Source organism: Cupressus sempervirens, chromosome 10, assembly GCF_028749045.1.
Source record: "Cupressus sempervirens isolate cs-2001-9-10 chromosome 10, ASM2874904v1, whole genome shotgun sequence".
Classification (NCBI taxonomy): domain Eukaryota; kingdom Viridiplantae; phylum Streptophyta; class Pinopsida; order Cupressales; family Cupressaceae; genus Cupressus; species Cupressus sempervirens.
The window spans coordinates 378380315-378452403 of NC_143127.1; positions in this window are offsets into that span (position 1 = coordinate 378380315).

The window sequence follows — 72089 nt, forward strand, 5'->3', positions numbered from 1 at the left end:
GTTCCTTGATGATATATTCTAAGTCTTAGCAAGAGTACGAGGAACACTTTTGGTTGGTTTTACAGTGCTTGAGAGACAATCAACTTTATGCCAATGCAGCTAGGTGTGAATTCTTCAAATTAGAGATTTAGTATTTAGGGCATGTCATTTCAGGTGATGCTATTTCTGTAGACCCTGCAAAGATCCAGGCAATAGTAGATTGGCCTACACTGACTAATGTGTCAGAGGTTCATAGTTTCATGAGTCTAGTTGGTTATTATCGCAAATTTGTCCAAAACTTCTCCAGAATAGCACATCCTATTACTTCCCTTCAGAGGAAAGGAAAGAAGTTCATATGGACAGAGAAATGTGAGGAAGCATTTCGAAAGCTCAAGGAGCTTTTGACTAGTGCACCAATCTTAGTAGTACCTGATCCAAAAGGTGATTTCATAGTATGTACAGATGCTTCCTTGAAGGGATTATAACGGTTTTGATGAGAAATGGACGAGTGATTGCGTATGAACCACACAAGCTCAAGGATCACAAGCTAAATTATCCTACACATGATCTTGAGTTAGTAGTAGTAGTTCATGCTTTGACAAGGTGGAGACATTTTTTGTTGGGGCACAAATTCGAGCTACATAGTGATCATCATAGTCTTCAGTACATTTTCACTCAGCCTAATTTGAATGCTCGCTAGAGGCGATGGATGGAATTTCTATGTGAGTATGACTTTGAGATAAAGTACATTCAAGGAAAGGAGAATGTGGTGGTAGATGCTTTGAGTTGCAAGAGACATGTGATATCATTTATGACTCTTAGTGTTGATTTGAGGAGTCATATTCTTTAGGCACTTCCTACAGATTCTTGGTACCAGGAGGTGTGTAGAGAAATTGATTCAGGAAGACCTTTGGAGGGTAAGTTTTTAGGCTACGTCCATGAGTCAAATGGTCTTTTGAGACATTCAGGAAGGATTTATGTGCTGCTGCTAGATGAGCTTTGCACCTTGATTCTACCAGAGGCCCATCGTGCACCTTACTCGGCACATCCAGGTGTCAAGAAGATGCATGCTGATTTGTGACATTTATTCTTTTGGTCTAGGATGAAGTGAGAAATTTTTTATTATGTGGCTAGGTGTCTTGAGTGTTAGAGAGTCAAGGTAGAACACCAACATCTGGCAGGACTCTTGCAACCAAATCTCATTCCTTCATCGAAGTGGGACATAATCTCTATAGACTTTATAGTAGGATTATCTATGACTATTCGTCGTCATGATGCTATCATGGTCATTGTTGATCGATTGACTAAGGTGGCACATTTTTCACCAATTAGGTCTTCCTACATGATAGCTTCTGTAGCTAATGTCTTCATGCGTGACATTGTGAGACTACATGGTATTCCCCAAAAGATCATTTCAAATAGGGACCCTATGTTCACATTTGCATTTTGGACATCACTACAGCATGAGCTTGGAGCACAATTGAATTTCAGTTCAGTATATCACCTAGAGAAAAATGGTTAGATAGAGAGAGTGAATCAAGTTTTGGAAGATATGTGATGGATAGGTAGACACATTGGGAGGACTATCTCTACCTAGTGGAGTTTACTTACAACAATGGGTATCATAGTTCTATTGGCATGGCACCATTCTAGGATTTATATGGACATCCTTGTTGTAAAACCTTGAGTTGGGAGAGTCTTGAGGATCACATCCTATTGGGTCCTAAGATGCTTCGTGATATAGAGCAATAGGTAGTGCGTATCCGCAAGCACTTGACTACAGCCTAGGATAGGCAGAAAAAGTATGCTGATGCACATAGGATAGATAAGCAATTTTGTGGGACACAAGGTTTTCTTGAGAGTGCATCCATGGAAGAGTATGATCTGATATAAAAAGGGTTCAAAGCTAGCATGGTCCCACAAAGCGAGGTTCTAGCGTTGCAGGTAGAGGAACATGTTCTTGATTGGAATGCATTGCAGGTAGAGGATGGGCAGCTGGCTTTGGAGCTGGTTCGTATTCTGGAGCAGCGGGAGTTGAACCTTATGGGTCGAACCATAGAGTAGGTAAGGGTCCAATGGGACCCTACTGATGACTCTTCAGCTGCATGGGAGGATGCAGCTAGATTACGAGAGTTATATCCCTACTTGTTTTTAGGCTTCCAGGAGTAAGCCTAATCCTAGGGGTGGTGGCTGTAGTGCCTGCCCTCGTTTACATTTTTCTAGATACATTGTTGCTATCATGGTCGAACTCTGTTAGACTAGTTTTATGATGATGGTTAGTAGCATTGTTTTGAGACTATTAGATATTGTGCTATGGATTCAATTGATATGTGATGAGATTACTTAGACTCCACATTTCATGTATGCATGATGATTATTACATTATTTCTAGTTATTGATGATTAGTTAGATGGTTTATTATTGCATGTGTTTTCTTATGGATACTTACCCCATACTTGCATGTGTATGGTGTGCATGTTTGTTTTCTTTTTGTATGGCATTTCTGATGTGGTTAAGGAAGGGAGTCATAGTCACTTGCTAGTCGGTATCTACACAATGCACCACTTCTTGCCATTGCCTGTTTAGCTTAGCGCATATATATATATATATATATATATATATATATTGTATGTACATGCATGGATTTTATGTAGGTTGCAAGTACTGGGTATCGACTTCCCTGAATTGCAAGGATCAGCGTACCCTATCGCACTATCTCAATGGTAAGAGAGGGGAGATAAATTCTCAAGTCCAAATCCTAAACCCATAAACCATTTGTCCTAGAAAGGTAGGACAAGTATCTGAGATGTTTTACCTATCGAATGTGTCAGATGACATAATTCTTGATTTTAACCCCTTAGACTGATTTTGTATGGATTGTTCTATGATGGGTTTTCATATTTTATTTTGGAGGTCTTTGGTGAATATTCTATTAAATAAGTCTAAAAATTCAAAGATTTAATTAATAATTTAATTATTTTGGAAAAATTAATATAATATTATGATATTTTGATATTTTGATTTTCATTAATTAAATGGGAAATTAATTGAGTTAAAGGATTAAATAAAAGAAATTAAAATTAATAATAAAAAAAGTAATAATAAAGTAATAAATAATAATAATAATAATAAAAGAATTAATATAATAGTTATAAGTCTACCTAGGAGTAAGTGCAACCCTTGATTGCACATATGTCTACAACACAGGATTTAGCACACAAATTAAGCACATGGTGTCTACAACCTTGTGACTCATCTAGAAGGTTGGAAAAAACTTGTGCTTAGTTGTCAACGCTTATCTCATCTTCTGGTTGTTTCTAGAGACATTCTAGGTGCTTCTTGAGAGATCTTTATATTCAGGCACTCCTAGAAGCTCGAGGAGCGTGTTTGGAGGACCCGAGAATGTTGGAGAAGGAAGGAGCTTGCTCTACAGATTTCGAGGAGAAGTGATTTAGCATTAGTGTCCAGGTAGACACTCGTGAATTTTGCATATGTTATTTTCACTTCTTGCACTTCTTGTCTTCTTCATGCCCTCTGAATGCTTTCTCAGAATTTTATGTGTTGAATATTTTAAGAGAAAACTGCACCATGCGCAGATCCAAGTAATTTAATGGGCTAGGTTTTAATTGATAAATAGAATGAGGAAAGTAGAATCTGTTCTTTCATCCGAATAACCTGTGCACATCCTTCAGAATTATACTTGATACACACACACACAAATACATGTATATATATATATATATATATATATATATATATATAGACACACACACACACATACATATACATATACAGATACATATAAATATATATGTACATGTATTTAGCTTTGAAAATTCTATTAAACTGTCGATATTAATTCGTTTATATTGAAAATGTTTGAAATCATTTTATAAAAAAATAAAAATTTAAAAAGTTATATTGGGGAGGGGTGGGTTTACCCACTCCCTACCCCCATCTTCCATCATAGCCTTAGGCCAGTGGTCGCTTGTACCCGCTATCATAGGTACTGCGATTGCCTTCACAGGCCCTGCGACAGGGTGCAAGGCCACACGACGTTTTTAAGAGTGCCGACAATGATATAAGATCACTTTAAAACCTTTTATAATTGTTTCTTTTATTTTTAATATTGCACAGTTTAAATTTTGTTAAGTTATTATAATATGATATTTAAAAAGTACGCATTTATTAATATTAATTATTTTATATTAAAAATGTATAATAATAATTATTATATAATTTGATAATAATAATAGTTATATATTATTATATAATTTGTTGATGAAATTTTATTTAGTTATTAAAAAGATTAAAATAAATTAGAATTAATATGGGGATGTTTAATAAATTAAGAGAATGTTTTATAAATTATTGAGATTATAAATCTAGGTATTTGAAAGTGATAAACAATTTAAAATAGATAATTCTTCCTAGAGTAATTTAGAGGAAATTGATCTTTTAAAAGGAGGAATCGTTTATCAATATAGTGATTAAATAAAATATTCTTAAAACATTTTAGATAATTGTTTTAAAAAGAGTTAAGGGAAAATACTTTAATCTATCAAAACAAATATATGAGTTAGAGAAAAACGTATAAATGTTCCCTCACTTGATATCTAAATGCGAAACAAAAAATTGAAATCCCACACTTAATTCAACTATGTAATTTTAGCAAACCAAAACATGTGCTTGCATTTTGTGTTTTCTCTATGCTATCTGTTTTGGGTTTTGGGGTTGACTAGATTGTTGACCAGTTATAGGACGTCTACCAGAGGCTCAAGGGTTATGATTGTGATGTCATGATGATGTCTTTTGATTTCGATCTTTATAAACCCAACCATGGTTATGAGATGGTATGCTGATTGATATTGTTTCTAGTCTTTTTGTGTAAGCTGTGACATATGTAACTATTTATGAGTTATCGATTAGTTGTATTTGGATTACTTTCTAGTCACTTTGATAGGATTGAATTGTTTATCTAATCTTGATGATATCATGTTGTGACATGTTTTGACTCGACCATTTTGGAGTCTTCGATCAGTATTACTTTGAGATACTTTTTGGTTGCTTGTTGAGAACCAATGGATATAGTGATTATCAGTGATACCTTCAGTTGCCAATAGAGAACTGTTGTGGTCATGATTATCAATGGATGCTTTTCAGTTGGTCATGGAGATTTTATGCTCTTATTGTGGATTATCTTTTGGTATTTTTCTAGTCGCTTGTATGGGACTGTGGTGATTTTTTGATTTATGATTCCATGAGCTTAGGGTAGGTTATCTACTTGTAGTGTCGGGGAGTGGCTTGCAATGGGGGCTGAGTCCCTAAGTGGCTGCTAGGGTAACTCATTGTAAGTTGTTTAATAAGTGAAAACATTACACCTAATACTGATTTAAGTGAATCTAATAAGATAATTTTTTGTTCTTGCCCATGCCTCGAGTGCTAGTACAGACTAGGATGGGAGTAGAGAGAACGCTTGGTTGCGACCTTTCATTTCCTAGTATGCCTCCTCAATATGAGAGGATACTAGTGGCTACATAGGGATCACTAGGGGGCTGAGGTCTATTGAGAGACTACCAGGGTAACTCTAGCGTGATTCATGCGATGACACTTTCCCGCTTACATAGTAGGTTTCCTACATGTCTTTGTGTGCCTCTGGGATTAGATGTCGGTTTGTGTTGGAACCTTTGAGTTAGTATACTTTTAGGATTCTTGGACTTAGAGAGTATTTGTGCTATGTGATTGATAGGCTGTTTGGGACTTGAGATTATCTCCTCAGCGCAGTGGGAGTGGACCATTTAGGTTCCACGTGATTGGGTGGTAGTGCTTTTTCACTCTTACCATTTGAGATCCGTCTAAGACACCGTGGCTAATGCATTCTTTGTTGGCACCTAGCTTCATTCTGCTCATGGATTATGATGATGGACACATATCATTATATTGATGATTAGCATATGATAGATGATGTTGTTTACTTATCTTATGCTTTATTTTGCATGATTAGATTTCTTATGCATATGTTGTAGCATGTTAGATTTCTTTCTACATATGATGTAGTATGTTTTAGGAGTGACATTCCTACTATGATAATACCGATGATCTCTTTGGTGATTTGGAATGTTACACACAGAAGTATTGCTAGGGCCCATGATGGTCTAATGATGCTATTTACAATTGGGAGGAACCGTGCACTTAGATAATCATGTGTCATGATTTATGGTTATCTTTTACGATGGATGTTTATATCCTCTATGATGATGTATCATGTATGGAATATGGTTTCATTTACTTTATTGCACTTGCATCATGGGTTAGAATAGGATGATGTACTTTATTCTTTTATATCTTTCATACCCTGTGATGTGTACAATGGATGATTGAGCATTCTGAAATGTAATTTACTAAGGGACATTTGGAACCAAAGTATATTGTTTTAAAGAGCGTTGGACTTATCATTATTATTTCATGAAGATGTGATGTTAGATGGAATCATTAATAGGTAAATCAACGTTAAGGGATCCTTAAGGAATGTAACCTGTTATGTATGTTTATGTATACTTTCAGTTGAATGTTGTTATTTCTTGCGCTATTGAGTGTATGATGTAAATGGTTTAACTTCCATGTTTAAAAAAAAAAAAAAAGCTACCAAACTTAGTGAAACTTTAGGTTAATTCGTTTGGATCCCTTGGCGGGGAGTTACAACCCATAGACACTTTGTTGTAGTTCCATTCTCATTAAAGGCTCTTTTATAAATCAATTCTACTATTTTATAATTATTAGAGGTAAGAGCTATTTAGGGATTATGAAAATACATTTGGTTAAAATAATAAAATTTGCAAATTTGAGTAGTGTTACCATAGTCATCTTCAAAAGTCAAGAGTATGATGGTCCAAGATCAAAGATGAATAAATGGTAAAAATTAGTTAGTGTCTACATGTGATCTATGCTCAATTTGGGCATGAAAAACTAGTTACTCAAAATGGTTGAGAATGTTGAGAGCTCATATTCATATGCAAATGGAACAAGTGTTAAGTAGACACCTTTTTAAACTCTTTACTTTGCATGTATTTGTAAAAATAATAATACATATTTTCCATAGAATTCTTAGAGATGAAAAATTACTTAATTCAAGTATTGCTACATTTTAAATGAGTTTAGTAAAATAAAAAGATTGAAGTTGACTACGAAAATCACAAAACATACCATTTGTTAAATTTTAATACATACCTTGAATTAGGTTACACATTATAGTCTACTACAAAAAAATATTGACAATCAAGATGTAGCAATAAATTTATATTCTAAAAATTGATATGACTAAATCCTAAGAATGTGAATGTTTAGAATAAAATTACAAAAGTAAATACCATTTAATTTTTTTATTATTATAACTTAAAATTTTGTTATCTTGTTGAAAACAAGAATGGGTATGTAATACCTACAAGAACTATTCACTTGGTCATATCTAAAAGCAAAAATAGCTATAGTGCTATGGAGCACTATAGAGATTGATAAGATAAAACATGCTTGTACCTTATTAAAACCCCAAAATTATACTAATAGTAAAACTAAAGAGATAAGTCGAGTGGGGAAGAAATTCCAATGCAACGATAACAATGAATGCTAACAAATTAGTTGTTGATTTTTTCACACATAAGCCAATGTGTATTTTGTCAAAGTGTAACTTAAAGGGTTTCATTGACAATGAATACTAATAATAGAGTTGAATTGACCATCATTGATATATCATAGTAGTAGAATAAGGTACCTAGTGCACTTACTAAAGGAGATGTCTTTAAATAATTCTATCAATATATCTATTTCATTATTATTACTAAATTAGAGGGTTGATTTATTTAGTTAGCTAAACCTATTAGGATTAAATTGCAATCAACCATGTCAATCTTTGTATTATATATTCTCCTAATTCTATTTATAATTTACCCTTAAGGGATGAAACCATTTTGCAAATAGTGGTCAAAGGGCTCATGTAAATACAAATTTATATTTATCATTTCCACTTTAGGAAAAGGGTAAAATGCCTAGGCATTGTAAGGAAAATATGTCTCAACCATACTTTCACATACAATTACTATTTATAGTAAGTTTGCATCTAGACCCACATTATCCCTAAACTTTTCCCAAAGGTTTAGCTAGGCTAGATAAGCATTTGGGTAGGTTTTCAAGTTACAATATCATGCCTAGATTTGAAGATATTAAAGTTCTCATTCAAGTTATCAAAGAAATTGTATGAATTCAATTTTGAAGGCTTTAGAAGCTCTAAAATGGTTTGGAATTTTCTATAATTGATGTAACTAGTTATATCTTGATAGAGTATTTAATGAGTGTTCTAGCACTTTAAACGAATCATCAATCAAATTCCTAGTTCAAGATTTATGGCCTTTGGAAGTTTGGTCTCCCAAAATAGTATTTGTAAAAATGCGTTGAATAGATAAATGAGTTGAAAAGAGACTTAATATGTTGTAATGTGTTTGACCACATCATAGGGAACATTTTATCTAAGAAAATACAGGCACCACTTTATAAGTGTTTCTTACCCCATGGTTTTGTTCATTTGACTATTTCATATGAGTATTGTATCTTTTATATATTAGGTGCAGGAGATGGAGGGTATGTCTAAGATTTAGAGACATTTAGTTGCCTCTAGACATCTAGTATGTGATACTCTTGCGAGAAGATTACTTTTAAGGTATATAGTTGTATCATCTTAAATTGGAAGAACCTTAATTTAATGATGGTTTAGCACCCATTTAGTAGAATTTCATCATTCATTTGCATTCCTCTCCCTTTCTTCTTCTTTCTCCTAGGAAGAATCAGGGTAGGACCTAATAGATCCTCTTTAAAGCTCCTTTTTTCATGTCATGAAGCTTGAGGAAAGATCTAACCATCCAAGTCCTCTCTTTCATTTGTTCAATCACTCAAAATCTATTTTTCTGCACTATAATGGCTATATCTTAACTTCTCCACCCAATTTTTGGGATCCAAGATCTATTTTGGGACCTCAAGGGACTCCCAAAGGTTCTGAGCCTTGGTTGGAAGGGATGTAGTGCATCCATGATGGGCCTATTAGGACATAGTGCATTCTTTCCCATGCCTTATTTTGGGTCCTCTTCTTGGGTACCTTGTCTAGATTATTCCATGGTGTTAATGTTTGGGTGGGTTGGCCTATGAGAGAAACTTATTTTTGAGCCCTTTATAAACCCATCCATTTTCTCTATTTTATATCCACCATTCATATCACACGCTCAAAGTCTCAAGTTCTCAAGAACTCAAGAATTCAAGCCATTGAAGGATTTTATGCAAGATCTAGCATTTTTAATATTCAAGATCTCCCTTCATACATTTCAAGATCCTTTCTTGCATCTTCTACATTGACCCTCTCAAGATCTACATTTATTCCTAAAGTGGATTTCAAGAACATTCATTCCTAAAGGTTTTGGTTTCACTTTGATTTCCTTTCCTAGGGTTTTTGAAGTTAAGTCAAGGCTATTGCATTTACATACTTGATTACATTCTAGATTCAAGAGAATATTCATAGATTTACATTTCTTCATGTTAGATCTATCACTACTACTTGCTAGCATTTTTTTTCTATTCCTATTCAAGGTTGATTCCTAAACTGGGGTTTGACTAGGGGAAGCCCCTCCCCCCCCAACAATAAACAAAAACCTTTTATTTTGCAGGTTTTAAATATGGGAAAGGAGAGTAGGTTACAAATTTAGATATGCTTTTTGTCATTGTTATAACTACGCAACTAGAGTAGGGACTAGACACAATTTATCACAGACACACAACTCCCTATTTAAGGAAAAAGTTAACCTTACACAAAATTTGACCGTGATTAGGAGAAAGTCAAACTTGCTAGATCACTGAATGATTTCTAAGTTTTGAAGATCTCATAGTTTTCAACCTAAAACACATTAATAAATGGTTTTGGAGCTCATTTGATAGCCTAATTTTAGGTTTGTATCTTGGAAGGTGTATCATTTTCCCTTTTCCATTTCAATATGCTTTATCATTTCTTTATATTTTAGCTTTATATGTCATATCTACTTCCTTACAACACTCTTAAGGTGGAGGTGAGAGAGAAGTAAGTCCAAGTAATTCATCCTTTTGCATTAGGTTATGATTTGACACTTTCTTTTGTGTTAATAGAATCTATCTTAAAAGGTGGATTTTGGTTTTCCCCCTTCATAAGGTGTTAGGGTGGTTGATTCCACTTCCCACCTACACAATTGTAAATTTTTATTGATTTCTAAATAATATAATGGGCATCTTTTGTAGTGTGGATTTTTTCTCTTAAAAGGGATTTCTCCACATAAATCACTCTATTGTGGTATGGATGTTATTTATTTTATTTTTATTAAAATTATATAATTAATGTAAAGATCTAAAAAAAATTTAATTAGCCTCCTCTCAAGGTTAGTATTGGATGGTTTCTACTACCTTTATTTCCTTACCAGTGGTATAAAATATTGATCACCTTTGGTTTTAGTAGTAGTTTGTAGAATTTTTTGAACTAATCTAGATTTGAATGGGAGCTACTAAAAAGAATACTTTGTGATATTGTTGTTGAAATTTTCAAATGTTAAGTTCTTTAGGGATAATAGAGGTGGAGAACTCTTTGAAAATACTTTTTAAATGTGGAAGCTAAAGATGAAGGATTTGTTAATTAATTGAGATTTATGGGATGTAATTGATAAGAATGACATAATACATATAGATTTGGATAAGACATTAAATGTAATATTAGAGATCATAAAGCCAAGGGTATAATAAAATTGTGCATTGCAAACACTATTTTAATTAATTTACATGAATAGTCCTATACAAAGAAGCTTAGTGATACGTGTATCACCTAAGATTGTTAGTTTCAATGAATACCAAGATTAAACAAAGAATTCAAAATAAAAAGAACTAGATTAATACCTATGAAAATACCTTCACAATAACACTAAGAAGAAACCAAAGGAGATGCAAAAATTGTTCCTTCAAGTAGCTCTAATGTATAGAAGATTTGTTCAATATATGGAGGTATATGTGCTAAAGTGTGCTCAAGCTTCAAGTGATGGATTGTGATCAAGTGTGGAGGTGGATGAAGGATTCAACAATGGAGGTGTGGATGGATTTTTACATTATATTGGTATTTTGGTAGTTTTTAGGCTTCCAAAAAAAGTATTATAACTTTGAAATCAAAAGTGGATCATTTGTGAGAGGGAAAGGGTCTAATTTATAGGCCAAGGGGTAGTCGAATGGATGGTCAAGATGTGAGATGGAGGAATTGGTGAGGGAGGGCTAGGATGTCTTGAAAGGGAAGCACATGGATTGTGCTTGTTTGGAGCCAATCAAGAGGTGACACTTGTCACAAGGGGAGTGAGTGTAAGAGGATGGAGAAATGTGACCATTTTTGGGAATGTGATCAAGAGACAAGGGGAGTTATGAGGGATGGAGTGTGTAAGTGGGATGTAAGGGAGTGTAAGAGATGTGTACGGGATCATTTAAGGCTTATGGTTGGATAGTGAGATGATGTGATATGAGGGTGGAATTTTGTTTGGGTTAGGAAGTCTTAACCCATGCTTAAAGTTGTGAAAATGTTTAAGGAGTGATTAGGCTTTGTTTAAGGAATGAATTAGTAGGCAAGTGGGATGGTTAGAGAAATGAAAATGGGTGGGTTAATTTAGAAAAATGAAGGACTGGTATGGGTGAATGGGGTGGATTAGGATTGAGTTCTTGGTTAGGGATTTAAGTTCATGTTTGGGGAGTTATTTGATTTAATTAATTTATTAAATCAAATTGGGAAAATGAAATGAAATTTAATAGGTTAGTGAAATTATTCAATTTAATAGAGGAAAGGGGGTAATAAATAAACCAACCTATCAGTTGTCATTTGATTATTAATTGACTATAGTCAATTAATTAGATTAATTAAGGGGTGACATAAATTAATTAAATATTAAATACTTAATCAATAATGTCCTATATGATAACTAAATAAGATTACTAAAATGGTTTAATTAGATTTAGGTGTCTACATTTTTTCCCCTCTTTAACATAGTGTTGTGACAATACTATTTAGAAGTTTGAAGATAGATGACATGAAGAAGATTTTTAAGAAATAAAGTTATCTAAGTCTTGAGTAGAAAGATGGTAGATTGGATTGGGTGATGCCCCCTTGAGAAGGTAGAGAAGAAAGAAGATGATACTCGATGAATTCTTGAAATGTATGAGAGATCAGGGTGAGAAGGATGACTGAGGTTGGCTAATAAAAAGGTTAAATTGTGATCATAATGCAAAATTAATAGGGTTGGGAAAAAATGAGTCATCTGGGTGGGAGGACAGAGAAAAGGGGTGAATGGCAGGGCCTATAGATGAGTTAGGAAGGCTTTGAAAGGATTAGTTTATCTTATTTGGCTCTTAAGATCTTGCAATTTAGACCTCTGGTTAATAGTTCATGATGGCTACATAGGGACAACCAAAGAATCAAGCAGATGTGGTACTATGTGTAGGCTCAATAGGTGCCACATAGATTGGTAGGCTTGAAACCTTGCTTGGCCATTTTTTGGTTTTTCCATTGTAGAAATCTTTAGGTTTCAAAAATTTGTTCTCACAAACATGGGCTCAACAAGACTACACATGGGATCAACGGGATCACGATCTAGTGAAAAGGTTGAGATCAAGTGTCAAAATAGGTTAGTGATGATTTTTTGTGGAAAAGAGGTCTAGGAATGAACATTTTGATGGATGGTGAGATGGTCTATGAGAAAGAATTCCCAATGGTGGGAATGTTGTCCTACTAGTATAGGGTTTAGGACTAAAAAGTCAATACAGGACTATGGTTTGTGTTGACCTAGGGCTAGGGTTTGGAGGGAGTGTTCCTACACTTATGCAAGATTACAGGAAAGAGTTAGGAATTAGGGTTTTTGAGAATGTGTTCCCACCTATAGGAATGAAAAAAAATGGAATGGGTTAAGGGAAATGGCTAGCTAGGTTGGTTGGGCTAAACTAGAGGGTGTGGATCAAGGACTAGCATGTGTTAGTATTTATGGATGTAGTGGTCTTTAGATGTGTTAGCATAACAAGAGTAGTGTGCCATGATATTAAGTGCTAGAAAGCAATTTGGTCCAATGGAGCATGCCAAGATCAAGATGATTGGGCTAGGCTACTTGGTGAGGTTATCACATATGCAAACCTACATGGTGATAGTTAGAACTTTGTGCAAGTAGTGATACAACAACAATACCACCTACCATCTTCTGATAGGGGAGATGACTCACTCTAGAGGATGTATAATGGATCTTTTGATTACTAGGATGGGGTACACTGGTACTGACAATGAGGGATATCTTAGGTGAGAGGGTGGTGAGATGATTGGTGGGTCCTGAAGTCCAATACAAGATTTGGAAGGGTCAATTTTCCCTATATGAGCATTTAGATTGAGTGGCGCTAGAGCGACATATCTACTTCTTTATGTGCAGGTTGATTTTGTGGTGTATTTGATGCAAATTTGTTCAGTGCTCCCCTTGGGATTCATGACAAGGACTTATCCACCTCTTATGTACTATAATTTGAGTGGTTGTATCCAAAATTGATAGATTGATCTTTTGGTGCAATGAAAACCTCACTCTAACAAGTGGTATCAAAGCTTGGTCACATATTTGAATCCTTAGACCATTGAGTAACACTGAGGGGGAGATTGTTGGAAATTTTTTTAGTGCTCCCCTTGAGATTTGTGACAAGGGCTTAACCACCTCCTATGTACTATAAGTTGAGTGGTTGTATCAAACATTTACACATCGACATTTTGGTGTAATGACAACCCCACTCTAACAATATTGCCCCAGATACAGATGAGATTGAAGTTAATTTGGCTCTAATTCTAATAGTGATCCAGATTATGGATGAGGGAGTTCCATCAACATGGGATTCATTTATGTTTGTAGAGTTATACAGGGACCTTTATTGGATTGTGTACCAGGGCACAAAGTGCCACCAAGAGAGGAGCATAGGCTTCTTGACTTTGCTATAGGTTTGGGCATGGGAACACATTATCATTTTTTGACCAGTACGCCAATGGAACATGCAATCTAATGAGCCAATGAAATTCAACTAGAGAGATCCTCGAACATATCACTATATAGAGGATGTGGGTTATTGGTAGGTGTAGATGGATGAGACCATGGTGCTAATATGGAGGCCATACAATGGTGTTAGGCCATTACTAAGGGAGGTAGAATAATTGAGATATACTATTTCATTGTGCATCATTTTTGGGAGATGAGACTATATTGTAGAGCAATATCATCTAGACAAGGTTTTGCACTAGTTTGGATGATTGCGAGATGTTCCAGGGGAGCCCGTGTAGTATTAATTAGTCACCAGGGAGTCTATAACACTATTTAGCCCAACAATGCAGAGTGATAGACTATTTCAAGCATGGTGGGAGTTACTGGTTGTGGACTAAGATTGGTTTGGTGGACTAGTAGATGTTGGGTATACATAATGTTATAGGGATTGATTTCAAAGTCTGAGACTAGTTGGTAGAGCTTAGGTGACTAGCAAAGCACTAGTGGTAGGGGAGATCACCCGAGTGGCAAGGAGGGGGAGGTATGAGGCCAAGGGACTGAGGTAGTGAATGGAATCTATGCAAGAGGATCTATCCTAAAGGAGGATGCAAAAAGAACATGAGAGAGGTGGGGAGGAGGATTAGAATCCACATCTAGGAGATGGGGAGGGAGGACATATGCTACAAGTGTTGGTAGGAGGTTCAAGATGTGGTGGGTTATCTACTAGTGGAGGGGATAATGGTTTGACAGAGTGGTACACATCCCTTCAGTAGGCACACAACACTACTAGCCAACTCCTCTAGGACACACAATAAGAGAGGGACCAGTTGTGGGATGTGAGAGACCAACACTTGTGGCAGGCAGATATAGCTCAAGGGCAAGTAGATAGGTTGTAGGTAGAGCTTGATAGGCTTTGACTTGATTATGGGAAATTGGAGGGGTGGTTGGAGGCTATAGAGGTGAAGGGGGATAAGATGTAGGGGATGGTGGATGGATTATAGATAGAGAGGGACATGATAATGGTAGATGTGGTGACACTTTGGGCATAGATGGTAGTTGGAGGGGAATAAATGAGCTAAGGAGACTCTAGGGAGAGGTGAAGGATCTACAAAAGAGGGTGGGGTTCTACCATGGGAGATACCATGTTGTTGTCCTTGCAAATCAAGTTGAAAACTTTAAATGTGCCACATAGTTAGCGATGAAAATAACACACACATGGATGTATGGAGGGGGAGAGAGTAGTTGAAGCATGAGAGGTCCCCAAAGTATAGGAGGATCTCAGAGGATAGGATAGAGCCATAGGTCATGCAAGAGTTAGAGGCACTACTTGGGGACAACTGTGAGGAGGGATGAGGAGGAGACCTTGAGGATCAGATGGGATGGAGCTCGGGGAGTAGATGAGTGTGGATGAAGGATGAGGGTACATGTAGAGATGATGCCACCATGACCACTAGTACCACCACAAGCACTAGCAGATGATCCGATGGAGGAGAGGATAGATGAGTAGTGATATGTTGCACTTGATGATGGATCATGATTTCATATTGATGTTTTTGTGGGTGCATACCCATTTGTATTTATATTGACACATTTAGTACAGGGACATTTGATGGACCTTTGATGTTCATTTTATTTTTTCATGGGCGGGTGATGTATTTTATTTTATTCTTTGTGAGAGGTATATGATGAAAAATATTTGGGTTGGGATATATGGTGATGAGATTTGTGCCCATGTGTTTTTTTATGAGATACACTTTACATGTATATGATGTGTATTGACATGTGTGTTGCAGGATATGGTGATGCTTATGTGTTATTTATGAGATGTAGATAAATGTTACTAATGTGTTCTTGCAAGATGTGGTGCATGGTGATCTTATGTGCATTTATAAATTTGTGTGTTATGTGTATATGTGGACTAATGTGTTATATGTTATGTGATCTAGTTGATGATGTAGAAAAATAGATATGATTTATTGTTGATATTGACACAGTGTAAGGCAAGAGAATCCCCAAAGGAGATATCCTGACCCCCAAAAAATAACCACACAATGGAATATACACAATAACACAGAGATTTAGAACTAGAATAACACCAATTCTCATGATACAATAATTAGATTTTCATTCAACATGGTTGACAGTAAGGCCTTTTGGGTTATGACCAAATACATCAACAATTACAATAAAAAGTTCAACAAGATCTCACAAGATCCAAACCACTAGCTAGCCCAGATCCACAATCTAGTAGAGAACTCCAAGAAGAATCTAAACTCATTCTTGCAAGCCACCAAGAAATCTTCTTATATCTCAAGCCCACACTTAGCTACTAGCTCTGCTACACTTTGTTCCTCTCAAATACTCCTCTTCTCCATGTTGAATGATAATAATGCCTCTAGACTCCATAAGACCCTCTACTTATACTAAACCAAGCCATTGGTTGGCCTAGCCAATTACATTAGTTATATACACCCACATTAAATATACCCATCAAGACACAAGTAGGCTTGGCTACAAACATTAAATTCATAACATGCATTAAATACTTAGGACAAGCCCCAAGTTAACAATGAATAACTAAATCATAAGACCACATAAGAATACACACACTTAGACATAGGTCCACATGCCAACCAATTATCAAAATTCAAGAGCATACACACCAAATCTTTCGAATTGAAGCTCAAAAATACAATCTCCAAAGCTTTGCCAGTAAACAGGAACGCATTACTAGCAGCCACTAAAATAGCTCTAACTCCAAGATGATGACTCCAAACATCACACACACTTGAGGAAAGGTTCCCCAATATGCCTGAAATAGATCCCCAACCATATGAATCATAACTCCAAAAACTCAAGTACAAAGCCCCTGCATACATTATTGTTGACTTCCCTATGATGCTCTTGCATTAGACACCCCATGTGAGAAGAAATAATGTTCTTAATATACAATTGTCTTTCTGGGCCAAGATTGTGTATAAATTTTTAACCATCAACATTTTAGATCATACTCCATAATCCATCATCATGATTAAAGAGTGTAAGAATGTCATGGATTATGATCTGAAACATTGATGGTTAAAAATTTAGACACAATATTGGCCTAGAAAGACAATTGCATTCTTCATAGATTGTGGAAATATCATATCTTCAATGTTCTTAATAGTTGGAAGAACGTCTTTCATGGTTCAACACATAAACTGTGAATTAGTTCTTCACATACATGTCCTCCAACACATCAACTTTTACACTCTTACCTTTTTTCTTCTTCTACAACTTTCATCTTCACATCTATCTTTGGTCCACAACATGTTTTCTTTCCACATTGATCTCTAACCCTTTCAAATCTCCCAACTCAACTCAACTACCAATCTTGATAGTAAACACATTCTTGATAAAATCATGCACATCCCTGCAATCATACTACTAAGGCCTACCAAGTAATATGTGATAACTACTCATTTCCACAATATCAAACAACACTTGATCCTTATACTTCCCAATCTAGAAATCAACAAGAAATTTCACCCTCACTTCCAAAGCATATTCATCTTGCAACCAACTGATCCTATAAACACAAAGATGTCTCATTCTCTTCAAACCAAGTTTTTGAACCATCTCCTTAGCAACTAGGTTATCAATACTACCACCATCCACAATCACATTACAAATCTTATCTCCAAATCTACAATGATTCTTGAACAAGTTCCTCCTTTGACAAGGTTCTAGCACCCTCTTACCAAGAAATACTCTTCAAATCAAAAATTTCTCTCCATCCTGCTTGAATTTATTCACCAAGTCTTCAATCTCTTGCACCACAAAAGTTCTTCTATCACAAGCCTTAGGACATTCAAAAGATTTCTGACCTTCTTCACCACACCTATAGAAAGTACCCTTAAATGCACATTTATTTGTCCTCTTCCTCTATTTGATATTTTTTGGTTCATCTTCAGCAATTTTTTTATTCTTCACTAAGTGATCATGCTTCTCCTGTCCTCGAGGATTACCTCGGTGTATCCTCTTCAGCTTTTCTTTTGCTCTCAAAGCATGATGATAAGCATCCTAAACTAAGCTATATTCAACATAATAACCTCATGCTGAATACTAAATCTCAAACCATTAATATATCTAGCCACCTTCTCCTTAGATATTTATCTATGTCCAAACCAAATAGTCAACTTATAAAACTCCTGTATATAATCTTTCATAGTCATATCTTTCTACTTCAGATTCTGCAACTTCTTAAACAACTCAAGTTTATAATAAGTAGGAATGAACTTAGCCTTTAATTTAGTCACTATTAATCTCCATCTAGTGATATTCATTTCACCTTCCTCTTCTCTATCTCATTGTAATTCCTTCCACCATAAAGGAGCATGTCCTTTTAATTTAGTTTATTCCAACCTCACTCCAAGAAGATCTTCAACAACCTCTAAGTCAAAGTAGTCTTCCATTTCACCAATCCAATAAATCATGTCTTCAAGATTCAAAGTACCTAAAAATTTAGAAACCTACATCTTATGCTTTAGCTTCAACTAAGATCTAGATCTATCAAACTGACCAGCCACATTTCCCATAGATCTCTCAACTTGAGTATTTCTACCTTTACCACTTGATCTAACAACCTCAAAGTCTTTAAAGGTTCCTTATAACCATCTTTGGTACCCATATGCTGAGGTACACCACCTATAGCACTAATGATCTTAACAATCATATCACTCTTCATCAGTGCCATCTCAGATCTAAATTCTACTTTAATATTCTATGAGATCCTCACTTCCATGACATCACAAAGATCTTTGAATACCCTAGGGTTTGACTATCTTGGAGGAATCTTACAAGATCTTTGCAAACCTTCTGGAACAAATTAACTAGATCCAACCTTTGCTTTGATACCACTTGATGTAATGCAAGGTAGGAGAATCCCCAAAGGAGATAGCTTGTCCCTCAACAAATAACCACATAGTGGAATATACACAATATCATAGAGATTTAGATCTAGAAAAATGCTAATTATCATAAAAAAATCATCATATTTTCATTCAACATGCTTGGTTGTAATGCCTTCTAGGTTATGGCCAAATACATCAACAACTACAATAAAATTTTAACAAAATCTTGCAAAATCCAAACCACTAGCTATCCCAGATCGGCAACCTAGTAGAGAACTCCAAGAAGAATCTAAATTTGTACTTGCAAGCCACCAAGAAACCTTCCTATTTCTCAAGCCCACACTTAACTACTACCTCTTCTACACTTCACTCCTCTCAACTACTCCTCTTCTCCATGCTAAATGAAAATAATGCCTCTATACTCCACAATACCCTCTACTTATAGAAAACCAAGCCACAGGTTAGCCTAGCCAATTACATTAATTAAATACACCCATATTAAATATACCCATCAAGCCACAAGTCAGCTTGGCTACAAACATTAAATACACAACATAAACTAAATATTTAGGACAAGCCCCAAGTTTACAATGCATAACAAACTCATAAGACCACATAAGAATATGCACACTTAGACATAGGTTGACATGCCAACCAATTATCCAAATCAAGAGCATACACACCAACTCCCTCAGATCAAAGCTCACAAATATAATCTCCAAAGCTCTACTAGTAAATAGGAACACATTACCAGTAACCACTAAAATGGCTCTAATTCCAATATGATGACTCCAAAAATCACATGCACTTAAGGAAAGGTTTCCCTATATTCCTTGAACAAATCCACAATTTTACGAATGATAAATCCACAAGCACAAGTCCCTACATACAAGATTGTTGACTTCCCTAGGATCCTCATGCATAAAATAGTTATAAGATGCTTATATGTATGTAGATGTAGTGATTTCTATGAGACATGTTTTATGAGATGGTTACATGTGAAAAATAAATGTTTATGATGTATGCTAATGTAAATGCTATAACATTTTTTAAGGAAATGAAACTAAATGATAAATGAATTAAAGTGGAATAGAATGTGGAACCTAATGAAATAAATTATAATGAATGATGGTTACTGATGAATGGATATGGATAATGAAAAGTGTAAGGTAATGATAGTGTAATGAACATGTAACTAATGTATGAAAATGTACTAAATGAATATGGAAATGAATATAAACAATAAATGAAAACAAAGTGATAGGCTAATTTAACTAAATGTATATAATAGGAATGGTGGACTAAATGCAATTTAAGTGCAACATATAGTGGATGCAAATTATAATAAGGTGATCTATATATATAAAAAAATGGCAATGGATAACTAAATGTATGATCTTAAGTGATAATGCAAAAACAATGAGGTTAACAAAAATAATTGGGATGCAAAATAATCAACTAATAATGAACTTAAAATGATAATTTAATGAAATGATGATGCCATATAGTGAACCGAAAATGATAAGGTAATAAAAGGAAATGATGATGCAAAAAGAATTAACTTAAGATGAGCCTAAATTGATAATTTCAAGATATTTTATGATGATGCAAAAATAATGAATCTATAATGATTGGGAAACTATACAACATGATAATATAAGAGATTGAATCTAAGATGATAATGCAATGATATAAAGAATGAAACTACAATGACTCCTCAAATGATAATGCAGTGGGGATGTAGATGGGCAAATGTAGCATATCAATGATTGATGATGACCTCTTGGATGATGCAGAGCTTCCATAATAGATAAAGACAATCACACTATTAGTCCTCTTGAGGGTACTATGTCTATTTTGAGAATTATCTCTCCCATCATGAACTACACTTGAATTGTCAACCCAGGGATGTAGAACTTGAAATAGGTCAACACAGTATGTGCACTAAGTTCTTTTGAGTCTTAACATCTATGCTGTAGGAGAGTAAAATGCATGAAAGAAATCTATACTACTAGTACAAAACAATAAACATGCTTGGACTAACAACTGATAACTATAGAAAACTTTAGAAAAGGAATTCTAAGCTAGTTAATCAACTCAAACATCCACTATGATCATTTTCCACAAGTGCTACAGGAAATTCCACAGTAACTATGCTGTAGGACTAATATAGTAAATCTAAAATAAAAAAAGCTACAAGAAATGCATCTACTCTACCTAAATCTATTCCACCTCCCAAGTGGGCCCCCTTGGTTGGATTCAACTAACTAAGAACATAATAGGTATTCCAAAATCACTTTCTCATTAGAATTCTTCTTTTGCTACAGGAATGAATAATATGTTGAGAAGTAGAAAAGAGAAACTTTAGAATCCTTCGGACTAACTAACTTTCTCCCTCTTTCCTTATATATAGAGAGAGGATTGGAATTTATTACATAACATAAAACTATGAGAAAACATTGTCAGAAGAAAAAGGCAGAATGTCAACCATGACTTTTAAAACATTGATTGAATAACAAAATAACAATCCACAAATAACACAGCAAGTCGGGTCTCCTAGAGATAACTCTTCTCACAGATGTGGCTTAATACTCGAAATTGACCTGCGCTTCCAATGCTAAAATTGGTCTTCATTACTCCTTCTGTAATACAGTATTCACCACTCTTTGTACCACTTCTCCATTTCCTAAAAATTAGAATCATTTGAACACATATGCACAAAAACATTTCTACTCTTATTCAAATATTAAAAAATAGCTTAAAATATTTATATGAAATATTGCACTTTATATATAATATTAAGCAAGGTTTGTCATATCCATTATCCATAGGTTTAAGGAGTTCTAGCTGCATTGAACATAAGACAAATATGTTGGAAATGTTTTTCACAAGGCTCAAAGAGTAAGTTTAGACTATATCAAATTTGAGACATTAATATGCCTCATCAGATGGGTAGGGAAATCATTTGAACAAATTTAAACACAAGTTAGGGGATTGATGGTATAAAGGGTAGACATTGTACTTCTTTGCCATTGCTCTGAAATCTCCCAAATGTTGTAGTCTTCCCTAATTTCCCACTTCTGAAGGTGTAGAAATATCCTCTAGTTTGTCTCCAATGCTCACCCAAGTGTTCTTCAACTAATGGGTCTAACATGGTAGCATTGTTTTCATACAGGGGCTAGAGAAGAGTAGGAGGTTGAAAAGTTAGTGGCATCCATAGCTCTTTCCTGATTTTCCTTCCCAATTGCATATATTTAGCCACTCTATTAATTGCTACCTCAAAATTAATAGGGTTGTGTGGTTCAACCTTCTTAAAAGGTTCAGGCAGTCAGCTCCATCTATTTCTAAGCCTTGCAATTGCTCTTTGTTGTGTGAAATTAAGAAGTGTCTGATATTCTCTGTAAACTTTTTCCCTTTCTTCAAACACTTTTTCTCTAATTTTTGGTTTTAGCCTTCCACAAGTTAATTTGAACCAATCTCTCAAGAGATCATAAGGCTTATGCAATTCAACCCAGAGTGGCAGTGGTTCAAACTTTTCAAGATCCCTATAGGTATCCAACTATCTATCATAATTTGTTTCATTGTGCATCCATGACATTAGAGCTCTTAAGTGAACATCCCATATGTAAAGTAGGGAATTCCACTCTATTTCATGTGGAATTATGAAATTATGCAAATAGAGCTCACACAAAAAATTCTTTTGCCATGAAGGCAAAGTCTGATACACATTATAAAAATCTTGAGCATTCTTAAATTCATGATCATTATTTCTTACTATCATTGTTAATTGAAATAATAGAAATTGTTCTTTTAAACAACTAGCATACACCCTTGGAGGTGGTCTATAGGCCATAACTTGAACAACTAACTTCAAAGTCTTATTCATTTGTTGCTTCTATTTTTCTAGTTACTCCTTTAATGATTCAATTTCCTCATCTCTATCAAATATTTCCTTTTGCATCTGGTTTCTTTCTTGCTTCCACAAGGTTTTCTAAAAAATAAAATGATTGTATAGACCAAAAAATATTAACTAAATTGTGGATGATGAAAATTCTTGAGCTTCAAATTTCATCTTTTGTTCATTGGAAACTTGTAGGAAATGCTAGGTATACTAGGAAGATTTATAAGGTATAAGAGAAACATTGGAATATTCAGGGACTGATAGCATGGCACGTTGATCATTGTTAGGGGCTTCTTTTGGAACAACAATAGGATTTGATTTACACATTTCCTAATTCTCTTTTAGTATTTGCTTGACAGGTACATTTTCATGTATTTCTACATATTGGGGCTCTAATTGCACAGGAGAATCATCTAGGACATTTTCAACTACTGATTCTATGTGAGACTTTAAAATTGGGGCATTTGGATTTCGAATGGAAATTGGGGATGACCGACCTCACATATGAGGGCTTCTACATACATGAATCTCTTTAGCTTCAACCATTTTATGGGTCCATTTTGTTTTAGGCATGGATGGAGTAGATGCTGCAGGAACAAACCTTTTCCTTTTTGTTACTTTAACAGAGGAGTTCTGGGCTTCCTTTTTCAAGGTTAGGGCTTTCTTCACTAACCTTACTCTTTCCCTTTTTTGTAAAAGAACTTGGTATAACATCCTCTAAAATAGGTTCAACTAGTTTATCTAGAGAAGATTCTTTTTCTGGTTCAGCTAGATTTTGATTCGATTCTATGATATCTTCCTCATTTTCTAAGTTTTGAGGAACAGGGTTAGCTTGAGGCTATAAGGTCTTGGATTCAACAAATTATACCCATGAAATAGGGGAGGAATCCCTAAGAGATCTTTCAACTAGAATTTTAATGAGGGCATGATGGGAAATAGAATTTTCCTTTCCTTTTTGAGTTTCTACATCACTTATACACAACATATTATAAAGAAAGTTGGGAACATTAACTTGCATGTTATGTCTTATGCAACTGAGCAATTTAAAATGATGAGCATGCAAGTTTGAAAACCTAACTTCATAGGTTAAATACCTGATAATGTGGGTTGCTAACTATGGATATGGAGGTGGAAGAGAAAGTCTCTTACATCCTTGTTTTGTAATGTCCAATTGTAGGTCACCTGGCTGAGTGAATTGTGCCCTCGAGGACCTAGCATCATGTTCATTTGGATAATGCTCCCCAATTGTCAATAATCCTATGACTTCTACTATCCTTTCTTTAGTAGCAATCACTCTTGATCTCCAAACTAAGGCTTCCCCTTCGTCAAATGTCATCATGAATTCCATTGCCACTTCTTCATTGAACTCTATTAATTGTAAGAAGTAACCAACCCATCCACACGCATGAAATTGACAAAGTTCTTCAATGTCCATGAGTAAAACATTATGAATGACTAGCTCATACCTCTTTAATTATCCCCCCATTTTCAAAATGTCTAGCTTCCACACTCATCATTGTGATAAAATTTTCCCCCTCTTTCCTCTACAAATTCTCTCTTTCTCTGAGTTTAAAACTAATCTTTATGAAAATGTCGTATGCCATTACCACTTTGCTTAACAAGACCCCGTTGTTTCTAGCATGTAAAATAATGATACATTAATAATGAAGGACATCAAGGCTTTAACTAAAGGTGTTCTCACAATAACTCTTAGTCCTGTCAATCATGCCAAGTACAGGTGATTATTTCCCAAAAATATCAATCAAAAGGTACGATAGATATAGAAAGATTTTAAAAATTAATGATAAATATTAGATTGCCACTAAATTATAGCCTATAACATGGAAATGACTTAGGATAACATTGAGATGACATGTGGAAATTAATACACTTTCTTGGCCCCCCACTAAAATTTGACAAGTGTCAACACTTTAAAAAAATTTAGTATAGGAATGAGAAACTAGCATAAATCTTATATGATATATATAATGTAGTATTAGATATAAATATCAAAACCTATATTCTAAAAATGAATAAATAGTAAAAGAAATTGTTATAATTGAAAATTTGAGTGTGTACATCGGCATGTAGGTTGATGAGGTGGCAAATGTTGATGACCATAGAAAAAGTGCTGATGAAATTATTTATCAAAAGTAGTAAATTAGAATGTGTGGGTGATGTGGAGTGTGGGTGGATGGTAGATAGAGAAATGAGATGGGTTGATATGAAGACAGAGAAAAGTGAATGGAAGAATGGACCTCATATTAAATGATGTTTTATTATGGAGGCTCCTAAAATTCTATCATGGTATGGTTGTAAGAAGAAGGTTTTCACCCTTTGTTGTAGGAACTATGTTCATAGGAGTTGGTGAACTAGTTGGTTAGAATTGCTATAGGAATTGTGCTTTAGTCTATGGTTTATAATAGAGATGAAGCCTATGGCCATTTACAAGTAACTTAAACTGGACAGGATCAATGGTTGTCAGTTGCATTATGTCATTGTCAAATACATGTTGAATTTCATAAGGCCCTAACCATCGAGTCTACAATTATCCTGGATTCTCTTTGAAGTGAGAATCATAGAGGAGAGCTTAATCTCCTACTTGTAATTGTTTATTCCTAATATGTGCATCATGCCACTACTTTCACTATTTTTGAATAATTTTTGTTCTTTCCAAAGTTATATTTCTTATTTCATCCAACGAATTCAAGTGGAGAAGTCTCACTTCTTGTGCTTTAGGAAGACTGATGTTTAACTTTAAAGTAGTGTATAATGTTTTATGCTCAAATTCAATAGGTAACATGGCTACTTTACCATAGAAAAGATCAAATGGAGTGAATCTAGTTGTTGTTTTCCATGTGGTCTTGTATGCCCAAACAACTTCAGTTAATCTGTTGGTCTAATCCTTCTTGTGTATGTACACTTTCTTAGTGAGAATGGCTTCAATTTCTCTATTGGTGACCTCTACTTGCCCATTTTCTTGAGGGTGATAGTGACTAGACTTATGGTGTCTTATATTGTACTCTTTCATAACTTCAGTGATTAGGTTTGATGTGAATTGGGCTCCTTGATCTATAACAAGTTCTCTGGGGACTCCATAATGAGTGAATATTTCTTCACATAGGAATTTGGCTACTTTTTCATCTCTTGCATGTTTCATTGCTCTAACTTCCACCCATTTGGTTACATAATTTGTACATACTAAGATGTAGGATTTTCCACTTGATGGTGGGTCAATTGGACCTATGAAGTCCATACCCCACTTATCAAAAGGTGTGAATACAATCCGTGGAGTGAGTGACATCTCATCAATTTTGGTTGGTCAGCCCATCCTCTGGCATTTGTTTCAATTGGTTGTATAAGTCATTGCATCCTTATGTAAGGTTGGCCAATAATATCTAGTTGTAAGTACCTTCAGAGTTGTTCTTTTCCCTACAAAATGGCCTCCACATGGTTCATCATGACAAGTGTGTAGTATATCATATATTTCATCTTCCCTGACACATCTCCACATGACCTAATTTGGTCCAACATAGAAGAGATTGTTATCTATCCAAGAGTAATGAAAACTTTTCTCTGCTAAATTCCTCCTTTCTTTGTGAGAGAAGTGTGGGGGCATTCTATTTGCAACAAGAAAATTTGTTGTCTTCATACCATGGTGTATGAGTTTCTATATGGAACAAGTGTTCATTTGGAAAGGCATCTTTAATTAGAGTTGGATCTTCAATAGTAATGTTTAATTTGGACAGATAATCAACAACAATGTTGGATTTTCCTAGCTTGTCAATAATGGTAATATCAAACTCCTGTAACAAAAAGAGCCATCTTGTCAGGCTACCAGTGATTGCTGGTTTGTTCATTAAGTACCTTATAGCTAAGTGATCATTATGAACAAAAATAGGATATCCAATTACATAATGTCTGAATTTTTTCAATGCATAGACTACAACTAAAATTTATTTTTTAGTTATTGTGTAATTCAACTCGGGTCCATGAAGGCTTTTACTAATATAGTAAATGGCATTCTCAAGATTTGCAAGATTTTCTCCTAATACAACTCTTACAGCATAATCTGATGCATTAGTATGGATATGAAATGGAATTGACCAATCAGGTCCCTTTAAAACTAGTGCTATAGTGAGGAGTTTCTTAAGCTGCAGGAAGGCTACATCACATTTTGGTGTCCAAATGAATTCAATTTCCTTAGTCAATAGTGTATACAAATGACTAGATATTTTACTAAAGTCTTTTATGAAATGTCTATAATATCCAGCATGACCTAAAAAAGATCTTACATCTTTTGGTTTTGTAGGTATGGGTAGTGTTAGACTTACCGCTATCTTAGTTGGATCCACTTGTATTCTTGTAGTTGATATAAAATGACCGAGCACCACTCCTTCCTACATGAGCATGAAACATTTCTAACTATTGAGTGATAGATTATGTTCTTTACATCAGATAATGAAATTTTCAAGATTCATCAAGGCTTCTTCAAAGGTAACTCCAAATGTTGTGAAATCATCAACATATATTTCCATGCAATCATGTGATATATCAACAAAAATGCTGATCACAACTCATTGAAATGTTGCAAGAGCATTACACAGGCTAAACAACAAAACAAAATATGCAAAAAGTACCCCATGGGTATGTAAATGTGGTTTTTTCTTGATCTTTAGGAGTAATACTTATTTGATTATAACCACTGTACCCATCTAGAAAAGAGAAATACTTCTTTCCAACTAGAGTGTCCAGAATTTGATCAATGAATGGTAAAGGAAAGTGATCCTTCTTAGTTGCCTTAATCAATTCTTTGTAATCTACACAAATCTACCATTTCCCCCTTTTTTAGGCACTATGACTAGAGGTGACACCCATCTACTATCAAATATTGGATATATAAAACCAAAATCAAGCAATTTTTGCAATTTAGTTTTAACTATTTCTCTAAGGGCTAGATTAATCCTTCTCTGAGGTTGATCGAGTGGTAGGAACCCTTCATTTTTGTATATTTTATGAGTTCATAATGTAGGGATCAACACTTTCATATGCCCATAGTCCCATGCAAAAGCCTTTTCATTTTTTTGAAGAAGCTCTATTAACTATTTCATTTGTTTAGAAGATAATTTGGAATTGACATGGAGATTATGACCTTTTTACAACTCAGTAGTAGTTGTAGAATCTACTATAGTAGCTTCAAAGATTGGACTTATATCTAATTCACATGGTAAAAGTTGATGGATAATGTTTGGCTCCTTGAGTAGAGAAAAACTCTCATTACATTCGTCATATGTGGTTAGTTCTAACATAGAGCTCTCAAATACATCTTTTTCTACCACACAAGTATTATTAAGAATATTTTGAATTACTAAATCCTCTTCTTTTAGCTTTAGAAAATATTATCTATATAACATCATAAGTTGTGCTATAGAGTTTAACACTTCTTCTCCATCCCTTAAATCTGGTTTTGGTTTTTCTAGAGGATATAGATCAAATTTCTTTGTTGCTTGACCATTAGATATGGTCATGTTCCCTGACCTACAACTTATATTTGCATCATCTGTAGCTAACCATGGTCATCCTAAAATGATAGGGTAACTGGATAAATTGACTTTTGGGGACAGAATCATGAAATCTAGAAGGTACTCTAGAGAGTCTAGGGTTACTATTATGCCTTATATCGTCCCATCTGAAGTGATAGAAGAACTATCTACAAGTTGTAGAATTTTTGGGGTAGCCCTTAATCCTTCTATATTCAACTTTTTCATAGTATCCTTAGTCATGACATTTATAGCAGCACCAAGATCAATTAAAGCATTTTTAACAGGCTAACCATTTATAATCACATTCACAACTGGACTTCTTGGATCAAAATATTTAGGAATGATTAATTTTCCTAACATAATGTTAGCCAATTGTCCTCAACATGGACTATTGTTGGGTCTTTTTTCTTCCTCCCAGGCTTTTTTAGATAGGCTTCCCTGATGGATTTTCCATAGATAGGAACATCTTTAATAGCTTGGAATAGGGGTATTTGGATATGCGTGTTCTTTAACTGATCAATAATATCAAAATATTGTTCTTCTATTTATGCAAGTTTACTTTGTATGAGCTTCTCTGGAAAATGATGCTCAATTTCCGGTTGAGCTTGAGTTAAGCAGGTGGTATTTTTTGAGTCAACCTCTTTAGAAACTATGAATTTTGATGCTATAGGAGTATCTAGTATTTTAGTTACAAGAGGTGGTTTAGGTGTTGGTGGTATTGTATGAGATCTCAAATGTATGTTTGCAACATTTAGAGCATAAGTAGGGTATTGTTGAGCATTAACATAATACATTAGTTGTTGGAACTATTGGTTATTTGGATTTGGCTAAGGTTGTATCGGTAATTGGGTCTACTTTTGAGGTCTAGGACTTGCACATGGTGGCATTAGTGCAGGTTTTGGGACTTTGTGGATTTCCAGTATTTTGGTTAGTCCATTGTTGAGGTCCTCTCCATTGATTTGTAGATTTCTAATTCCCCTGAGGTTGTTGCCATTGGTTCTGTTGATTCTACCATTGATTAATCTATTGGTTTGGCTAGGAAGATTGGGGATTCTGAGGCCATTGAGGCTATTATGGATTATTTTGCCAAGCATTATTCCAATTAGGTTGATTATATTGTGAAGGGCCTTAGGTATTATGGTTTTGCTATTAATTACCATATAGATTTGAATTTTGCAAAGGATCTTGAGGCATACCTTGACATTGGACCCATGGCTAACATTGAGCAACAAAGAGTACTTATTCATCCTCTCCATCTATTTTGATGTACTTAGCTAGAAGATGTTAGTTTTCCATGCTAGCAACCAATTTGCATTGGCAATCCTTCTTATACTTCCAACGGTGTGGGCAGTACTCAACTAATTGTACCTCAGCTTCCACATGCTTCTTCTTTGTAATCATTGTATTGAGATGTGTAGCGACATCATTTATGATGTCCTTCTTGAAATCTAAAAGAAGATTAGATATTTGGAGCTTTGAAATACCTTGATCGATTCCTTTAGTAGCTATAGTCTAGTGTCCTTTTCCTTTCTTCATTATTGACCTTGACTAGTTAAGATAGATTTTCTTAAGTTCATCCCAAGAAGATTGATATACATGTCCACCAACCATCAAGTCTAATGTTTCTAGATAATTATCATTTATGCTTCTCAAGAAGACTAGCTTTTATGAATCCTTGGACAACACATGCTGAGGGTTCTTCTATAGTGTATACAAGAAACGTGAAACATAGTCTTCCAATGTTTCTTCCTCATTTTGTGATATTCTAAAGATATTATCTCCTCTTAAATCATTTTCTTTGAAATACTCCTTATATTTGTTTAGAAATAGAGTTTGCATTTCATCCCAAGTACCTACTACATTGGCTCCTAAGCCCATGAACCATCATAAAGCTAACTCTTTTAGTGTTGTTGGAAACAACTTGAGCTTATGGACATTAGTGTTGTAGTCAAAGCTATGAAATAGTATATCAAACTCAAATAGGAAAGTACCAGGAACTTTAGTTGCAAGGCCATAAAACTTTGGAAGAGCATTTGGCGGTATATTTTTAAGATTAGCATTAGTTACCAAGCTTGGGAGAGGAAATGAAAAAGTAGGTTGTGCCATTACTGGAGGTATTTGATAGTGAGGTTTCTAAAAGGAACATTGGGTATGAGATTGTTAACAACTGGTGAATTTGAAGTAGTACTATCAAGAAAACTGGCAAAAGGTTGAAGACCACTTGTATCTAGAGGTTCTACTCTTGAGGTTGATTTTGTAGGAAAAATAGGGCTTGCGTCCTCAAAAGGAAACTTAGCTTCTTCTTTAATTTCTTGGTTCAGGTTCACATACTCTCATGGAAGAAATCTCCCATATTCATCTCGTTGTCTTCCTCTTCAATGCATGCAATTGAATTGATGACTTGTTAATCAAGCACAATCTTGTTGTTTCTAACTAACACACTAATCTAAAAATAGAGTACTCATGAAGGTTCCTAGTTTGACACCATCCCCAACAACGATACCAAAAATACAGAGCTTCCACAATAGATAAAGATAATCACTATTATTCCTCTCGAGGGTACTATGTCTATTTTGAGAATTATCTCTCCCATCATGAACTACACTTGAATTGTCAACCTAGGGATGTAGAACTTGAAATGGGTCAACACAGTATGTGCACTAAGTTCCTTTGAGTCTTAACATATATGCTGCAAGAGAGTAAAATGCACAAAAGGAATCTATACTACTGGTACAAAATAGTAAACATGCTTGGACTAACAATTGATAACTATAGAAACCTTCAAAAAAGGAATTCTAAGCTAGTTAATCAACTCAAACATCCACTATACAATAACTATGTTGTAGGACTAATACAGTAAATCTATCTTAAAACAAAAAACTACAAGAAATGAATCTATTCTACCTAAATCTTTTCCACCTCCCAAGTGTCCCCCTTGGTTGGCTTCAACTAAATAAGAACACAATCAGTATTCCAAAATCACTTTCTCATTAGAATTCTTGTTTTGCTACATGACTATATAATACATAGAGAATAGAAAAGAGAAACTTCAGAATCCTTCTGACTAACTTTCTCCCTCTTTCCTTATATATAGAGGATTGGAATTTATTACATAACATAAAATCATGAGCAAACATTGTTAGAAGAAAAATACATAATGCCAACCATGACTTTTAAAACATTGATTGAACAATAGAATAATAGTCTGCAAATAATGCAGCCAGTGGGGTCTCTTGGAAATAAATCTTCTTACAGATGCAGCTTAATACTTAGAACTAACCTACGCTTCCCATGCTACAACCAATATTCATTACTCCTTTAATACAATGTCACCACTCTTTGCACCACTTCTCCATTTCCTAAAAATTGGAAACATTCAAACACATATGCACAACATTTCTTCTCTTATTCAAATATTAAAACATAGCTTAAAATATTTATATGAAATACTGCACTTTATATATAATATTAAGCAAGGGTTTTCATATCCATTATCCATAGGTTTAATAAGTTCTAGCTACATTCAACATAAGACAAATATGTTGGAAATGTTTTTCACAAGGCTCAAAGAGTAAGTTTAGACTATATAAAAACTATATCAAATTTGAGACATTAATATGCCTCATTAGATGTGTAGGAAAATAATTTTAAGAAATTTAAACGTGAGTTGGAGGATTGAGGGTATAAAGGGTAGTGATAGTGGGGGGAAGTGTGGCTTTTAAATTGGAAACTTTAGCTTAGTGGGATTTGATAGGGTAGGTGATTGGAAACTTTGGATTCTCAGGGATAGGAATACATGTGTGTGAAATGGTTGGTAGGTTTGATTAATTATAAGATGAGTAGGTCAATTCTTTCTAAAAAATAAGAGGTGTTTCTTGTTTCTTTTCTAGGTAGGTGGTGGTGGGATTGAGTCTTTCTTGAAGCTTGAGCATGGGGCATTTTGTAAAGGATTACCACCATGTAGTTGAGAAATTAGTTTGATATAGTAATATTGGGGACATAGAAAGGTTACAAATAGAATCAAGGCCTTGTCACCAATATAAATATGAATGACTCAAAAAAAAATGCAAGGATTTCCCTTGCACCACACATGAATCCTAGATTAATTAGAGTGGAAATGACATTGGGTAACCCACATGAAAACAATATTTTCCAAATCCACCATGTAACCATGAGTGGTTATATGTTTAGAATATAATAGGGTCACATCTGGCTAACTCAAAAGCAACAAACAAAAATTATGAAAGACCTAATCAAGACCTTTCTCTTGAATTGTGCCATTCACAACACACCATGATATAAAAGATCTTGGTGACTTTGAGGAGGGAACAACCAAATCACTTGGGAAAGATAATTTAAGAATCAAATTTAAAATCCCAAAAAGAAAAAAATTGAGAGAAAGAGTAAATCCTTGAAAAAGTAACATTTTTCCAAAGAGATTAGCAAGCCTTGATATTGACGAGCCAAGGTTAGACCTGAAGAAGGATGTATCTTACAAGGACTTATTCCAGTAGCATCTAGAACCATGATAAACTTGTAAACTAAATCTTTAGGATAAATCTTTAATGATAAGGGATCTCACATGAGGACTCACTGAAGTGCTTAGTTAAGAGAATTGTAGATTTTGACCTGACACAAACTGACACAAAAAAAAAGATATATATACAATGGGACTAAGCTAAGGAATGACTCTAGAGGATTTAAAATGGGTAGATCAAGATATTTACATAAGACTCACTGTACAAAATCCCAGTATGATAGGATATCATGATTTCTTGGGTATAGTTCAAGCATGGGAAAAAGATTAGGATGAAGAGATATCAAATATTATTTGATTATAATACAATTGGGAGAAAGCTTAGGATGAGGTGATAACATACAAAAAGATATAGTACACTAATTATAATATAGGGGTATGATACACATATATGATATACAGGTTTGATACATGCGGTATGATACATAGGATATGGTACATAGATATGATACATGTGCCAAAGGATTATGATACAATGTGAATTTTCCAAAGTGTAATACACTACTCTAATTCTAATTCCAAGATTAGGAATTGGGATAGTGATATATATTGCTATGATGTGATGATGAAACACCATGGGAACAAAGGGAGATAGATGATTAGATGTAGTGAGAGGATTGGGGTGGGGGGGTAGGGGAGTGGGTGAATCGATGATAGATAATGGGTAAGTCCATGTACACATGACACCTATTGCTAGGTTTAGACCAAGGTACCTATCCAAGGTGCTTGAATTTCTAAGTTTTCAACATTGGACACTTATTTTTCTATACTATATTTTCTTTTTAAATTTTATTATTATCAAGTGCTTGAATTTCCAAGTTTTTACCATGATGAATATTGTTTTAGGACTTCTTAAGATGGTTTTGTCTTTTTTTGAGGTTAGCAGGATACACTGAGGGCTCAGGCATAGAAATTCTTGAAGTGAATTGTGTTTGTGGGATCGTTCAGAGGTTCATCTTCTAGTGTTGATAGTTGATATGCTCCTAAGCCAAAAGATGTTGTGATAACATATAGACCAAGCCATGCAGAGTCAAACTTTCCCTTCTTCTTACGATCTTCTTGGACTTTCATGTTTTCTTTGAGGATGATGTCACCTAATTGAAATTATCATGGGTGAACCTTTTTGTTGAAATTAATATTGATTGAATTTTGATAGACTGTGGGGTAGTCATATGCTTATTTCCTTATTTCATCAAGTAGATCCATTAATGTGAGTCTAGCAACTCTATAGTCCTCATCTAATACTTGTCCTTGCAATGATATGTGCAAGCATGAGATTTCAACCTCAATAGGTAGGACCACTTTGGCACCATAGAATAGTTAGCATGAATGCTAATTGTATTCCTTTGGGGGAGTATCCTAAGAATTGGTGAGCATGTGGTAGTATTGACATGTTGCATTCATGACTATGTTTGTCATTGATGTCAACATAGTAGTAATTCTATGAAGACTAACATAGTAATAGATAGGGATCATGGTATAGACAAGGTTTTGATTTTCAAGTGATGCACGATTAAAGAAATTTTCTACACCACATCCTAATGATAAGGTTCAATGTGCATAAAGTAAGTCGAAGATGTACAAAAGATATGCCTAATTTACAATGAGCAGTTTAGAGACAAAGTACCTAAGAAGTAGTTTTTGATTATTGCATTATATCTTCTAATAGAGATATAATCCAGAGATGCATAGATAGTTACAGAAGACATTTTGATGGTGATGCCAATGAGTGTACAAGCCCTAGTGTCACACGTGTGAGATGTTGTATAGACTATGAGCCAATAGTGCTATTGTTATTAGAAAATAATTAATTATCTTATTATAATTAATTGGAAAAGCTTCAAGGCTGACTCAAGGAATTATTTTGAAGATACAATATAAAGGAAATATTTTTTCCTTGTTTGTAATGAAGAGTGATCAATGTATTGAATACAAAATCAAGGAAGTGTGAAAAGGAGAGAAGTGTTTATTGAATGCAAGTAAGTGATCCAAGGGTTTATTAGATGTGAAGTTTGTGATTTGGTATTGATATTAGAATGAGTAGAGGTCTAGTTGATAGGATAGATAAAGAGGAAGGAGAAGTATAATAAATTTCTATTATTCTGCAAGGAATAATACATAGATCATTTGGACAATGGGTTCATTGATCTTTCCCTTGAAGTTGTTTGGATAGTGGGTCCATCTACCTTCTACAACTCCTAATAGGTTGACACAACTCCCAACAAGATTAGAACTCCTAATAGGGATTCAAACTCTCCTAATAGGGACTAATATGTATTTAATGTTTTCATAGAATCCTAACAGGGTCCATCCTCTAACAAGGAATATTTATATTAGTACATCATCTTGTGGGTATCATCCCTACTGAGGTTTTCCCTCTAATCAAGGTTTTCCATAGTTAACATATCTGATGTTATTATGCATGAGTATCCTATCGTGTTTTATGAATATATTGATAATATGGCTAAGATTTAATAAGGTTGATAATTGTGATAATAGTTGGATAACTAATTCGCATCCCCCTTCTCAATTATATTGGTGGACTGTATATTCTAACAATTAGTATTAGAGCATCAGATCCTTGAAAAGAAAGCTTAAAAACTTTGGGAGATCAATGAAGAATATTTTTAGAAAGGACAGTCATAAATTTGATGGAGTCAACTATGATAGTAGGGAAGAGAAGATGAAGACTCATCTGCTATGTGTGGGTCTAGGTTATTGGCTTTTAACTAAAAGTAGCAAGATGATTGTGAGAAAAGAGAAGGTTGAAGAATGTAGCAAAGAAGAAAGAGATTTTTTTATGTGTAATATGAGAGCCAAAGAAGCCTTAATATAAACTCTTCTAGAGAATGAATATAGTTAGGTAAAGTCACTACAAACATCTCATAAAATTTGGAAAATATTAGAATCTATTTTTGAAGGTGATACACATACAAAGAGGATAAGATTACAGATCTAGATATGTTTGTTTCAAGATGCTAAAATGATGGAAGATGAATTTGTAAGAAGCTATTTTGGTAGAATATCTAATATTTTTGGAGGAATCAAATCATATGATGGAACCAAGGAAGAAGATGAAGTTGTGTGGGAAGATCTTGGAAACTTTGACACAACCATTCAAGAAAGCAACATAGATGATTGAACTATTGATACCTTGTACTGAGAAGTTTAGCATGAAAACTTTTCTTTGAAGATTAGAAGTAGGTTTGAGATAGTCTAGGGAATTGACAAGAGTTGAAACAACTTTCAGTGCCTTAAGTGTTCGACCAAGTTTGTCTAGAAGTGTGAGCACACATGTAGATTTTGCTACCAATAGTAGAAACATATATGATGAAGATACAAAGATTGAAATCCCTTCTTCTAGGAAGAGTACTAGATGCTAAGAATATCTTTAAATGTTGGACTTGTAATGAATTTGGTCATTATGCATCTAAATATCCTAAAAGAGAGAAAAAGTATAAGGGAAAGTTTAAGCCTAGAAGACTTAGAAATTGTCTATATGAAAATGAAGATGAGGAATTTGAAAAAAAAGTTTAGAGTGGAAGTGATGATGAGCTAGGATTTTTAAGCATTAAAGGAGATGATATTGACAAAGAAATTATAGAAGAAAAAGCTCTAGCTTCCCAAGTTGAAAATAAATCTAATTGGATAATAGATAGTGGATGTTCACATCACATGACTAGTGATATGAACAAGTTTGATTAAATTCAAGAATCATGATGGAGGTATTGTAAGAGTTGGTAACAATGTGATCTATCACATTATAGGGATACAATCTATTACTCTTGATGGAAAGAATAACACTATTGATGTTTACTTTGTTGATGGATTAAAGCATAACTTGTTGAGTGTTGGACAATTGGTGGATAAAGGTTATTAGTTGCAATTCACAGAAAATACTTGCATTATCAAAGATAAAGATGGTAAGCTGATTAGAATAGGAACACGATCCAAAGGTAATGTATTTCAATTGAATCCCATTGAGATAACATGTTTGGTTGCAAAAGTGGATAATAGTTGGTTATAGCATAGGAGGTTTTGTCATATAAACTTTGATAACATTATGAAGGTTAGTAGTACTTCACAGTTAGAGATTTGCCTAAGATAATAAAGGCTACTAATATTGTTTGCAAAGAATGTATCTTGGCTAATCAGAAGAAGGTATCATTTCCCATCAAGAATTTCACTACTACAGAGAAGCTAGAGATTGTTCATACAAATTTAAGTGGCCCTACAAGAACAAGAGGATTCTATGGAGAAAGGTATTTTATGATTTTTGTTGACGATTTCACTAGAATGATGTGGGTAGCATTTCTTAAAGAAAAGTCTAAAGCATTTGAGAAGTTTAAGAAATTTAAGAATAGAGTTGAGAATGAATTTGGTGTTAAGATAAAATGTTTGAGATTAGATAGAGGAGGAAAGTTTACCTCTAGAGAGTTTAACATGTTTTGTGAAGAGAATGGAATCAAGAGACAATTGTCTTCATGCAAGACCCTTGAGAAAAATGAGATTGTAGAAAGAAGAAATTGATCAGTATGAGATGCAATAAGAGAAATGATGTATCCAAGGAATTTTGGAGAGAAGCAGTCAATACAATAGTGTACACTATGAATAGGCTAAAAATAAGAAAAGATATGGATAAGACCCCTTATGAATTATGGTTTGGTCATTCACCCTTAGTAAAGTATTAAAGAATCTTTAGAAGCAAATATTAAATAAAGATAGATTATGATATTGGTAAGTTTGATCCAAGAAGTGATGAAGGTATGTTTCTTTGTTATTCATTGAAAAGTAAAGCTTATAGATGTTTTAATCATAGAACCAAGACAATAGTTGAATGCACAAATGTTAAAGATGATGAAAAGTTTAGAATTAAGGAAAATATGATTGATTACAATTCTGATGAAGAAGAAGATAATATTAGAAATGTTAGATAGAATGTAGAATTTTTCTTTGAGACTAAAAATGATCTACAGAATGATGTCCAAATACTTGAGCAAAGAGGAGAAATATCTAAACCAAGAGAAGAAGTAAGAGTTGAGTTAGCAACTCCTACCTCTAACATGAATCTAACAAAGAATCACCCTCTAGACTAGATAATTGGAAGCAAAGACAAAGGAGCGATGACAAGGAACATAGTTAATGAAGAGATATGTTTGATTTTTCACATTGAACCTAAGATTATAGATGAAGCATGTAAAGATGATAATTAGATTCAAGAAATGAAGGAAGAATTAGATTAGATTGTGACGAATAAAACATGGGAATTAGTTCCAAGACCTAAAGACAAGAGTGTTATTGGAACCAAAAGGGTATTAAAAAACAAGATAAATGAACAAGGTGAATTTATAAGAAAAAATGCTAGACTTGTGTGCAAAGGATATCCACAACAAGAAGGAATAGATTATGAGGAGACATATGCTCTTGTAGCCAGAATGGAAGTAGTGAGAATGTTCCTAGCTTATGCAAAAAATAAGAAATTCAAAGTGTATCAAATGGATGTCAAATTAGCCTTCCTAAATGGAGAACTTGAAGAAGAAGTATACATTGAGTAGCCTGAAGGTCTCTCTCTAATATAAGAAAAATATATGCTATGAAGATTGAAGAAAAATCTATATGGTTTGAAGCAAGCACCTAGAACCTGGTATTCAAGGTTGGACAAATATTTTCCAAAACTTGGATTTGTTGAAGATATGATAGATAGAAACTTGTATTTGAAAGAAATAGAGAATGGTTTATTGATAATAGTAATATTTTTTGATGACATAATATTTGGAGGTAACAATGAAGCAAGTGATAAGTTTGCTGAAGAAATGAAGAATGAGTTTGAAATGAGTATAATAGGAGAAATAAAGTTTTTCCTAGGTTTGTAGATTGTATAGGATAGTGATGACATTTTTATTTCACAAGAAAAGTATTTGAAGGACTTGTTGAAGAGATTTGGCCTGGAACATTGTGAACCTATTGGTACACTTATGATAACTAGTCACAAGTTATCTAGCAAAAATGATATACCTATAGTTGAGTAGAAGAAGTACAAATCCATGATTAAAGGTTTGAAATATCTTACTCACACCAGACTAGATATAGAAAATGTAGTTGGGATTGTAGCTAGATTTCAAGTTGATCCTAAGGAGTACCATTATGCATCAGTAAAAAGGATATTCAAATATTTGAATGGAACATCTAATTATGGAATATGGTATGATAGATCAAGTCATTTCACTCTATGTGCTTATACTAATATAGATTTGATAAGCATTATTGATGACAGAAAGAGCACTAGTGGTGGATCATTATTTCTTGGAGGAAGATTAGTTTCTTGGCTGAGAAAGAAATAAGATTGTATTTTATATAGTATAGCTAAGGTAGAGTATGTAGCAGCAACAAATAACTGTAATCAAGTTATGTGGATGAAGAAAATGTTGAAGGACACTGGGATAGAATTTTTAGAACCTATTATCATATACTGTGATAACACAAGTATAGTAAGTATGTCTAAGAATCCTATATTGCATTCTAAGACTAAGCATATATCTATTAAGTGTCATGTCTTGATAGAGAATGTAGAAAAAAAGAAGATCAAATTGGAATATATAAGTACTAAAGATTAGAATGCAAATATATTTATGAATCCCTTACCTAAAAATACATTTGAGTACTTCAAAGGTATGCTTGGGGTTATACCTTTGCCTACTTTTGAGTAGATAATGTAGAGATTGCATCAATCCAATAGCACAAAGCATTATTGTTTGAGTGGACTAAATGTTGATGCTTCCTATATAGGGAAGCATCTATGATGAGAAAAGTCATTGAGGACTCTTGGTATTTGGTATTAAATAGTGTCTTTGGATACTTGAGTTAGTTGAAGACTTGAAGCAATAAATTGACATAATGAATCCTTTTTCATTGATGTCAATGGGGGAGAGAATGCATAAAAAAACTCCTAAGTATGTATGGGGGGAAGATAGTTATTAGGAAGATTTAGAAATATTTATGTGAGTAAGATGAGTTTGGATTTGATTGATGAAGAGGAGTTGAAAAGATGAGTTCAACAACAACATCAAAAAAGTATTCTTTGGTATTCTTGGCACCTAGATGTTTTTCATCTATGTTGCCATCAACGCCAACGGGGGATATTGTTAGCATGAATGTTGATGGTATTCCTTCAGTGGAGTATCCTAAGCATTAGTGAGCATGTGGCAATATTGACATGTTGTATTCATGACTGTGTTTGTCATTGATGTCAACATAGTAGTAATTTTGTGAAGACTGGCAGAGTAGTAGATAGAGATCATGGTCGCACAAACAAGGTTTTGATTTTCAGGTGATGTATAGTTAAGGACATGTTTTAAACTGTGTCTTGATGATAAGATTTAATACATATAATGTAAGTCAAAGATGTATGGAAGATATGCCTGATTTACAATGAGTAGTACAAAGAAAAAGTATCTGAGAAGCAATTTCTATTGATTTCATTATATCTTCTAATAGAGATATAATCTAGAGATGCATAGACAGTTAGTGACAAAAGACAGTCTAATGGTGAAGTCAGTGAGTGTGCAAGCCCTAGCATCACACATATGAGAAGTTGCATAGATTGTGAGCCGATAGTGCTATTATTATTACAAAATAATTAATTATCTTATTATAATTAACTGGGAAAGCTTGAAGGCCGATTCAAGGAATTATTTTGAAGATATAGTTTAAAGGAAAGATTTTTTCCTTGTTTATAATGAAGAGTGATCAATGTATTGAATGTGAAGTAATCAAGGAAATGCAAAAAAAAAGAGTGCTTGGTGAATGAGAGTAAGAAATCCAACGGATTATTAGATACAAAGTTTGTGATCTGGCATTGAGATCAAAAGGAACAAAGGTCTATTTGATAAGATAGAGAAAGAGGAAGGAACAATACAATACAATTCTATTATTCTACAAGGAATAATACATAGATCATTTGGACAATGGGTTCATTGATCTTTCCCCTAAAGTTGTTTCGATAGTGGGCCCATCTACCTTCTACAACACCTAATAGGGTCAAAATCTCTTAATAGGGATTCAAAGTCTCCTAATAGGGTCCATCCTCTAATAAGGAATATTTATATTAGTAAATCATCTTGTGGGTATCATCCCCACCAAGGTTTTCCCTCTGATCAAGGGTTTCCCTAGTTAACATATTTGGTATTATTGTGCATGAGTATCTTGTTGTGGTTTCTAATTATATTTCTCATATGGTTAAGACTTAATAAGGTTGATAATTGTGATAATAGTTGGATAAATGATTCACCCCCCCTCTCAATTATATTAGTGGACTATATATTCTAACAAGAGCAAGAAGTATGGAGTTGTGCCCATGGATGTACAAAATGAGGTACATAAGCCCATAGTCCTAGATTGATTTGCAAATGCCAATTGTAAGCAGAATCAATGACAAATTTCTTGAGGATTTTGAGTAGGGCTTTATTATTTGCCTAAGCCTAACTATTACCTTGTGTGAAATATTCATTGGAGAAACAATGGTGAATGTGGAGGGCGGTGCATAAGTCTTCCATATTTAGGTTTTCCAAGTTACCTCCATGGTCTGTAAAAATGGTGGTGGGGATACCAAAGTGGTAGACAATATGATAGAGGATGAGCTTAGATACTTGAGCTCCCATGACATTGGTAAGTGGGACTACTTCAACCCACTTGGTTAAGTAATCTGTGTCCATGATAATCCATTTGTGGTCTTCTAAAGATAGTGGTACAATAACACCAACAAGATCAAACCCCCAAATACATACAACCATGGTGGTGCAATGTGTTGAAGATCTTGTGCCGAAGCCCATATCAAGTTTACATGTTACTAATAGGGCATACACCTCTTGATAAATTTATAGGCATCATGTTCAATAGTAGGCCAATAGTATCCATCTCTTAGGATTTTTCATGCTTGGAGTATATCGCTTGTTTGAGCACCAACAAGTCTAGAATGCACCTCTTTTAATGTCATTGTAGCCTCACTTTAGTCTAGACACCTAGAGAGAGTATCATGATAGCCTTGATGATATAGGGTATTCAATACAATAGTGTAGTGGGATGCTCTGCAAATAAGGTTTTGGCATTGGGTTTGTGTGAGGTGGGGGGAGGTGATACCTTTTTTGAGATAAGTGTAAATTTCATGGTAACATGGAGATTGGGAACCAACCAAGACACATATCCATATCGATTCATTGTTCTCATATGTGAGCTCATTTAGTTTCTCAACAAAGAACTCTGATTGTGTAGCATCATGAGGGATTTCCAAGAGTGATCCAAAAGTGGCCATTCCATCTGCAGCTTTGCTTTGCAACCTTGGTACTTGTGTGAACTAAATCTTGGCGAAATCTTTCTTTAATTGGTCAACAAATTCTTTGTAAGGTAGAAATGTGTTGTATTTTGTTTGGTATTCATCTAGGACCTTCTTGATGATCAATTGTGAGTCTCCAAAGACTTGTAAGTTTGTTATGTTCCATTTAAACATCATTTTTAGCCATACAATGAGAGCTTTGTATTATGAGATGTTATTGGTGCATTCAAATTGTAGCTTGAAGACTTTGGGAATGTATTCACCTTTAGGGGTAATAAAAAATATCCCTACTCCTAATCTGTGAGATGTATATGATCCATCAAAATACAATTTCCATGATGGTCATTCCTTTATCATGCATAGGTGTTCATCTAGAAATTTCATAATCAATGGATAGACATCGACCAAAGGTGGATTGAACAAGTGATATACTATGGCTTGTCCTTTGATTTCCTTCTTGTCAATATATTGGATGTCAAATTCACTAAGGAGCATGATCCATTTTTCTAGGTGGTTGGTGATGTTGTGCATGATAGCATATACTTCAATGGGTCAATCTTAAATATGAGTTGAACCACATGACACAACATGTAGTGATAAAGATTTTGAGTGATGAAGACCACTTCCAAGCAGGCTTTTTCCATTGCTACATAATTAATATTGTAGCCAACCATAGTTCAATTGATGTTATATATGGCTCTCTCTTTTCCATTATCATCGAGGTGGGCTAAGAGTGCCCCCAATGCCATTGGAGTGGCTAATATGTATAGTACTAATGGTTTCCCTATAATTGGTGGAACCAAGATAGGTAGATTGGCCATGCATTGCTTGATCTTTTCAAAGTTGCATTGACATATAGGGTCCCATTTGAAATTTTGATCCTTTTTTAGTAGATGTGTGAATGTATGACATTTATCTACTAACTAAGAGATGAATTGCCTATTTGATTTCACTTCACCTTGGAGAGCATGGAGTTATCTCATTATCTTTGGAGGAGGCTTGTCCATGATGGATTTGACTTTTTAAGGGTCAATCTCAATTTTGCATTGTAATACAATAAACACTAGGATCTTCTTGAATGTGACACCAAGACACATTTCTTTGGGTTAAGCATGAGATGATATTTTGCTAGTTGATCAAATACTTCTTCAAGATCAAATTGGTGGTCCATGGCATTGATGAATTTTACCAATATGTCATCCACGTAATCTTCAAGGGTCTTATGGATGAGGTCATGAAAGATGACCATCATGGTCCTTTAATAGGTTGCCCCAATGTTCTTTAACCCAAAAGGCATCATGTTATAGTAGAAAGTCCCCCATGGGGTTGTGAATGATGTTTTATGTTGATCTTCTTTCACTATCTATATTTGATTATACCTAGAAAAATCCATCCATGAGGGACAAGATCTCATTCCCAACTATGAGATCCAAAATCATATCAATATTTGGAAAAGTGACATCATCCTTAGGACAAGATTTTTTGAGGTCCCTAAAATCTATACAGATTCTAACATCCCCATTAGGTTTACTAACTAATAACATGTTGGAAATTCACTTTGAGTAGTCAATTGGACAAATGAAATTTTATTCTAGCATCTTTTCTAGTTCTACTTTGACCAATAAGGATACCTTAGGATGCATCTTTCAAAGTTTTTTCTTGATAGATTGACCTTTAGATCCACTTTCAAATGGTTTACAACCAATTTAGGGTCTAGTCGTAGTATGTATTGATAAAACCATGCAAATTGATCAATGTTTTCTAATAGTACCTCTATGAGAATATCTGCTTGATCTTGTGGCAAGGATGTTGTGATGTATGTGATCTTAGGATTTTTTATTAGACTGTTGTTGACTGGTCTTATTTCTTTAACCAGGATAGACAATAATTTTTCCTTGTCATCATGTAGGAGAAGGAAGAAATCTCCATCATTGAGCACCTTAGAGAGGTTTTCACCATTAGATACATCCTTTATTTCTTTTTCATTTTTTGATTGATTTGATGGTGCACCAGAGGATTTTTCACCAAAGGATGCCTTTGTTTTTCTTTTTTGATTTTAATTTTCCTTTTTCTTGTTAATTTTGTGATTAGAGACTTCATCCTCCTTGAAGTATCCTTTCAGATAATTTTTTTAGACATAATCTAATCATGGCTTTGGCTTCTTGTGTGTTTTCTTGGCCCTAATGAATATTAGGAGTACTTTTTGAGTAGGGAAATCGTCAATGTGGGGTACACTTGGTTGCTCCTAATCAATGAGTTTGGGATGGATGAGGGGAAGGTCTATGAAGCTGATGAATAGTTCACAGAGAACAAAGTCTCCTAGGGAGATATCATCATCATGGATATCATCATAGGCTCTCTTTTTAACTTCCTTAGGAATGTCTTTGACCTTTACAAGTTCGCCCAAAATGTTTAAGAAGACATGACCATCCTTACTAGTGATCCTAGTTGTGGAGTGTCCAGAGGCTAGGCTTTTCTTCTTCTCTTCTTTGTATGTTTCTATGGGTTTCCTAATTCTTGACTTCTCTCATCCTAAGCCACCTCCTTGATAATCATACATTTTAAGTCGATGTGAGTAAGGGTATTTTTGTTTGAGGTATTCAAGAAGGCTTTTATCTTTCAAAGGTGGGTCCTTCTATAACCATGTGCTAATGCCTGGGGCCATTTTTTTCCCATTAAGGATCCTATTGGCATTAAATGTCATGGGTCCAAGTTGTTTTATCTAGGGAGCTATGTCTTTCTTTGGGCCTTGATGGGTTGGGTGCTCCCATGTGTGTAGGTCAAGTGGAAAGGCACCAACAAAAAATATATTTGAGAGACAATATTCACCACAACCTTGGTAGTTGATCTTAATGGTGGAGAATGTGGAGGATAGGATGGTGTTGGGGTAGTGATAGTTATCAAAAGAGATGGTGACAATAGTGTCGATCTTAATTCTAGGGAAATGATTATTAAAGGATGCTTCTACCACATTGCAAAATGGAAAGTATTCCAGATTAGCACAAATGATTATCTTAGTTTGATGATGTGGAAGTTCAATGAATTGATGATAAGTGGATGGAGCATCATTCATGGCATGGATCCATGTTTGAATGTGGCATATTGTTTCTTGAGTAGCAAGTGCAACTCTGATGGGAAATAAGATAGTTCCTTTTGTGGTTCTTTCCAAGTTCTCATAGGCCTTGATGGTGATAACCTCATCTATAATGTCTGCCTCTTTGTATCCTGCCTATTTAATGAACCTCAAAGTGCATAGGTTAATTGGTGACCCATTATCTATCATGAACCTCTTGATTGTGAAGTCAAAGACCATGAGGACTATACAGAGTGGGAGGATGTGTTTTGGCTCAAAAACTAGGACATTAGAGGTTTTCAAAGATATGACACATGAGGTAGAGAGGTGTTTCAACAAGTTTCTAACAAAGCAGTGAAAAAACATATTGTCATTATTCAGCAAAGTAAAGTGCATGCCAAGCATAATTGTTCATATAGTACATGTTGAGTAATATGACAGTTAGTGCCAAGCACTAGTAGGTGTCGAGCAATTAGTGTGTGTTGAGTCATTTAAGTGCCGAGCCAATAGAGGGAGCTGAGTAAATAGTATGTGCTGAAAAAATAGATTGTTCCAAGCTATTTAGAAGCTAAGTTACAACATTAAGAGCACAGTGAAGGCTAAGCATCAGAGTCATTGAATGCTAAGTGAACAATTTATGACATAGATGACATAGATTGTTTGTAATGACAGAAAATTCTAGGTAAACTATTTTTGGGATGACATAATCATATTTTACAATTGTAGAAGATAAGTATGGAGTCATAGTATGAATCCCTATGAAATACATGCAACCAATCAAATTGAGGGAAGCATTAGGTGGCAATAAGTATCAACCTTAGCCGTTGATTCTTACCTAATTCATCACCACCAATGTTTATAAAATAAGGAAAACCCTAAGAATTTTAATGAGTGTGTGAGGAGACAAATTATTAGAGTTTAGAAGGCATTCACGGTGGCTTAGATGGCTATGACATAGTTATGCATTGCGAAATTAGTTTGAGAAGAATAGAGTAAAGAAGTGAAAGGATGGAGGAGACATATCTAATCTAGAGGATCAAGGTTTTAAATAACAAGGAGAAGATTTGACATCAAGTAGAAAGGTGCTCACTAAAGAATCACAATGTTGAATCATTCTAATAGGTGATACAAAGAAAATCTCTAAACCAATTTGTTCTAATAGGCTATTGTAAATCTCTTAACCAAGTGCTCGCTTTATTGTAAGTTTAAATCCTCTAACAAGGTGAGACCTAATATTATTTGTAAGCCATTAATAGGGAAGACCTCTCATAGGGTAGATCATAGATTATGATCAAACATATTGAAGCCATAATAGGCCACACTTCACAACTACAATAGTGAAGATTTATGGGTGTCATCCCCACCCTATTTTACCTTCTCATTGGAGGGTTTATAGGTATCAAAATTTATTGTGTTATGTATTATTTATTTTATTCTATGGATGTGATGCATGTTAAGTTATTTTAGTTTACATGTTAAGTTATGAGATGGATGTTGGTGATATCTTTTAGAGGCAAAAGTTAGAAGAGATGATTCACTCCCCCCCCCCCCTCGGAACTTACTTTCCCATTGTTATTTCCAATAATTGGTATTAGATATTTGTTCTCTAGAAAGGAAAGTTTTACAAATTTGGAGGTAAGATCTTGAAGATGGAAGTCTACAAGTTGGGAAAGACTATTGAGAAGCAGAAGATTGAAATACAACTTGCCCTACATCAACTCAAGGATGCAAGAGATGAATTGGAACATTCATTGAAGAGAAGAAAGGAATTGGCTATTCAACAAAATGACACTCAATACAAAGAAGAAGACACTACTAGATTGTTTTTGGATGGAAACTCAAATAAATTTGAAGCAAAAGTTGTAGATCTGATGGAAAAGAATAATGCCCTAACTAAAGAAGTCAAAAATCTCAAAAGAGAATAAGAAGTAAAATCAATATTTCTATTTGAGACAACTAAAATGAAAAAGAAATTCAAAGAAGACAAAGTCATGATTGAAGAAGACAAAAGAATACTGACTAACAAACTTGAAGAGGAGACATCAGATGTGCAAATACTTGCTAACATGCAATTGTATACAATGAATCAATTGATTCTTGCAAACCATGAATTGAATGGAAAATAAATTGAGATCACAATGCTAAAGCCATAGAATGATGTACTGCAAAATGAACTAAGTGTTAGAGTGGGGTTTTCATTGCACCAAAAGGCTGATTTGTTAATGCTCGATACAACCACTCAACTTATAGTACATAGGATGTGATTAAGCCCTTGTCATGAATCCTGAGGGGAGCACTAAAAAATTTCCAAAAATCTCCCCCTCAGTGTTACCCAAGAGTCTAAGGATTCAAACCTATGACCAAGATCTAATACCACTTGTTAGAGTGGGGTTGCTATTGCACCAAATACCAATTTTTCAATGCTTAATACAACCACTCAACTTATAGTATAGAGAAGGTGATTAATACCTTGTCACAAATATCGAGGGGAGTGCTGAACAAATTTGCAATACTAAGAGTAGAAAAGGAATTCATTGAAAGATTCAACAAACTAAGTGAAGCCATAAAATACTTTGAGAAATTGATGGAATAATTGAGTTTTAATTATGATATTGTTGGATTGGGATACACTAATACTAAAGTAGGAGAATCATGTAAAAGTGGTGAGTAAAGGAATAAAAAAGATAAGAACTACAAACCTACTTGTCATAATTGTGGAAAATTGGGTCTTACAACAAATATTTGCTAGAGCAAAAACATCAACCAAAACCCCAAGCAGAAATACCAAGGATACTGCTACAACTACAACAAACAAGGACATTAGGCAAGTGAATGTAGGACCAAGACCATGAGCACTCAGAGATTTGAAGGATATTATTACAATTGTTAGAAGTATGAACAAAGAATATGAATGCAGATCTAAGACCAAGTGGACATCAAACAAACAGATAAAGGTACACCAAAATGGAAATTCCTATGATTGAGATTACAACACAAGGTACAATTGTAACTACTGTCAAGAATATGCACATCTTCCTAAAAATTTAATAAGGAAACATTTAAGAGGCAATTACAATAGATGGTTGAGTGAGACCACATGCTTTAGTTGTCTCAAGACTGGTCATGTCAGCAGAAACTATCCAACTAGGTCACTAGCGCCACACGATGAAACTAGTAAAGGGAAAGAAAATGTTAATGATGAGGAAGTAAAGGTGCAAATGAAAAAGACATGGAGAAAGAAGGAATATTATATTACATCAAGTTCAGATGAGGTCACTTCATCTAATGGATAAAGTGATCACATCAACCCCAACTAGGAAATAAAAGGTATGGGTGGAACTAACATTTAAAAAGTTATATTATGCATCAGTTGCAAATATCTAAGATCTAAAAAGAATAAATATGCATGACTCAAGATGCAATGAAGAATTCAAGAGTATGAGTTATTCTATAGATAAATTGTTTCCTATGTTATTTCCAAGTGATGGAGTCAAGGCTAGTATGAGATGAGCTCACTATGTATGCTAAGCATGTTGGGAATTCTATGTTAGCCAAGTGTGTTGAAAATCCTATATTGGCCGAGGTTACAACTATGTAAGAATTGAGAAATTAATGTAGAATTTGAAGGGTTATATAGTTGATTTTGACTCATTTGCATCCACTAGAGTTTCAAGAGCATGAAGAGCATATAGGCAATTGATGAAAAGAGATTCAAGTGTTTGTTTACCAGATTTAACTGCTACTTTACATCAATCATTTAGATTCAAGAGGCATTTAACTAATGCTGAGTTACATTGTTCGGTTTTTGCAAATCCTAGGAGTTAAAAATGAAAACTAGTTCTTTGTCAAATATTAGGAAAGAGGGGAAAGAGGTTTTTGATGTTTGGTTGATAGGCAATGATGTTAGGCAACCCCCATTCTAAGCAATTCCTGAGATTGCATACAAGTGAGATTCGTCTGGTACACTATCCATGATACCAACAAAGGTTGTAATGATCCAAGATGTGTGATGTTTCTATGTTGGAAATATTGGAGAGGTAGGAGACATGGAGATTAGAGATGTTTATAGCAATCTATATGACAATAGAGTTTTGAGAGAAGAGAATAATATTGTTGAGCAAAAAGGGTTAACACATGCCTTAGACTTTCCTCAAATGTTTAAAACTAAATGGATTCAAATTGTTCTAAGTCATATACATGACAACCAAATGTGTTTAGAGGGTAGACCAATCAGGATTTCTAAAAGGATTGTACATAGGATAATAGGGTATTCTACCCTTGACTGATCGAAGAGCATGCAAAGTGAAGAAAAGGAGGTTATTAAAAAGAATATTGGTGTTGCGTGGAAAAAGAGAGGGATATCAATAGACACTATTTCAGATCCCATTGTTGCCTTTTCAATTAGATTCATTTCCCATAAACATTCTTTTAGTTAAGCTGACTGAACAATGTTTCATGTATGGTAGTGGACTTAGGTTACAAAATTGTGAAGAGAGATCATTCCTATGAACTTGCCAAGTTACAACTACAATAGTTATCAGAAAACTTGAGTCATTAGGAAGGCCAAAAGTGCATCTTGCAAGTTTGGTTCTTTAATTGTTTGCATATTTTTCTATGTGAAAAACACATTCCCCACCTTTGGAAAAGTTGCTTGGAAGACCAATAATTGAATTAATTAGTAGATTTTAGGATTCATTGAGCAACTTGGAGATAATTTTGAGTTAGTTATGACTAGTTATTTTGAGGATTTTAAGTAATCCATGAAACAAAGATTGAGGATTCCTGTGTAATTAGTGGAACAACATTACAATGATGTGTGTTTCCTAGTTAATTTAGATCATACATATGTACAAGTGGAAATACCCATTGTCATGTTGTGGTTTCACAATGCACACCCCATTTCTTCTAAGAAATGGGGACCCACTAGTAAAAATTTTCTTTTCCAAACCCCTAGTCTAGGGTTTGAGTCTTTTTAGAGCTCTACCTAGAGCTTAGGTCTATCCTAGTCCTCTGCCTGAGAAACCCAGATCCCAAGAATTGAGATTTTTTTAGAGAAAATGTGATTAGAATGTGTTAAGGGGTGAATTAGTGCACCTAGTGCACCCCTCAAGGTGTGCTAGTGTGTTGAGTACTCTAGTGTAGAGCACTTTCTCTTGGAAGTATGCACTTGCACATGCGCTCTATCCCAGGCCTATAAAATCCTATGACCCCCCTCCCTCTTCTACATTTTCTTCTTCAAGTAGTTTTCTAGTGCACCTCTACACCTATAGAGGTGTGCTATCTTCAGACCTACACATGCACACACCAAGTTAGAAAACTAAACACCTTTTGTAAGGTGTGCATTACAAAACTTTGAGCATAAGAAATTATGAAAATAGTGCACAGTTGTGCACCATTTTTTTTTCTTTTAAAAGCTAAGTTATCCACCAAAGGGAAGGGTGCACACCCTATTATTTTTACACTTAGAAATCCTTGCATAATAAGGGTGTGCATATGTGCACCCCACAAGGTGCACATGTGTGCACTCTTAATTATAAAATATTTCATATAGAAAGGGCACACCTAGCGCACCTTCAAGGTGCACAAGGTGTACCAAAAAACTTGCATACTAGAGTGTAAAAAGAGGTTACTATGTACTTTGTGGGTTTTTAGAGTTCTAGGTTAGATTTTTTAGTGATTAGGGTTTGTTTAGGATTATATTTTCCACCTTCTGGACTAATGTATTTTTGTTTTATGTAGATAAAATGGTTTCCTCCTTGTCCTCACTCATAATGAAGATTGCTCCAAAAGTGGTGGTCTTTAAGTTTTAAGGTGACCAACAAAAATCACATTTCTAGGATGCACATTCAGAGATTTGAGACATTGAGTTAGGTCATATTGATTGGAATGCATTCTTAGTACTCTGCAACAAACCAAATGAGAGATTCCCAATGATTTCTACACTTATTATATCAGGATTAGTAAATGTGGCTTCACAACCTATATTAGTGCAATCTTTAGAATTGATTATGGCCTTAGCAGAGAATTGTGTATCGAAAGAGAGAGTGGTGAAAAACATAACATGAGAGATTGTTGTAGATCTGAGACCAAAGAACATTAAGAAAGTATTCAATCTTCTAAGGACATATCAATACATTAGGTTGACTTATCATCAAGTAGAAAGGTGGTACAGGGATCATGAACAAGAAGCTATAGAGATTATTCAATCATCATATTTTATTGATAGGACACTTGTGGGAAGGAAAGCTAGAAAATTTGACATGACTAGAGGGTATATTAAGGATGATATTGGATATTCCATTGTGCTTTTGAGTAGTATTATGGGTTTATTGGTAGTAGGGCACTTGAACATTTGGATGGTACATGTCCTCAAGACCATCAGAATGGTGAAGATGCTAATTGACTGGGCCACAATACTCAATGAGAATCTAGATGAATAGTTGGTGGCAGTTAAAATGAACCCTAGATTCTATATGACTTCATATTTGGTACATCTATTAGCAACAATGAATACAGACTACCCAAGGTTGTTTAAGAGGGGAAGCATGCAAGATGCTAATGCCTAGCCTTATGTGGTATACCCCCAACTGATGAAGAAAAAGATGTCAGATCAGAGTAAAGAATATAGGATAGTGAATGATGCTTTAATTTTTGCAATAGTCTAATTCATTGAAGGTGATTATGCAAAAAGGATATTAGTAGAGGCAACAACAAGAATTGCATAAAAAGGTGCCTATTTCATCCAATTCAAGACATTCACCTACTTAAGGGAAGTAGGTACAACTATAAATCCTAAGAATCTCCATAGATATCCATTTGATAGACTCATTTTGCTAGAGATTGCACGATAACTCTCCTCTGCATATAATAGAGTAAGGAAATAGCATAAGAAGACCTGGGTATGGCCCATAACCATAGGAGACCTAGGTTTGCTATCAAGAAAAAGTTAGATATCATGACTTTTGAGTTAGAATGGGATCAATATCCCTTGGAGGATTCTAATTCCCCTCATCCATGTTTTGACAATATTGGCAGAGTTCAATACTTGGCGGGAAAATAATTTAAAGATGAGGATACCATAGAAGATCATTGGATGAAGTAGATGACTATGATATCCAGATAAGGGATTATTGTAGGATGACTCTTTATTTGGCAAGTAGTGCCTTGAAAATAAAGGTCTCATTGAAGGTTGTTCAACAAGACACTGTAGAGGTCTTAGATCCCTTCTATAATCAAGATAAGATATATGATTGACCAATCATTAATGCAAAAATTGATAGAGAAGAAAATGTGGATATCAATCATAGGGTGAGGTATATCATCCAATTAATGAGGGAATGGATTAAGAAGCCATTCAAGTTGGACCTAGTTCCTGAAATAGTAGTCTTTAAGGCCACAACCTACTCAATAAAGGGAAGATGGGTGGAAGTTATAGTACCAACATTCACAACCCAATCTCCAATTAGACTAGAAATGGTGTATCAGCATGATAGGGAAGTTGGATACTTAAAAGCATAGAAAGGAAAGAATAAAAGGAAAATATTTTCTCCTCAGTGAGATGAGCCTAAAGTTGAAGGGACTCAAGCCCAAGAGGCAACTCAAGCCAAGAAGCCAATCAAGCTCAAGATAATCCACAAGTGCCACCAACAAAATAGGGATAGGGACCTAAAGAGGAAGCACAAGAGGTATCCCCATAGTTTCAAGAGGAAGAAGCCTCTCCATTAGCTCCTAAGAGAAAAAAGGCTAAAACTCCAATCAAAAGGACTAGAAGACAAAAAGTGCAAAGAAAGGTTATTCCTATTCCTTTAGTCCCAAAAAAAATTCTTGAAGAAGATGATGAGGACAAAGAAGATGAAGAGGATAACCTTCCCTAGAGTCAGAGGACTCATCTAGCCAAGGCTACCAAGGCAAAATGAAGGAGTTCCACTATAATGTCGACATCTATTCCTACACAACCTATTCAGGTTACAACCTCGGAGGATGAACTACAACAAAGGATTGATGAATAAGAGGACCAAGGTACTAATGTCCTTAAAATTTCAAATTTTGATTCATGCCTATAGGTACCAAACTCATAGGCAAAAAGATAAAGGATACACCAATGGAAGAAGATTGAAGTCAATCACCGCCTTCTTCACAAGGACCTCTAGGTGCCCCACCATTACCAGGTCAAGATTTATCTTTCTTGGATAAAGATTTAAACACTCCTCTCCCTATTATTAATGAAGAGAAAGTACAAGCTATGCAGGAAGAGGAGCCATAATAAAGACCCACCAATGAAGTATCAAAAGAGGGGCAAATATATGAAGAACCTCAACAAACTTCTCAAGATACCAAGATAAGGACTATCAACTTTTCATGTGATTATAGGGATTCTTTTCCCAATCATATGTGGTACTCGCCAATATCTAGGTCATTTGACCAAGGAGCATCACATTGGCTTTGAAGCAGCTGCATGGTACTAGCATTCCGTAGACACAGGGATGCCTGATGTAGATGACTCATAGAAAGAAAGGCCTCTAGAGAGGAGCACTAAGGGAAAGGGTCTAGCAAAAAAAAACCCCTCTTCTTCTAAGTATGTCTCTAATGGAAACTATGCCAAGATGGTTGAATAACAAGGTGATGGTGAGGCATAAAAGGTAGTTGTATTGTAGTGAGGATAAGAGAATGAAAGAATTAGTTGAAGCCCTCAAGAAACTTGAGTTACCTAAGGGTGATGCATATACATTGGCCTTTATTATGAAGAATTGAAATTAGGACTTGTTCACTCATATTGCCATCCCTCCTCTACATGCAGATACTAAAGATCTAACTCCAAAAGATTATCAAATTCAAGAGGTCTTGCTAGGAAGGCCTACGGTGGGTACTGCTAAATTGATGGTTACTACAACAATTAAAGAAGTATTTGACCATCCCAAAAAATATGAGTCTGAATTATTGAGGCTTTGATAATAGAATGAGGTTATAAGAGGCTATTTGCATGAAGTGGTTGGTTCTTTGGACCTTGATAATCCTGAGACAACTCTAGGTGTGGTACTTGACAGGAAGGAGAACACAATAGTACAATTGGATCTATTTTTAAAGGCATGTCAGCTATGGTGAGAAATTTTTATGGAAAAAGGCATGCAGATAATACAAGGAAACCTTAAATTGTTGCACCATATGCAAAATAATGCAGATAGGTTGGTTGCTATATTGAACCTAGATTTTGGACTGATGGATGATGTACATACCTGGGGTAAAGACCTTCAAGCATTATAATAAATAAAGGGATAGAGGTATCATATGCTCATGGATGTATATATGGGGGATGAATTGGATAATATAGATGATTTTTTTGAGAAGATTTGTGTCAGTAATAAAGTAATGGAGACATTATATGTGGATATTCATAAGCTCAAGGATCAAACCCAAGAGCAAATTTTGAAAGCTAAGAAGTATTACAATGATGCTTTCTTTAAAATTTTTGAATATGAGTCAAGGGATAAACTCCTATCTATGAAAAAATGATGTAGGATCATCCTAGGTTACATTGCTATCCTGCATGTTTTCAATTTTTATCTTATTACTGAGACTATGTTATGCTGAAACTGTGTTTTCTAGTTTCTGGGTGCCTGTTGTAGACTATGTAACTAATTTTCTATAATGAATGAGAGCTGCACACTTTGAGAATTTAAGATATCCTAGAGTTATATATATGGTCCAAGGTACAAGTTCTAACTCCTTATAGGTTGGGAGTTATGGCAATTCTCCTGGAACATCAATTTCAGGCAATTCTGCACTACAATTTTCTATGTTCAACTTTCATAATGGATTAAAAATTTTCCTTGATGAATAAGACTTTACACACTTAAGGGGTTGTAGAGGACCTAAATATCTACCCAAATTTCAAAGAATGAGTTCTAATTCAATCAGAGCTAGGAGATATCACAATTGTGCTCGGACATCAATTTTAGGATAGTTAATTGTAGATGCAAGCCAACTTGTGTATTTAATGTTAGGTTTATTTTCATTTAATATTTGCTGAGAGCTAGCTTGTGGCTTTTCCATGTTATAGAATGATCTATAAGCCATTTTGGCTAGTATAAATAGAGTGTTTAGGCTAGGAGCTAAGTTAGTTAAGAGCTTTTAGGAGATGATTTGAGAGTAGAATTGGAAAGTGTGAATTTGTTGTTGGATCTTGGATTTGAACACATTTGTATTTGGCCATAACTTAGAAGGCCTTATAGCTAGGCATTTATGTAGAATATTTTAAGAATTAATAAAATTAGTTTACTCTTCTTCCTCCTTTGGATTTTGTTCTTTATGTTTTTTTCCATACTCTTACAGGGTGGTCTAGAGAGTTGGGTGTGCCATTGGCCCTAGTTTTCCCTATCCTTCCTTGTGTTAGGTGGTATTAGAGCTTGAGGTTCATCCTTTTGGAGATTGTATCATGTAGAACCATGATTTGGATTTGGTTATAGGGTTGTAGATCTATAGATTTGGCCTATAACTTGCATAGGGTTACGATCTTGTAGGAACCTGATTTGTAAAGATGGTTCGTGGTAGAGGAAATGTTGATAATACTATATTGGATCAATTGATAAAAATTATAGCCAGATTAGATGCTATGGAGATAGCATAGAGGAGAGGATCACATCTTGATGATTTAAATGATGATGAAGCAAAAGCACCAAACTTGAATCTAGAACTTGAAGATCAAGATGAGGAAATATTATTGAGAGTATTATCTAGGGCAAATTCAAAGCTTGTTGTAGAATTTGTTCCTTATGATGAAAAATTGGATACCAATGTTATGTTAGATTCGATCTCATGTATGGAGAAGTTCTTTGATATGAAAAGAATCCTAATAATAGAAAGGTGAAGATTGCAGTTACTAGGTTGAAAGGTCATGCTTCGCTATGGTGGGAGCATTTGCAAACTGATAGACAAAGGAGAGGAAAGGAGAAGATCAGAACTTGGTTGAAGATGGTAAACAAGGTAAAGAAAAAATTCCTTCCTACTAATTACCAAGTTAGCTTATTAAGAAAGATACAAAATTTCAAACAAAAGGACATGACTATAAAACAGAATACTGAGGAATTCTATTGATTGGACATCAAATCTGGACATTTGGATGATGATGTTGAGAAAATTGCAAGGTACATAAATGGATTGAGATCTAAAATTCAAGATGAAATAATTTTTTTGAAGTTGGAAAGTGTGGAAGAAGCATATCAATATTCCTTGAAAATTGAGGAGATATTGACAAAGAAGCATGAACAAAGATAAAGAGGTGGAGTTGGTAGATTCGAGAGAGGTAGAGGTAGATCTTATGGACAAGGTGGCAAATCTGATAGTTCTATGCATGATAAAGGAAAATCTAAATGGAAGAATGATGACAAATACAAGATCAAGTGGAAATGTGGTAGTTCATATTGAGGAGGTACTAGATCTTACTGAGGAAGAAGTAATTCTTATCCTAGTGGTGGTTTCTGTGGTAATTGTTTTAGATGTGGTAAAAGAAGGACATAGATATTTTGAATGTAGATCTTCTAAAAGTGGCCAAAATAATAAGTTTTTTGTGATTCAAGGAGACATTGAGAGTTCACCAAGTGGACCTGAGGTTGCAAAAAATGTGATGGTGAGAAGAACCTTATGTAATAAGGGAAGTGATGAGGAACCTATCCTTAGAAGAAGTCTTTTCAAGATCAGATGTAAGATGGCTAGAAAATGTTGCAAGTTAATCATTGATAGTGGAAGTTCTAAAAATTTAGCATTAGAAGAGTTGGTTACAAAGTTACAGTTGCAAAGGTTGAAACATCCCAAACCTTATCATGTTTCATGGATCAAATATGAGCATAAGATATTGGTAAGTGAACAATGCCTTGTGAAGTTCAAAATTGGACATTACTTTGATGAAGTTTTGTGTGATATTATGCCAATAGATTGTTGTCATATTTTGTTGGGTAGACCTTGGCAATATGATAGATATGTTGTGCATGATGGAAGATTGAATCATTATATTCTTTGGGTAAATGGGAAGAAGCAATATTACTACCTTTGATTGAAAGTCCAAATGAGGTTAGTTGTACTACAATAAAAGTTTTCATGGTTAATGAAAAGCAATTTGAAAAGGAAGTAAAGAAGAATCAAGATTGTTTTGCTATAGTTCCTAGAAGATCGAGAGTTGGTAGTAATGACTGAGCAATGAAAGTTGGTAATGACATAGAGATAGAAGAAATTACAATTTTTTTGAATGAGTATAAAGATATTGTTGCTAATGATATTCCTAATGGTTTACCTCTAGTAAGAAGTACAAGTCATTGTATGGATCTGATTCTTGGAGCTAGTTTTCCAAACAAAGCACCATATAGATTGACACCTACAGAGAATGAAGAACTTAATAGACAAGTGCATGAGCTATTGTAGAAAGGTTTGATTAGAGAAAGTTTGAGTCCATGTGTTGTACCTATTGTATTAGCACCTAAAAAGAATGGAGAATGGAGAATGTGTACTGATTCTAGAGCTATTAACAAAATCACAATGAAATATAGGTTTCCTATGCCAATGATTGATGACATAATAGATTGTTTAAGTGGAGCAAAATATTTTACCAAGATTGATTTGAAGAGTGGCTATCTACAGATCAAAATTAGAGAAGGTGATGAATGGAAGACTACTTTCAAGACAAAAGATGGTTTGTATGAATGGTTGGTTATGCTTTTAGGTTTGACTAATACACCTAATACTTTCATGAGGTTGATGAATGAAGTTCTAAAAAGATCCTTGGGTAAGTTTGTGATTGTTTATTTGGATGACATTATGATATTCAATAAGACTAAGGAAGAACATCTTGAGCATATTAGACAAGTATTGTAGAGGTTGAAAGAGGAAAAGTTGTTGATTAATCTAAAAAAGTGTTCTTTTATGCAAGAGGATATTGTGTATTTGGGATTGGTAATTTCAGTTGATGAATTGAAGATGGATCCTAAAAAGGTTAAAGCAATTTTGGAGTGTCCTGCACCTAAAAATGTGGGTGAGCTAAGATCATTTCATGGTTTGGCTAGTTTCTATAGAAAGTTTATAAATAATTTTAGTGATGTTTGTAATGTGATGACTAAGATAATGAGAAGAGATAAAAAGGAATTCAAGTGGATACATGGAGTTGATAAGATTTTTGAGACTTTGAAACAAAAGGTTGTTGAGTTGCCTATTTTGGCTTTGCCTGATTTCAATAAAGTATTTCAAGTTGAATGTGATGCAAGTGGTAATGCAATAGGAGCTGTAGTAAGTCAAGAAGGTAAGCCTATTGCTTTTTTTAGTGAAAAGTTGAATGATGCTAAAATGAAGCATTCTGTCTATGATCAAGAATTTTATGCTATTGTTCAAGCTTTGAAGAAGCACAGACATTATTTGATTCCTAAGGACTTTGTGCTATATAATGATCATAAAGCTTTATAATACTTGTCAAGTCAACATAAATTGCATTAGAGACATATGAAGTGGGTTGAGTATTTGTAGAATTTTACATTTGTAATTAAGCACAAGAACGGAGTTACTAATAGAGTTGCTAATGCATTGAGTAGAAGACATGAATCTTTGTTGATTGAAATGAAGCTTGAAGTTCTTGGTTTTGATGAAATGAAAGAGATGTATTATGTTGATCCTAATTTTTCTGAGGTGTGGAGAGAGTGCAAAACACCAAATCTAACAAATCACATAAGTATGAGGAGTATTTCATTCAAGAAGGTATGTTGTTCAAAGGTATTCAGTTGTGTATTCCTAGAAGTTCTATGAGGGTTAATCTGATTAAGGAAAAGCATAGTAGTGGATTGGCTGGACATTTTAGAATTGATAAGACATTGAGTTTGCTAAAATAAAAGTATTATTGGCCACAAATGTATAAGGATGTTCAGAAATTTGTAAAGAGTCATGGAGTTTGTTAAGTTGAAAAAGGAGTGAGTCAAAATATTGGTTTATATACACCTATTACTATTCCTGAGAAACCTTGGAGTGACATCAGTATGGATTTTAATCTTGGATTTTCTAAGACAATGAAGGGGTATGATTCCATATTTTTTGTAGTGGATAGATTTTCTAAGATGGCTCATTTCATACCATGTAAGAAGACATTAGATGTTGAGCATGTTGTTGAACTTTTTTTTAAAGAGATTGTGAGATTGCATGGATTACCAAGAAATATTATTTCTGACAGAGATAGTAAGTTTGATGGTTATTTTTGGAAGACTTTGTGGAAGAAGATGGGTACCAAGTTGAAGTTTAGTTCTACATTCCGTTCATAGACAAATGGATAGATAGAGGTTGTAAATAGAAGATTGGTTAATTTGCTGAGATTTTTAGTTGAGAATAAGCCAAGTAATTGGGAAGATCATATTGGCACAAGTTGAATCTGCATATAATAATTTTGTAAATAGGAGTATAGGGAAGACACCTTTTGAGATTGTTACTAGAATGAAGCCTAGAGGAGTATCAGATTTGAGAGATATTGTTGGTGAAGAAAAGAGAAGTGATATAGGAGAAGAATTTACTGATTTTATGGAGTCTTTATATAAGGAAGTGAAGTTGAGGATAGAACAATGTAATCAGAAGTATAAGGAGAATACTGACCAATCTAGAAAACATGATTTTCAAGTTGGTGATGAGGTGATGGTTCATTTGAAGAAAGGAAGATTTTTTGTTGGAATATACAATAAGTTGAAGATGAAGAAGTTTGGACCTTGTAAGATCTTGAAGAAGTTTGATAGTGGAAACACTTATGAAATTGAGTTACCTGATGACACAGATATATCTCCTATATTCAATGTTGCTAATTTATACAAGTATCATGAGTCAGATGATGAAGTTATTGTATTAGAGGACTATCCTAAGAAATAGATTGAAGAAGTTGAATAGATATTGGATCATAGAATTGGTAACAACACAAAAGGAAAAGATTACTATGAATATCTGGTGAAGTGGAAGAACATACCTATGGAAGATGCTTCATGGATTTCTCAATTTGACTTAGATTCAACTCAGGTTGTGACATCTCAATGATTTAGGAGAATCATTTCTTCCAACCTTGGTTTTCTGATGCAAGAGCATCCTAGATTGCACTACTATTTTAAATGTTTCAGTTTTTACTTTACTGTTGAAACTATGTTCTATTGAAATTGTGTTTTTTGGTTTCTAGGTGCCTATTGTAGACTATGTAACTAATTTACCACAATGAATAAGAGGCTTCAAACTTTAGGGATTGAGAGGGCCTATAGTACTATCTATGATCCAAGGAACAAGTTCTAACTCCTTATAGGTTGGGAGTTATGACAATTCTCCCAGCACATCAATTTTTGGCAGTTCTGTGCAACAATTTTCTATGCTCAACTTTCAAAATGGATGTGCATTTTTCCATGATGAATTAAAATTTTTTCACTTTAGGGGTTGTAGAGGACCTAAATATCTAACCACAATTTGAAGCGCAAGTTCTAATTCAATTAGAGCTAGGAGATATCATGATTTTTCTCAAACATCAATTTTATGACAATTAATTGCTGATGCAGGCCAACTTGTGTATTTAATGTCACATTTATTTTCATTTAATATTTATTGGGAGATGACTTGTGGATTCTCCATATTCTAGAATGATATATAAGCCATTTTGGCTAGTATAAATAGAGTGTTTAGGCTAAGAGCTAAGTTAGTTAAGAGTTTTTAGAAGATTATTTGAGAGCAGAACTAGAAAGTACAAATTTGCTACTAGATCTTGGATTTGAATGCATTTGTATTTAGTTGTAACCCAAAAAGCCTTATAGTTGGGCATGTATGTTCAATATTTGAAGAATCAATAAAATTATTTTACTCTTCTTCCTCCTTTGGTTGCTATTCTTTTTGTTTGCTTCTATTGTGTTAACTCTTGTAGGGTGGTTCGGAGAGATGGGTGTGCCATTGGCCCTAGTTTTCCCCATCCTTCCTTGCATCAAAATAGTTATCAAATAGTTTTGGAAGACCTTTGAAGAAGCTGTTAGTGTAGTTTTTTATTTTTCCTATTTTGCTAGGTTTTTTCTACACTTTTAATAATCTCACTTAGGTTAATAAAGCATGTCTTATTAGGTGAATGGTTTTGAAGTGTCACCTTCCTACATGTGAGCATCCATTAGATATCTTGAGAAGATACTTTAATATCTTTAGTCTGATAGATGGTTGCTCCTCATTGGTTGGTGTTGCCACCTCCTCCCTCTTCTTAGCCTATATAAGCATGCTATCTGGCTTGTATTTGTATCTATTGCTTTTTGCATCCTCTTAATGCTATTTTGCTTCTAGCATTTGCATTACTCTCTTGGAGACTAACTCTGTGTTGCTATTTTGATTTTGTATCATTTGCATTCATAGTTTAGATATTTATTCTTTGCACTAGTTTTTTGGGTTATTAATCTTTTCAGATTCTAAAATGGTATCAAAGCTTTTCTATGCGCAAGAGTAGATTTTAGTTTCCTTATTTGAGAGATTGGGGGGGGGGGGGGGTGTGGGGGGGGCTAATAAATCTTATTATATTTTTTTGAAAAATTAAGTATGCTCTTCTCTTGCATCTTTGGATGATCTTGAGAATTAGAAAAGTTTTGACAAAAACAAATTTTCTCTAGGGTTTGAATCTCAAATCTGACAACCAACCTGTATATTTGGAGTTTTCAATCAGTATTGCAAGTTCCAGCATGCCATTGATGGACTTAGAAAGATGATCTAGCATTTTCATGTCATATTTTGGTTGCTGGGGTCATTTCTTGATTTTTGGAGCCATTTTTACTATTAAAGGCATTTGATTTACACTACAAGAACATCTTCTATACATCAGCAAGAAAAACACTTTCTGGGTTTTGTTTGCAGCCTTGAAAAACCATTTGGGTATCTTTTAGATTTTGCATGAAATCTATATATTTTTCAAGATCAAGTGTGGAAAGCTACAGCTGCACCTCTCTCTGTTGGCAGTCACAAATTTGAATGCAGTTTTCAAATGTCTCATTCTTGCTCATACGAACTTTGATTTTGACGATTCTTGTTATGTCCTTGGCTATTTTTTTATGCTCTATCCACTAGTGGAGTTGTTTTTTTATTTTCATGCATAATTTTTTTAGAAATTGCAAATTCGTGGCCATATCTATGCATAGTTCTCGTTTTGAAAACTTCAGAAGATCATAACTTTCTCATATGACCTCGTATCGAGGCGATTCTTTTTTTAAAAGTGCATAATTTTTTGAGTAGATCACAATGGTGCTATTTTCTTCCTTGATTATTGTTCCTAAGTTTCACTTTCAACATATGCTCTTCATGAGGGTTTGTAATGCATTGAAATCAAGACCACTAAGTATTTATTTCTAGTGGTAGTTGTAAACACACTAAAATAAAGTGTCAAATCTTTTTTTTTTTTGGGGGGGGGGGGTTCTTTGATTGAGTAAAAAGGGGGGGGGGGGGGGGGCATTGTCGTGGCTGGGTTCTCTTCTTTTTAGCATTTCTTCATCATGGATCAAACAAATATGCCCATCCTAACTCCATACAATTACTTTGAGTGAAAATCACAAATGACAATTCACTTAAGAAAAGCGGGATTAAATAAGATAACTATGGGACTTGATAAAGATGAAGATAAGCCTAAGTGGCTTAAAAAATGTGATGAGGCATATGGAACATTGTGTTTGTCTATTTTTCTTGACTTGTTATTTCACATTGAGTCTTTGGATACACCAAATGAAGTATGGACAAAGCAAGAAACACTATTTGGCACACAAGATTCAATGAGGGGTCATATGTTGGAAAATGAATTAATTAGTTTAAGTCCAAGCAATTTCAACACAATCCAAGATTTCTTCACCAAATTGAAATCACTAAGGCTATAGTTAAAACAATGTGGAATTAAAAAGAAAGATGAACAACTGATTCTTAGTATTCTCTCTAAGCTAAGTTTAGAATATTCTGTGTTTGTCTCTACCTTCTATGCTACTAAGGGTGCACTTGGTACTCAATTCACCATGCCATCTCTAGATGATTTTGCTATCAATCTCACTCGAGAACAGGACAAGCTAATCCAAATGGGCACTCTTAAGTCCTCTAAGTCACATGCCTTAGCAACCAACCAAGGCACAAAAGAACAAAAAGGAAAAAGTAGTAACAATAATAGTAAGGATGAGAAACAAAATAATAGTGAGGAAAAGAAGGATCAAATACCAATTGCTTCAAAAGCAACTATTGATACCTCATCCTCTAATGGCGATAAGCCTAAGAAAGAAAAGGTTAAATGTGCCTATTGTAAAAGACCTAGTCATGATGAACATAAATGTTTGAAGAAACAAATTGATCACTTGACATACATTCTTGAGAAGAATAATATTAGTGTTCCTGAGTCTATCAAAAAAAGTTCTAATGAAGAGTCTAACAAGGAAAAAGAAAACAACAAGGGGAAAGGAAAGGGCAAGGCTCTTGTTGCAGTTTCTTCCTCACCATCCACTTGGGTTCTTGATTGAGGTGCTTCACACCACATGGCTTCATCTAAGGAAGAACATGCATCCTTGGAGCCATGTACTATGCCTTCTATTTTGATGGGTGATGACACTCCTATTGAGGTGTGTGGGAGAGGGTCTATTGATGTGGGGGATGGCAATTTCCATGATGTTCTGTGTGTACCCTCATTATCAACTAATCTCCTATCAATATACCAGACCACTCACACAAGTTTAAGCAAGCATGTTGAGTTCACTCCTGATTCAGTGGAGATATGTGAGTTGCATAGTCATTCTATAGTTGTAGTTAGGAGAGCAGATCATCAGTCACGACTCTATCTATTTTCTCACTTTGTTCCTAATCCTCCTTCATATGTTTTGCTCACTCACTCTAATGATGTCAGTAAATTATGGCATGAGTGATTTGACCATCTTAACTTCCACTATTTGCATTAGTTCAACTAGTAGAGCATGGTCATAGGGTTGCCTTCAGTTTAATTCTCAGGAGATGTTTGCCAAGGTTGCATTCTTGGTAAGCATCCTAAGGAAAAGTTTGATAAAAGTAAGGCATGGAGAGCTTTACAGATACTAGAGTTAGTTCACAGTGATTTGGCTGGTCCATTTCAACATCCTTCTTTTTAGCAGGGCTTGATATGTCCTCACATTCATTGATGACCTTTCTTGATATACATGGGTGTACTTTCTCAAAAAGAAGTCAGAGGTATTTGATCATTTTCAAGACTTCAAAATTTTTGTAGAAAAGAAATCTGGGAAAGCCATTAAGGTTTTGCGCATAGACAATGGTGGTGAGTATGTCAATGATTGGTTTGAAAGATTTTGCACTTTAGAGGGGATTGATTTATAGCATTCAATTTCATACAATCCTCAGCAAAATGGTGTTGTAAAATAGAAGAATAGATGCTTGAAGGAAATGGCAAACTGTATGATTCACTCTAGATCTCTTGCACCATAGTATTGGGTAGAAGCCATTAACTATGCTTGTTATATCCAGAACCGTGTTCCTCATCAAGCCTTGAAGGGAGTTACTCCTTTTGAAGCTTAGAATGGTCAAAAACCATTAGTTAAGCACTTTTGAGTATTTGGCTCCCCTGCATGGGCCCACATTCCTTTAGAGAAATGTAAGGCCTTGGATCTGCAAAGTAGACATTGCATATTTGTAGGTTAGCCTGATGGTGTGAAGGGTTATCAATTGCTCCACCCTACTACACATGAGTTATTCATTGAGAGGAGTGTTTAGTTTGAGGAGGGATCTTCAAGCTCACTTTCTATCACTTCTCCAACTCCTTCTACCTCGACATTAGAGTCACTTGAAATAGATGATAGATCTTTTGATGAGTGAGATTCACCTAAACAATCTTGTACCTCTACTTCTAATGCATAAAGTGATTCAGAGAACTCACCTCCTTCCTCTCCTAGTCATCATTCAGAGGCTAATGATTCCCCTCCAGATTCTCCATCTTCCTATCCACTTTGGGCTAGACAAACCTTGCAATCTGCAGGTGATTGGGTTGGGGATCCATTAGACACAAGGAAAACTCATTCACAATTCTAGGATGCTCCACATGTCTTCATTGCTACTGCCTCAGATCCACAGTCCTTTCATGAGGCTTCTGGTATTCCTAAGTGGGATACAACTATGTAGGAAGAGTGTAGTTCCTTGATGAGGAACCACACTTGGGATCTTGTCCCTCTTCCTAAAGGAAGAAAACTTATTTGATGTAAGTGGATCTAGCGGACAAAATTTGCAGCAAATGGGTTAGTTGACAAACACAAGGCTTGCTTGGTCACCAAAGGATTCTCCCAGGTTCCTGGGATTGACTACTCTAAAACTTTTGTGCCAATTTCTCGAATGAATTCCATTCAAATTTTTCTTGCCATTGCTACAGCTAATCATTGGGCAGTACATTAGATGGATGTAAAGAGTGCTTTTCTTCATGGTGACCTTCATGAGGAGATCTACATGGAGTAGCCACAGGGCTTCCTTCAAGATTCTTCACTTGTGTGCCATCTTCAAAAGTCTCTCTATGGCCTCAAATAGGCTCCTCAGGCCTGGTATGCCAAGATGGACTCCTTCCTTCTATCAGCTGGGTTCACTCAGTGCCATTCTGATCCTAATGTCTACATTTTGCAATAGGGTGATTCACTTCTATTTTTGGTTTTGTATGTTGATGACTTGTTGATCATAGGAAGTTCTTCACCCATCATTAAGGATGTCAAAGTGGCCCTTCAAGATAGTTTTTTGATGACTGACTTGGGCTTGTTGCATTACTTTCTCTAGATTGAGATCCTTCAGTCTCCTTCTGGGATCACCATCACACAATCCAAGTATGCTCTAGATTTACTCTCAAGGTTTCATATGGATGACTGTAAACCTGCTCTGACTCCCTTCCTTTCTAGAGTCAAACTTGAGGCTCAATGTTCTTCTCCACTTGTTGATGGCACTTTGTACCACCAACTTTTTGGGAGTCTCATTTATTTGACTCATACGAGACCTGACATTTCCTATGCTGTAGGCATGGTCTCTCGATTCATGCAAGAGCCCCATGAGTTGCACTGCAAAGTGACCAAGTAGATCCTTCACTACATTCAGGGTTCTCATAGTTGTGGGATTCACTATGCAGTAGGTATTGATCTTGATTTGGTGGGCTACACATATTCAAATTGAGCAGGTGATTATGAGGATTGCAAGTCTACTTTATGGTATAGCTTCTCACTTGGGTCAGGTCCTGTTTGTTGGTCAAACAAAAAGAAATTTTCTATTGCTCTATCATCTACTGAGGCTGAGTATCGAGGGGCTATAAATGCCGCCACTGAGGCCATTTGGATTCAACATCTTCTCACTGAGTTTGGTATCCAAATTAGATGGCCATCAGTCATATTTTGTGACAACCAGAGTGCCATTCAGATCTCACAAAATTCGGTTCATCATCAGTGGACCAAACACATAGAGGTCCACATGCACTACATCGGGGAGCTCATCCATGGTCATGCCATTGACCTTTGCTATTGTTCAACTTCCAAGCAATTTTCTGATATCTTCACCAAACCCTTCACTGAGAGCAAGTTCCTTCATTTGCGAGCTTTGCTGGGGGTGCAGGATGCTTCATCTTTTGGGGGGACCTCTTCCTCTCACTCGGAGTCCTAACTTTTTTTCTGGGGGTCTCTTTTCTCTCTCTTTTGGGAATATTATGTACATGGGTACCTCTTCAGGCTTGACTTGTCGGGACCCATTTCTACATCCACCTAAGCTTCACTTATGGGGGGGGTGTTAGTGTAGTTTTTTATTTTTCCTATTTTTCTAGTTTTTTCCTACACTTTTAATAATCTCACTTAGGTTAATAAAGCATGTCTTATTAGTTGAATGGTTGTGAGGTGTCACCTTCCTACATGTGAGCATCCATTAGCTATCTTGAGAAGATACTTTTGCTATCTTTAGTCTGATAGATGGTTGCTCCTCATTGGTTGGTGTTGCCACCTCCTCCCTCTTCCTAGCCTATATAAGCATGCTACCTAGCTAGTATTTGTATCTCTTTTTTTTTACATCCTCTTAATGCTATTTTGCTTCTAACATTTACATTACTCTCTTGGAGACTAACTCTATTTTGCTATTTTGATTTTGTATCATTTGCATTCATAGTTTAGATATTTATTCTTTGCACTAGTTTTCTAGGTTATTAATATTTTCAAATTCTAACAGAAGCTTCAACTGATGAAGACATTAGATTAGCGTTCAAGATAGAGGAGGCATTGCAAGAATTAGATGTAAAGTTGGAAGATTTTCTAGAGACTCACATAGAAGTGAGAAAATATAGGTAGATAGTAAAGGATAAGTATGATGCTTTGGATTTTTTGGATGCAACCCAAGTGATGGAGATCATAGATAAATTCCAGATCAAACATCTAGACATAGCTCTAGTATAAAGGGGAAGAAAACCTAGAAGATAGAATTTCAGTTTTAACACTAAGAAAATTTTGGATTTTTTGGACCTATTACTAAGGTGTGCTTCTTTGAAGGTGCACAAGGTGAACCTCTCCAAAGGTGCACTTCTCCAAAGGTGTGCTAGAATTTTTTAAAGAAGTTAGAGGTACGATGATAGTTAACTACTCTAGTTCCAAATTTAGAGCTTTTCATGCACTAAAAATGCATTTTGATGGTAGTTTAACTCCTAAATACATCTAGAGAAGGTTGAGCTTCTTTTTTTGGCATCTCCAAAGACTCTTACATCATTTGACAACTTCTTTCTCCTTATCTACTACTTCTTTTTGTGTTTCAAGACATGTAAAGGCTCATGCATCCATTAAATGATATAAACAAGGGTGGAGTCATACTTAGCACCTCCTAGAGAGTCAATTTGTATATATTTAGAATTGTTTTATTAGTTTTAATCATATATTTGCATGAAGTAAACTCTCACTCTCAACACAAATTGAGGAGACAATTGCCTATAAATTGAGGAATTAAATATGTATTCCAGGCCATTATTTTGATGCAATAACATATGCTATTGGTGTTCTAATTCTGAGTGTAGTTATTCTTTCTAGAGTGTGTTATATTTTGTGGATGTATGTTAATGGAGTGTGATGGAGCCAATGGTTTTTTGTGTTATTTTGATTGAGTGATATTTTAATTCTTATGTTTATCATGTGTTTACAAATTCTACTGACATACTTAGTTGGAGAAGAGATCACCTACTATTCATACATAGCTTTTTGTCTCACATGAGCTCACTTTCCATGGCCTTGCAATATAATGAAAATTGAAACATCTTATAGTTACTAAATTCTCATCGATAATTGCATTAGTAGAATTAAGGAAGCATTGCTCCTATTTTCATTGGTTACCTAGTGATCTTTTCAAAGGCTTAACTCATAGACGTGTTTTTTTCGTGGCTTATGTTCATTAGGGATTTACTTTTCAATTTATTTTCTTAAACTTCTTGTTACTATATCTTCATTATTTTCTTTACAAACACTTGGTTAATTTAGGAATTCATATAGTTGCATAGTTAAGACTGCATTCATTATAAACAGAAAAATACAAAAATATATTTCTTTTTGTGCGGTTACTTTTTTTTTGAGATACCAAGTAGATTCAACATCTTATGATCCAAAATTGGTCGAACTAGAAAAGGTCTCCTCATGAACACTCATATTTATCTTCTACTGAGTGGATTCTAGTAGGTTGTGAGATCACTTGGAACCTTGGAGTTGATCCTAGATCAACTTTTCAAGAGAGGAGTTTGAAAGGATTCCTGTCATTAAGCATCATGAAAAATGATATTTCAATAGGTCAAATGGTTAAAAGAATTTCCATATGAGATCAATGTGGATGAAGCCTCTACAGTAATCACAACCTTACTAGTAGAGGAAATTGATACATATGCTACATCTTTTGGAAATTATAATGAAGTGAAATCTAGAATAACCATTCACTTTTAAAAAACTATAGTTTTGTGAAAGAAAAACAAACTTGTCAAAAATCTTAATGAGAAATTTGGTGAAGGTGAAGGTGAAGAAGAAGAAGATGAACTAGAAGAATAGGGCTAAGCACCATTGAAACTTACCCAAGGCCTAGGTGAAGATGTTAAAGGTGTTAAGGAAGCACTTAAGAAAAAGGAGAAGAAAAGGAAAGTAAAGAGTCAAATAGTGGAGAAACTTGACAAGAATGTGAAGAAGTCACAAAAAAAGCTAGTTGTACCTATAACTAGGTCAAGTACAAGGGAAACCATTATACAAGCTAAAGAAGTGACAAATGCAAAAGGAAAGAGAGCCAATACTGTAGCAGAGCCAAGCCAAACTACTCCAAAGACATTCAAAAGACTAAGGAAGAAGTACACACCTCAGAAAGATTTAGATGAGGAGAAGACAAAGTTAGATGACTTGAGTCAGTACAAAGTGGTAAGCCACAATCCCTCTTCTAATATTGACAACTTGTGTGAAAATACTACAACCAATGCAAATTTGTCTAGTTTTACACATGTTGATTTTGATAAGCTAGGGAGTGTTGATAAAAATAAGGTTGAAGAGGTCATATATGATATAATAACTATTTTCAAGACCACTCCACTAGAGATTGCTAACTCTCTACCCAAAAGTCTTTATGGTAGAGTTGAGAAAAAGTGGCAATTTAGTTTGTCCACTAAGAAACAAATAAGGGAAACTAATCTAGCACAAGTTATGCTTGAATTAGATAAAAATATCATTTCCAAAGCTATGGAGAAGCATAAAGGGAAATTTTCACCCAAATATAGAGCTTTCCATATTTTGAAGAAGAACATAGAAGATGTGGTAACCAAAAGTATATCAATTTGGAAATCTATTTATGGGTTATCCACTCAAGCAATTATAGAGAAAGGTGAGCAAGAAGAGAAATAATTTGAGAAGAATGAGGAAGAGATAGATAATGAGGTGAACATAGTCAAAGAAGGTAATGTGGAGGGCACTAAAGAAACCACAAATGAGAAAAAAATTGAAGAAGAGAAGAAAGATGTGCAAGATACACAGATGTCAAGTGACAGTCCTCCACATGATGACCAAGAGAGTCAATGGGAATTAGTGAGAATCAAGGATGTTCCTAATAAAATAACATAAAGTGTCAATCCTTTGATAGAAGATGACTTGAAGAAAATTTTGCAAGACTCTACCAATGTAACACTTCTATGCAGTAATCCTATATGGATGAGAGTAGATGAAATTCAACAGGCAGAAGTTGCATTTGCAGGGGAGAAACAACAAGATACACCAAATGTGCCCCCACCAACTATAGAGATAAATGAACACAAATCACGAGATCTTTAAAGGGATCAAAGTGTAAATCTTGAACGACAAGTTGATACAACTAAGACACCATCTGCAATGTAGATAATTGCCATTCAGATGAAAGAGGAAGAAGCACAAACTATAGATACATTAGTGCTAAACCTAAACAATTTAGGTTTACAAGTTGTAGTGACTATTGAGAAGATTGGAACTGAAGTGTATAAGGGTCATGAAGCAAGTCATGTACCTATTCCACCATCATAGGGTGAATTCTAGAAGGAAGGAGACAAGACTAAAGAGTTGAAGCTAACTACTAAGCTTGAGGAACAAATTGCAATACAAACTTTGGTTATAATGTTAGTTTCTACATCTCCTCTCAGTAGTCACACTCTTTAGAGGTCAAGTACAAATATCACACCATTACAAATATCAAGGCCAATTTCTAGCACACTCAAGAGTGCTAAAGTTGCATCATTTGAGGATGTAAATTTAGATGAAGTGATTGAGTTACGAAAGTTTGATCTGAAAGTAATCATAATTAAAGAGATGAGCATTCTTTGGGAATCTATACAATGGAAAAAGAGGAAAAAAATATTAAGGAAGGAGCATAACAAAAATCAAGTTTTTCTTGAGATCATAGACATATTTTTTGATGCTCTCAGTCTCCCAGAAATGAATGAAGATAAGCCTATAATAGAGCAACTTGTCACTATAGTGGACAAGATAAAGGATGACGCCCTCAATTCTAATGTCAAATTATTATAATGGTCAGAAAGAAAGTTTCATAAAAAGATTTTAGAGAGGATATCTAGTGCTATTGCACTAAGATAGGTTGATCTTGTAACCAAAATGGAAAGTGTGAAGAAGATGTTAGAGAACATTTTCACTCTCTACACCAAGCTATGAAATGTTGACCTATTCAGTAAGGAAAAATAGTAGGATATTGAATAGCTGTAAGGAGATCTACAACTCACAAGTAGTAATTTAAAACTATCTCCTGGTAATAGTCAGATACACTTTCAAAGGTTACTGAAAACTCAAAGTAGGCTTACCCAGTTGCAATCAAAAGATGCAAATATCAAATCTTCTCTGATCAGTATCTAGTCAATGTTAACACCTCACATGGAAGTGTTACACAAGGAGCTAGCCTTTTTAGATACTTTGATGAAGAAAGATTCAAAACTTTCTACACATGAAGGTTTAGTTGACCTAGCTGCTAATCTTGAAATACAAATTCATTCATTAGATGTAACATGTGATAACTAGGATGCAACATTGAAGATTACCATGGAGCTACACAAACCATTCATAAACAAACACACTGTAAGTGTACAACCCAAATGAAATAAGTGTAAAAAAAGGGGACAATAAAATTTTGGGATATTTTGAAGGTAATTTATCAAGGCAAAATATCTACTCATGAATAGGAGAAATGAATGAAGAAATAGAAACAAAAATAAAGCATTTACTCAGGGGTAGTAATGGAGTAATAAGGTATGAAG